The 72,089-nt window shown below is 42.3% G+C and overlaps 3 protein-coding genes and 1 long non-coding RNA gene across 4 annotated transcripts; 3 read left to right on the top strand and 1 right to left on the bottom strand.

The window, feature by feature from the left end:
• The first annotated feature begins 32,875 nt into the window (after window positions 1–32,875).
• On the top strand, window positions 32,876–42,871 carry LOC131308519 (uncharacterized). Its single transcript, XR_009194459.1, has 4 exons — window positions 32,876–33,717; window positions 35,630–35,671; window positions 40,679–41,522; window positions 42,765–42,871. It is a non-coding gene; the product is annotated as an uncharacterized LOC131308519 (long non-coding RNA).
• On the top strand, window positions 35,678–39,444 carry LOC131308518 (uncharacterized). The gene is made up of 2 exons (XM_058335458.1): window positions 35,678–38,931; window positions 39,028–39,444. Exons 1-2 carry the CDS (start codon window positions 37,850–37,852, stop codon window positions 39,302–39,304), a joined length of 1,359 nt encoding a protein of 452 aa, XP_058191441.1. The 5' UTR covers window positions 35,678–37,849; the 3' UTR covers window positions 39,305–39,444.
• A 124-nt stretch (window positions 42,872–42,995) lies between the features above and the next one.
• LOC131306864 (uncharacterized) lies at window positions 42,996–46,772 on the top strand. The gene is made up of 6 exons (XM_058333293.1): window positions 42,996–43,274; window positions 43,427–43,630; window positions 43,717–43,806; window positions 43,904–44,017; window positions 44,159–44,596; window positions 46,484–46,772. The coding sequence occupies exons 1-6, from the start codon at window positions 42,996–42,998 to the stop codon at window positions 46,496–46,498; spliced, it is 1,140 nt and encodes a 379-aa protein (XP_058189276.1). The 3' UTR covers window positions 46,499–46,772.
• A 5,574-nt stretch (window positions 46,773–52,346) lies between these two features.
• LOC131308517 (uncharacterized) lies at window positions 52,347–52,978 on the bottom strand. Its single transcript, XM_058335457.1, has 2 exons — window positions 52,755–52,978; window positions 52,347–52,675 (listed from the first exon to the last, which is right to left on the bottom strand). Exons 1-2 carry the CDS (start codon window positions 52,845–52,847, stop codon window positions 52,373–52,375), a joined length of 396 nt encoding a protein of 131 aa, XP_058191440.1. The 5' UTR covers window positions 52,848–52,978; the 3' UTR covers window positions 52,347–52,372.
• Window positions 52,979–72,089: the final 19,111 nt, after the last annotated feature.

Here is a 72,089-nt window from a genome sequence, read left to right as displayed (position 1 = left end):
ACAAGAAACCAATAAGTCATTCAAGAGAAAATAAGGAATTTGAAATAACAACGAGATTTTTATTTACTAAAAATCGGAGTTGTTACAACCTATCCCCCTTAAACAATTTCGTCCTCGAAATTAGGTGCACGCTCGGACTCGAACAGGTGGGGATAATTTGCTTTCATGGTTTCCTCCCTCTCCCATGTGGTTTCTCCTGATCCACGGTGCTTCCACAAAACTCGTACCAACTTGATAGTCTTGTTTCGGATTATCTTCTCCCTTCGGTCTTGAATCTCTATTGGTTCCTCTTTGTACGCCGCGTCTTCCTCGATGGTGATGTCTTCCCAATTGAGAACATGGGTGGGCAAGGTGAGGTACTTACGAAGCATTGAAACGTGAAACACGTTATGAACTTTGTCTAACTGTGGTGGCAGAGCTAGACGATACACAACCTTCCCGATCTTTTCTACGATGTCGAAGGGTCCGATGTAGCGTGGCGACAGCTTTCCTTCTTCCCAAATTTGATGACTCCTCTCTTTGGTATGATCTTCAGGAACACGTGATCTCCAACTTCAAAAGTCAATGGTCGGCTCCTCCTGTCCGCATAACTTTTCTGTCGGCTTTGAGCAGTCTGGATCCTTTGTCGGATGGTCTTGACTTTTTTCGTGGTATCTTGTACTATGTCGGGTCCAATTATTCCCGTCTCTCCAACATCGGTCCAACAAACCGGGGATCGGCAGGGTCGACCGTAAAGAGCTTCGTATGGTGCCATCCTGATACTTGCTTGATAGCTGTTGTTGTAGGCAAACTTTACCAACGGTAAATGCTGCTCCCAATTTCTAGAGAAATCCAGGGCACAGGCTCTCAGCATGTCTTCCAGTGTCTGTATTGTCCTCTCCGTTTGTCCGTCTGTCTGAGGGTGGAAGGCTGTACTAAGCCTTACGTCTGTTCCCAACGCCTTCTGTAGTCCTTTCCAAAAATGTGACACGAATCGCGGATCCCTATCAGATACAATCGAGATAGGTACTCCATGAAGGCGTACGATCTCTCAAATGTACAACAGACTCAGCTGTTCCACGTTTTCTGTCATCTTAACAGGCAGAAAATGCGCAGATTTGGTGAGTTGATCCACGATCACCCAAATAGCCGTGTTGGATTTGGCAGATCTCTTGGTAGTCCAGTCACGAAGTCCATCGAGATGTGTTCCCATTTCCAGGTCGGGATTGGTAACGGTTGAAGGTCCTCTCCAGGTTTCTGGTGTTCAGCCTTGACTTGCTAACACACTAGGTAGGTTGATACAAATCGAGCTACGTCCTTCTTCATTCCTTCCCACCAATACGTCCTTCGCATATCATGGAACATCTTTGTACCGCCAGGGTGGACTGCAAAGTTCGAATGGTGAGCTTCTCGGAGTACTGCTTCTCGAAGTGTTCCAATATTAGGCACGAACACTTTTCCCTTGAATCTCAGGCTGTTGTCCTTCTCCATTGTCCATCTTGGTAGCGCCTTTCCTTCTCGGATTCGATACTGAATGAATTCGCAATCCTGCTCAAATGTTTGGGCTAGTAATATTTCCTGGTGAAGTGCTGGTTTCGCAACTAGAGCATACAATCGAGCGTTCCCATTTTCTGACGACGGTCGCAAGTTGAACTTGTTGAGAGTATCCACCATTTCCCATTCCTTGATGGGAGTTTTGGCCTTCTGTGTCTAGTCTTTACGGCTCAAGGCATCAGCCACCACGTTGGCCTTGCCAGGGTGATACTGCAACGTAAACTTGTAGTCCTCCAAGTACTCCATCCATCGACATTGCCTCAGATTCAACTCCTTCTGAGTGAAAAGGTACTTGAGGCTTTTATGGTCGGTAAAAACTTCAAATTGTTCTCCCCCCAGATAGTAGTGCCAGGTTTTGAGGGCGAATACTACTATAGCCAATTCCAAGTCATGGGTGGGGTAATTCATCTTGTGTGATCGGAGTTGTCGCGATCCGTAGGCTACAACCTTCCCGCTCTGCATTAGCACACATCCCAAGCCATCTCTTGACACGTCGCAATAGACCGTATAGTCTATACCTCTCTCGAGAATGACGAGTACCGGTGCACTGGTCAGTCTCTTCTTCAGCTCCTGAAAGGATTTCTTGCAAGCTTCATTCCAATCCAGCTTCACTCCTTTCTGAGTTAGCCTGGTCATGGGTTTGGCTAAGGTTGAGAAGTCTGGTATGAATCTTTGGTAGTATCCGGCCAATCCCAAGAAACTTCTGATTTCAAACACAGAGGTTGGTTTTTAAGGAGGGTAGGGTGTAGAGACCTGTATTTTTTTTTAGAAATATTAAAATTATCGAGTAATGGCGTAAATTGTGGAAATTCCAATAATGGCATGGTTACCTGATTGGGGTTAATGTGATATCATTATTTGTGAAAGGGAACAAGTGTTATTAGTGTGTGTGCATGTATATAAGTGTGGGTGAGTAGCAGGGAATAATTTTTCCTCTTTCCTTTTCTCTATGTCAGCCGACACACACACACATATCATCTCTCTCTCTCTAACTCTCATCCGCCTCTCTCTCGCCTCTCACCTCTCACCTCTCTATCAACTTCTCCCCTAAATTTCATCTTCTTAGAGCAAGATTTTGGACAAAGTCTGAGAATTAAAGTTGTTCTATGGAGCAAGGGCTTTCCGAATATCCACGAAAATTCATGATCGAGCCACGTGGGAGTTCGGTTGACTTGTTCAAAGGGTCGGGTTTTGCTCAAAACCCTTGAGGTAGGGATTTCTTACTTGTTCTATGCGTTGATGAGTTGAATTTGTACCTAAATCTCGTGTCTGATTGTTGTTTTGAAGTGTATTGTTGGCCCTTGAAATCTGTGTATCGCGCTGAAATTTCCAGGCGCTACCCGTAGTCCATTTTTGGTCCTACCCGTAGCCACTGATCAAAAACTGAACATTTGTTCCGCTAGCCGTAGCCCATTTTTGGTCCTACCCGTAGCCACTGATCAGAAACTGAACATTTGTTCCGCTACCCGTAGTCCATTTTTGGTCCTTCCCGTAGCCACTGCAGATTTTTGTAAAAACTCTTGATCTCACATTCTAATGTCGTGGTTCGTTTTCATAAGTGATGGTATGTATCTTTATGAGTTCAAGGATGTTAATTTACATTTAACGAGAAGTATGACGATAGCTTGATGTATACGATTGCCAAATGCCGAACCGAGAACTTAAGACACTATGTGAGGATTATGATTGAAATGGAGCACACGAATACTCAATGCAAGTTGTGAACTTTGTGACTTGGTGATGTAATAAGAATCGATGACATGAGTAATGAAATGGCTGAAGGAAACTTGAACGGGCCCGTCAATTGGCGTGGTGACCTGCAGGGGATGAACGGGGTCCTAAATACCCGGAATGAACGGGTCCACCTATTGGTGCGATGACCGGTAGTGAATGAACTGGTCCGCCTATTGGTGTGATGACCGGCAGGGAATGAACGGGATCCCAAATACACGGAATGTGCACTTGGAACAAAAGACTTATTAACTATGAAACACGAGACACTTTGAATGTGATGGTGAACTAGATGATTGTTTCATTTTCGGCTTGTCGTTTTGTATCCTCGCGATTCTTCTCATTGGTTTCTCTAAATTTCTTGAGTATTCGTTCTATGGGATTTAAGCGCAGGAACTAGGAGACTGGGTTTAGTAGAGACTATTTGTGGTTAATAAGTTGTGTGGGATGTGGGAACATATCCAGAGGTATGGTGTGGACTTGTGTATTTGTCGATGTACGATATGGTACTTTGTTTGTAATGAAAATGGGACAATGAATGATTGTTTGATATTGTGGACAATGCAAATGAACGGGTATCACCATGACCAATCGGTGATACGACCGGACCATCCAAATGAATGGGTATCACTACTTGGTGATATGACCGGACTACGAGCGATACATGCGAAGACCGTAAATGATGAAATGTGGAATAATGTGTAATTATTGGAAAAAAAATGATTAAGATTGGCTTTTAATCATTTTTCTTTTTTGAAAGGAAAAAGATTTTGATAAAAAAATCTTCCGATATTCTTGAGTGAATCAACGGTTTCCGGTATTTGGGCACAAATCAACGGACTCCGGTATTCAAGCTCGAATCAACGGAGCTTGATCTAGTTTTGTAATACTTTACCTTCTTTTTTTTTTTGAAATCAGAAGGGAAAGTTTCATGGCGAAGGGGTTTGATGATGAATGAGGTGGAAGTGAGAAAGATTGTGTTATCATACGAGAGACGATGAGATGATTGAGGATTGATTATTGATTAAGGTATACAAATGCGAGTTTATTAATGTTGCTAGTTTAATGTGTGAACAGTTAGGAATATTTATAAGACGTCTAGAACCCTATGGTTGTAGCCCGCTTGTTTGTTGTGGTAAACCTTGTTTTCTTGCGTTCGCTTATTGAACTTCACTCACTCGTGGTGCATGTTCTCTCGCATTTTCACATAGCTTAAGTATAGATTTCTCTACTGAGCTAGTGTAGCTCAACCTATCATTTTCAGGTACACCACAAGAGCACAGTCATGGAGAGTATGGAGTGCATACAGACATCACAGGCTAAAGTTATTTTCTAAAGTACTCGTCTTTCTTCGTAAATCGAACTGCATTGTACTATTTTCTCTAGTTTAGAATACAGTATCAGTTTGACAGATTTGTGAGATTCGGAAATTTTATTGTCATTTGGGGTATCGTATGTACTATTGCGAGGATTTGTATTTAAAATGGTATCGTTATTTATGTTAAAAATCGACGGCGTGACAACTTGGTATCAGAGCATAGGTCTAGAATACCTAGAGACTGTGGGGAGATTTTTTAGTCTCATGGGTTCAAAATTCGCTGCATGTTTTGTTTCAACACATGTGTGCTTGCATGAACGAATTTGTACATTATTGAGGTATTGTATTTTGTATTATGGAAGAGTGACATAGAATTGTTGACCCGTGTTGGGAAGTTGGAGGCTTTGACCTCGTTGTTATGGTTGTGATAGTGGTAATGACGACATGTGAAACAAAATATACGTTGGCATACGATGAAAGAGATAGACTATTGATATGACTCATGAGATGAATGTTTGATGTGTATCTATTTAAATTGTGTGGATTACGTACTAAGTATTATATGCATGGAGTAAATCTTGTGAGATTTGAGTTGTGTTAAGTGTAAGTACGAGGAGAGTAACGTATATGTTAGGAGATGAGCTAGAAAGTGTCTTGAGGTATTAGCGGTTGAGGTAACATTTGTGGTTGGTTATCTTGTGGGTAGTCGTTATTGTGACTGTTAATGAGGTTGTGATTGTGATTGTGAGCATAGGTAGGGCAAGCTAAACCTACATAGTGATTTATACGTAGCTAAAGTTGACTTGGGAAAAGAGGGTTATAAGTAGGGTGTCAGGATACGGTATGTGTCTTCTGGACACCCAGGCGACTACCGATGAGATCCAGTTGGAAGAGGCGCCTGATCACAATTCCTTCTAGATGGAAATCTCGGAAAGTCAATTGGACACTAGGATTGTGTGTAGGGATTAGATCTTTAGACTTGAGATAGATGGCTATACGTAGAAAGTTCATAGAAAAAGGGAAGTGTTATGGTGTTGTAGTCTCCATTGTCGAGGTGACTATCATGGTGGTGTCATTATGATAGGATGGTAGAAAATAGTGATAGCATTGTTTGGTAAATAAAAAAAAAAGAAGACAGAGACAAGGCTTGAGGTGTACTACACTGATGTGACCTGAGGCAAGTGATTAATGTCAGTATGGTGAGAAACTTGTTTAAAGTGAGGGCAATATGAATGAAGACTGTTGTGGTTGATTATGCAGTGGAGTGTAGTTAATGTCCTGGATGGAAATAGTAGAAATTTTGAAGCGATGGGCTTGTAGAGAAATAATATGTTGTGAGTTAGAAGATTGGAGTGTAGAGATTGTGTGTGATGCAATTGGAGACGTAGACTAGACTAATGATATTATACGATGCACTAAGGTATGCCATTGAGGTGATAGATTTGAGAGGGACTAAGGTTTAAATAGTGGTAGTGGTAGCAGTGATGGTGATAGGAATGATGTGGTTAATATTATTGAGGTTGAGTACAATTGTGGTAAATGTCTTTGAGGAAAATTGATGTCGTTATCACTACTTAGTTAAGAGAAGAAATTTGTGAGCTGTGGAACTTGTGGTGAGCGGAACTATTAGAAGTTATTAGTGCAAGAGAATTGGTTCCTAAGTGATGAGGTAGTAGAAGTCTTAGAGTATAATGAAAAATATAGATATGTTGTTTGAAACTCTGGAGTCTTGAGGATATCTAAGGGGAAGTCTGTCAATTGGATTGTATCGGTGACTAGATTTTAGTATAGAAACAATCAATAGTATTGTATGTTAGTTGGTGCAGCTATTGCACACATTGTGTAGGTGTCAAGATGATGAGATGTTGTTAGGTTGTGATGCTGTTGCAATAGAGGAATGATTAGTATTGATGATACGTGTATTTGTGATGTGATGTTTAAGATTGTGAACATGAGAAATACGTGATTTGATTTGACTAAATGAATGAGAATGCCCGAGATTGGTAAAGTGAATAGACATCGTGTGAGGTATTAAGAGATTGAAAAGAATGAGATTACTATTGGACTTCCTAAAGCCATGAAATGTGGAGTGTTAGATACTTTGTGAGTCCGTGAATACTGAGTGAGTCTGTTGGATACTCTATGAGTTTATTGGATACTCTATGAATCTGCTGGATACTTAGTGAGTCTGTCAATCCATGGATGTGTCTGGTGTTGTGTAAGCTATTAAATTGTACCGTGGGTTTGTTGAAATATTTCGTGTATGAAATGTGTTGTGTTTAGCTTTAACCTACATGTTTGATTCATTATGTAATCTCAATACGTGAAATTTGCTTTTAGTATATGATCTAGAATAAACAGTGGTGCGTATGTGAGTATTTGGTATGAGTAATATATGCCTTTCTTTGTGTAGTAGCAATGATATATGAAGGACTGGGTTTAAGGAAAATAGTGGATTGATAGTTTACCATAACGGTTTTAATGTTGTGTTGTGAAAAGTTATGTAGAGGGAACGCATTCCATAGAAGTGAATTTGGGTTTCTAGAATGAGAGTCGGTGGTGTTACTAAGTAAGCCAAGGAAAATGGAGTAGTGTTAGACTTTTGATTGTATTCAAATGTTAGATGGGTAAAAAAAAAAAAAAAGGGAGAGACATTTGAGATTTATGTGGAATTGATATGAGAGTCATGTGGGTAACAGAGATGTGAAATGGAGGTAATGGCTAGCAATTTTGTGTTATAAATGTATTGATGTACCGATGGAGGTTAATTGTGTTCTTATGAGAGGGAAGTGAGTGCCCTGAGGCACGGGGCCATTTGATAATTGTTAAGGGAGTGATAACGATGCCTATTAATAGCAGTACCAATAGAATGATTCAATTGTGAGATCTGAGATGTGTTTATACTTGAAGTCCAGAGAAATATCAATAGCTGGAAGTGTGAGGAGTTTGACTGTGGCGAGTGAATGTTTATAGCTGAGCAAAAGGTGATGAGTTGTTATGTGGTTTAAGGGTTCGAGGCTTATTGGTTTTGTTCCAGTGGAGGTGTTTGAGGTTATTTGGATTGGTGAGTAAATGCTTGATTCATTGATTGATATTGATTGGGAAAGATAGAACTTGGAGTTTAGAATTTGAGTTTTCATGAGTAGTTTAATTTGTCCTAGAAAATTCGAGAAGTACTTGGAGAACGTAAGGAGGTTGTTTGTTGGATTTTGGTATAATTGTCATGTTGGTTTGTGGAATCGAGAACTTTCGTACATATGTGAGGACTTGAGGATTTGGTGAAGATGATAGTGGTTTGTGATTAAGTATTGAGTGGTCGAACCATATCGATGGTGAGGGTTTTGTGGAGTAATCAGGATAAGAAAAGTCTACATAGAAAGGAGGGGATGATGTGATGATTATGAGATGGTAGTATGAGGTTTGGTATTGTGGTTATTGACTCGGTTGGACTTGGGTGATCAAATTTCGGGGACGAAATTTTTTTTCGAGGAGGGTAGGGTGTAAAGACCCGTATTTTTTTTTAGAAATATTAAAATTATCGAGTAATGGTGTAAATTGTGGAAATTCGAATAATGGCATGGTTACCTGATTGGGGTTAATGTGATATCATTATTTGTGAAAGGGAACAAGTGTTATTAGTGTGTGTGCATGTATATAAGTGTGGGTGAGTAGCAGGGACTAATTTTTCCTCTTTCCTTTTCTCTTTGTCAGCCGACACACACACACATATCATCTCTCTCTCTCTCTAACTCTCATTCGCCTCTCTCTCGCCTCTTACCTCTCTATCAACTTCTCTCCTAAATTTCATCTTCTTAGAGCAAGATTTCGGACAAAGTCCGAGAATTAAAGTTGTTCTATGGAGCAAGGGCTTTCCGAATATCCAAGAAAATTCAAGATCGGGCCACGTGGGAGTTCGGTTGACTTGTTCAAAGGGTCAGGTTTTGCTCAAAACCCTTGAGGTAGGGATTTCTTACTTGTTCTATGCGTTGATGAGTTGAATTTGTATCTAAATCTCGAGTCTGATTGTTGTTTTGAAGTGTATTGTTGGCCCTTGAAATCTGTGTATCGCGCTGAAATTTCCAGGCGCTACCCGTAGTCCATTTTTGGTCCTACCCGTAGCCACTGATCAAAAACTGAACATTTGTTCAGCTACCCGTAGTCCGTTTTTGGTCCTACCCATAGCCACTGATCAGAAACTGAACATTTGTTCCGCTACCCGTAGTTCGTTTTTGGTCCTACCCGTAGCCACTGCAGATTTTTGTAAAAACTCTTGATCTCACATTCTAATGTCGTGGTTCATTTTCATAAGTGATGGTATGTATCTTTATGAGTTCAAGGATGTTAATTTACATTTAACGGGAAGTATGACGATAGCTTGATGTATACGATTGCCAAATGCCGAACCGAGAACTTAAGACACTATGTGAGGAATATGATTGAAATGGAGCACACGAACACTGAATGCAAGTTGTGAACTTTGTGACTTGGTGATGTAATAAGAATCGATGACATGAGTAATGAAATGGCTGAAGGAAACTTGAACGGGCCCGTCAATTGGCGTGGTGACCTACAGGGGATGAACGGGGTCCTAAATACCCGGAATGAACGGGTCCACCTATTGGTGCGATGACCGGTAGTGAATGAACGGGTCCACCTATTGGTGTGATGACCGGTAGGGAATGAACGGGATCCTAAATACCCAAAATGTGCACTTGGAACAAAAGACTTATTAACTATGAAACACGAGACACTTTGAATGTGATGGTGAACTAGATGATTGTTTCATTTTTGGCTTGTCGTTTTGTATCCTCGCGATTCTTCTCATTGGTTTCTCTAAATTTTTTTAGTATTCGTTCTATGGGATTTAAGCGCAGGAACTAGCAGACTGGGTTTAGTAGAGACTATTTGTGGTTAATACGTTGTGTGGGATGTGGGAACATATCCAGAGGTATGGCGTGGACTTGTGTATTTGTCGATGTACGATATGGTACTTTGTTTGTAATGAAAATGGGACAATGAATGATTGTTTGATATTGTGGACAATGCAAATGAACAGGTATCACCATGACCAATCGATGATATGACCGGACCATCCAAATGAACGGGTATCACTACGTGGTGATATGACCGGTGATATGACCGGACTGCGAGTGATACATGTGAAGACCGTAAATGATGAAATGTGGAATAATGTGTAATTATTGGAAAAAAAATGATTAAGATTGGCTTTTAATCATTTTTCTTTTTTGAAAGGAAAAGGATTTTGATAAAAAAATCTTTCGATATTCTTGAGCGAATCAACGGCTTTCAGTATTTGGGCACAAATCAACGGACTCCGGTATTCAAGCTCGAATCAACAGAGCTTGATCTGGTTTTATAATACTTTACCCCTTTTTTTTTTTTTCAAATCAGAAGGGAAAGTTTCATGGCGAAGGGGTTTGATGATGAATGGGGTGGAAGTGAGAAAGATTGTGGTATCATACGAGAGACGATGAGATGATTGAGGATTGATTATTGATTAAGGTATACAGATGCAAGTTTATTAATGTTGCTAGTTTAATGTGTGAACAGTTTGGAATATTTATAAGACGTCTAGAACCCTATGGTTGTAGCCCGCTTGTTTGTTGTGGTAAACCTTGTTTTCTTGCGTTCGCTTATTGAACTTCACTCACTCGTGGTGCATGTTCTCTCGCATTTTCACATAGCTTAAGTATAGATTTCTCTACTGGGCTAGTGTAGCTCAACCTATCATTTTCAGGTACACCATAGGAGCACAGTCATGGAAAGTATGGAGTGCATGCAGACATCACAGGCTAAATTTATTTTCTAAAGTACTCGTCTTTCTTCGTAAATCGAACTGCATTGTACTATTTTCTCTAGTTTAGAATACAGTATCAGTTTGACAGATTTGTGAGATTCGAAAATTGTATTGTCATTGGGGTATCGTATGTACTATTACGAGGATTTGTATTTAAAATGGTATTGTTATTTATGTTAAAAATCGAGGGCGTGACACAAAAAACATTGGAAGGTTGGACCAGAGAGAGTTTGGGGAAAATTTGAGCCATTGCGTCTTCTTCGACTGCCAGTAGCTTCATAGCTCCATGATAACCCAACAAATGAGGTTTTGGGTCACCAGTTCCATCGAACTTAGTGAAGTCCAGCATTTTAAATCTTTCAGGGATTTTGGAAATTGGGAAGAGGCAAAGTTGGTCCATATCCAAACCATCAGCACCAACTTTTTTCAAATTGGGAAATAGCTGCTTCGAGCTTAGCCATCTTTGCAATTAAAGCTGCCATTTTTGGGTTAGGGACGGCTGCTTCGGGGTGAGGAACTTCAACTTTAGGTTCGGGATTAGCTCTCTCTTCCTCAACTCTTTCCCCTCTTGCCGGGAGTCGTTCATTGATCAAAGCACGCAAGTCAGCCATAGAAGTCTCAAACTGATCGGCCCTTTGCTGCATGATCGCCATGTTGTGCTGGAGATTAGTGAGAATAGTAGCTTGATCTTGAGGAGCATCAGCCATGATAAGCACTTTAGTGGACTTCGGTGATGATGTCGAAGATGGAGAGGATGGAGGAGTCTCGTGCGGTGTGGTTGGCGGAGAATCTGCCCTTGATGGCGAAACAGCAAGAGCTTCCGTTGTGACTGACTGAGGAGAAAGCCACGGACCCGGTGGACGTTCCCAAGTAGGTTTGGCTCTTCTTTTCAGAACCTTCTTTGATGGTGCAACGACACACGGCTAGACAGTAAAGAAAATGAGAACTCAGTGGTACTCCTGCAGCAATTTATTTGAAAGAATTGAAAGAATGGAAAATGCGCAAGTCATCGTCGTTGGTGTCCTCCTAGACTCTACAACTAAAATGAGTCTGTCGTATGACATTTGGACATAGCCAAAATTTCTTGGATATCTTTTCTGAAATGCATATCCTTGTTTCAATCAACTAACACTAAGAGATGTCAAAACAGCCTAAGTCTTTGACTATTCCGCTCTTAAAGTTTCAATTTTGGAGTCGGAACAACTCGGTGTAGATGTTTTGATACCTTAACCGGGGTGGCATAAGCAGCACTGTGCCGGAGCCTGAGCAGTGTAGGTGATTAGCAGTAAACCTGGGTGGTGTAAGTATCACAACATTATTTCCGTTATTCCTAATTTTCTATTTGTAACCTCGATCGGGCTTTAGACAAGGACTTAGAAAGTATTGATTTCCAAAGTCTTGTTGATCCTTGGACTTTGAAAATTTGATAATGTGCACCATCGAGATGCACAACTCTTCATCAGGCCATGACAGTGTCCTAATAAGCACAAGACAGACTCGACAAGCGACAACCTAAAAGCCGCCCTATCATGCTCCTATGCAAAATAGTATGTATGTACAGTGCATGCGATAAGGAAAGCAGTAGCACGTAGACAATATATGGGGGTTAGATGCATGTATATCTTACCCTACAGGTACCTGTCCTAGTTTGGAGAGTTCTAGTGCTTTGTACATGAAGAGGCTGGTTTTGGTTTGAGGGGGTTCCTTAAATAAAGCCAAGATATACCTCTCGCTACCTGCGTATTGCAGTGTAACAGTCGAATGGCAAAATGACTTCTCATCGTCCAAGGTTGTTGGGCATTCGAGGACCCCAGGCTCCAGTAAACAGTGCTGATTACCCAAAACACCTCAACGGGGCTAGCCAACATCGATGCACATGAAGAATGCCAAAAGCTTAAATAATGAGAGAGAACTGCAATGTTTGCAAAAATGCCTTTTAAATTGCGGCTCACTTTTATTAATCGATACTTGCAGAAAACTACTCAAGTGAACAATCAAAAAGTCCCAGTTCGGATTGGTCAGATGCGGAGATCCTGTTAAGTCACCATTCCGTTCTTTAGCAGTGTGGAGCATACTCTTTTGACAAACTTTTGAAGAATTGCTCTAGCGAGTATTAATTTCCAAATATAGACCAATACAATAAGTCCCCAGCAGAGTCGCCACTGTGGGCACACGCCCTTAAAATTTAGTTTTAAAAATAGGGTGCGCCTTTTTTGGAAAGCACAGCGAAACGCTTCGATTCAGGGTCGCCACTCGGGTTTTTTACGGTAAACCATCCAAGGAACCAAACTTGAAACGCTTGCTACGTTTTGATTGGAAAAGGTTTTATAGATTGGTTCGTCGTCACCTTTTGATATCTGAGGTTCGGGAGCCAGGTTACGAAAGGGGAAGGGTTTTAAGGCACCCCTCTCGCCCAATCTGGAGATCAGTCTCTACTCGGGCATTTTGTAAAATATTCGCGCTTTTCTCTCATTAATCATTTTGAGCCAGTTAGGGCAGGGGAATAGTTAAAGGGGATTAAAACTGTAACATGTTGGCAGGTGTGATAAAATGACATGCCTGCTTATTGAAACAATTAAAATAGATTGAAAACAGACTCCTATGGGAGTTTTAAATAGACTGGAATACACTGACCCGGAGTGACGTGCGCAGGAAGAAACTAGCATGCACTGACCAAGTCATTACATGCTAATTTCACCTGCGTAGGCCGCTATTGATCCAGTGTGTGCTAATAAGCCTAAGCCCACAGTTCTTATTTTCAAACCTCTGGGCTCTAGAAATGACCAGTACACACCCAAGACAAATCAAGCAATTTAGGAGACAAGAAATATACAGTTATAGACAGTTTAAATGGCCTATAAAGCCTCAAAAAGAATAATACACCCCATAAACAGTGTGGGGAACAAAGCAGGGGCTAAGGCCTAGTTGCCATGAAAGGGCCAGCCACTGGACTGGGATGGACTGGCGCACACTGGTCGAAGACTACCATACACTAGTTCTATCCTCTTGTTCGGTGCTTGGCTTTGCACTTTCTTGGTTCTGAGACATATTCAGAAAGACCCCAGAGGCATTCCAAAGCAGCAGAAGCGAATGTTAAGAAAGTGAAACTAGCAACTTTAACTATGGAAAGCAGTAAACTGATTTTTTAACATGCTTCACAATGATGAAAATGGAAAGAAAGACAGAAAATAGCTAGATACTAATCCCCACGCTAGTATTGCACGTACAGCCACAACTGGCGTACACGTACTAAGGACCGGCATGCGCCAGTTCTAACCACCACGGCTTTGAAGCCTTGCTAGCTTTTAGGTCAGGACTGGTATTGATTACCAACCTTGACCCTACCAGCCACCCTAAGGGATCAAAACAGATAGTCATAACAAAGGTGATATATCTTTGGTTTTTGAGTTTTAGAAGGATGTTTGAGGTCGAGTAGTGGTTTGGATGATGAATATAGAAGGGAGGGTATATGGAGTGGTGTGTTGCCTGCTTGAGAATGACAAGACAAAGGCTTGAGAGAGTGCAAGAGAGATTGATAACCCTATAACTTGGAAGAACCAACTTGGTACTTGGCAACCAACCTTTTAACCCTTTGCAAGGGGATGCATGGGGGGTATATATAGGAGGAGAGGGAGATGTAACCAACTGAAGGTGGCTGGTTCACTTGGACTGTGGGCTTCCCTCTCATTAATGAGTGAGGTGGGTTATGGGAGACTTGTGCGAGGAGGTAAGGAACATCCCCTTGCCTGCAGATCACTTCCAGAGGAATAACAGGGTCTGGGAGTGCCACAAAGTCTTGTGAACGTGGCTGAATAAAGGTGATGGGACTACCTTTGACCAGTGCACACCAGTCACTAACCTGGGTGCGCGAGTCTAAGCCTGGTCAACGGTCAAAATTGACTGATGACTGACACGTGGCAGTGGACCAGCGCACGTTGGTGTGGGACTAGCGTATGCAGGTAAGATTTTGGCTGAGGCTTTTCGAGTTAGGTTTAAGGGGTTGAAAGGGGGTTTAAACGCTCAAAGCTCAAACTCGCTAACATTCTCAAGGTGTTCTTGATCTTATTCATCATCAGGGAATCAAATACCGTACGTAAACTAATCTGGGAAGCCCAAAATAGGGTGTCTACATAGATGAGGGTGTGAAAGTCATGGTAGGGGTGCAGGCGGAGTAGGTATATAGGAGGTGAGGTGGTGGTCACTTGGTGGCCAAGGGTTGGCATGAGGAAGGAGGTAGAGGAACCGGGTGAGAGAGGGAAAGCGAGAGAGAAGAAAATACACAGAGAGAGAGATGAAGATGTCAGGTGGTGGTGATCAGAGTCAAATGAGAGGGCTTGGTTCATATAATTAGGAGGCTGGGGGGGGGGGGAGATACAGAAGAGGGGCAGAGAGAGGGAGAGGGTTTGAAAAATTAATTGAGTTGGGTGATGTGGAGAGGTGTGGATGGGGATGGGGATGGGGATGGGTGAGAGGTGTGTATATATATAAATAGGTGAATAAATATATATATAGGAGTGTGTGTGTGTATATTTACATAATATCTTTTAATAATAATTTTATTAGCAATACTATTAATCTATTTTCGATAATGAACAAAATGTTTTAAAAACTTTATCAATATTTTCTAAACGTTACAGGTTTTTAAGAGTAATGAGTGAAGAGAGATATATAGAGAAAATTTAGTAGAGACCATGCGCAGGAGTTTTGAGTACCAAAACTGATCAAGCCCTTATGTCTGTCAAGTTTAATTGACCATCTCTCCAAAAATCAATGGTGTATGTGATGCTTAGACATTGTTCGTTTTGGGTTTTGAGAGAGGTTTTTAAGAGTAATGAGTTAAGAGCGATAGATAGAGAAAATTTATTAGAGACCGTGCGTAGGAGTTTTGAGTACCAAAACCGAACAAGCCCTTATGTCTGGTCAAGTTTAATTCACCATCTCTCCAAAAATCAATGGTGTTTGGAAGGACTTCGCGTAAGACAATATCGTATCCACAAGTTTAGTTTTGGACAATGAAGAGCGACATATTGTTTTGGGAAAGTCTTCAATACGCACCCCTTCAAGGTGTGTACCATATGCACCTATTGTGTGGTTCATATTGTGCCACCTCATAAAAAATTATTTGTAGGACCGGTCATTCATAACATTTTATTTCGTATCGTAACTTTTATACTAAAAAATCGTAACTTTTCAACAATATGATTCGCAACTTTTTAGTAATAGATTCGTAACATTTTGGGATTCATAACATTTTGGTGTATTTTAACGATGGTGCATATGATACACACCCAAATAAGGGGTATGTATTGTAGCACTTCCCTATTGTTTTTCAACAATCTCGGTCTCACAATGATGCTTCTGCGATTCAAGCCTGCAAACCAAGTTTCACTGTCTCTCTCAAACCCAGTTAATGTTAAGAATGATTTTGTAAATAAGTCTTTTATGGCATTTGATATCGCAGCTGCAAATATGATTTTATAGCCTATGCATGGAGCAGCATTGTGTTTCCTCCGATTTGAAAACAATTTTTTTACAGCCCTAATTCCGAGTACGCGATTTGTTTACATATAATATATAAAGGACCTTAGCTTTACCATATGAAATAAAATAAAGAAAACACACAAGTGTTCACGGATATGATATATAATATAATATAATATATGTAGTAAATTGGATTAAGTCCTTATAAGTACCCCGCATAAATATGCCTCTCTGTCTTCTTCTTTTTTTAATAAATTTGTTGTAAGCTGTCACCTTAAGACTTTGTTAATTAAAACCACAAGAAGTAATTATCAGATCAGCAAAGCACGCAGTTCTATATTCTTCTTCTCTGTCCACATATGTATGCGCACATAATTTGACAGATTCCACGGTGTTTGTTCCTATATATATATTTATGTATTAGTACTATATTAGGATGTCTCTAATGGCATAATTAAAAATAAAAGATTTCTAAAGTTAGCAATATTAGTCCAAAATATGATTCACAATGGTATAATCAAATTTAGCAATTTTATTACCCACAACCAAATTTTAGCTTTTGGATAGCAAAATCTAGCAAAATTTTCTTTTTGAATAATGAAATTTAATTGAGACCACACTCTCTCTTTTTCCTTTGTCTCTTTTCTCTCTCTTCATGTCACCATCAGTGAACCCTCTCATTTATATTTATTGTCAACTCTTTCTATTTTTCTCTACCAAAAATGAGTTTTAAATTATGGACCATTGTGAGACTTCATATTGTTAATATTTGCAACCCATTAAATGTGTAGGGAAGTATTTTCGAATAGGCACAATTACTACCCGAACAGGCAACATAAGGGGCCACCTGGTTAACAAAATAAGTCATACTGCCAATGAGGACGGTGGTTTGGAGAAGGGACAGATGACATGAAGAGTTCACCAGAAGGATCAATCTGTTCGGCAATGAGAAGGCCGAACAAGTGATGATCCCACATAAAAATGACCTTAAGTGATAAAGGCAGCAGGAATATTCTAGAAAAGAATAATGTCTTGAAGGAAGGGGAACCAAGTTCCCAATCAAGATAAGTACAGAAACAGTCTTGATATGGAGCGATCCCCATAAGGAGAAGAGTCCCTACGAGTATGGAATCTCGGATGATTGGGAAAGTGGATCCCCAGAAGGCTAGGTTTCCTATACGAGATAAGAAATCTGGGGCTACAGGGATGCTTGGAAAGCAAGCATACATGTGTCTATATAAACAAAGTGAGCCTAAATGCAAAAGGTACGCAATACGTCGCATTCATTCTACTTTCTTACTGATAATTAGGGTTTCCACCAGTATGAGATACTAATTTAGGCATCAAAGAGCCTTCGCCACGAGCGGTAAAGATGCACTCACCCCTTGTCTGTTTTGCAGATTAGGGTTCCGGTGAGAAGTTAGGATTCCGGGGAGGAGGCCCAAAATATCCGTTATGTTCTTTGTACTATCGTAAGCACTCATCAGATTTTTCCCACTTACAATTGGTGCTGTCCGTTGGAAACGAAAAAGTTCTCTTTGAAAAACGACCGTGGTGGAAGGAGATCCAAAGACATTGTTTAACCCAAAAAAGTTGCTAGGTGGGGGAGGAGATAAATCCCCACCAGGCGCTCCGAGAAAGCCCGAGGGCGGACATGGAAAGAAGACGACAAGTAAAGGCAACCCCCTGACCATTCTAGATGACTACAAGAACAGGGAGGGCAGGATGGTCACATGTTCTACACGAAGAGGCAAGTCTCATAGAGAAGGAGAATCGGTTGCACACTTGAGAAGTGTGCACAACAGTGAAGATATCCTCAACAAAAAGAGGTAAGAGATCGAGGAATTTGCTCGTTTGATAAGGAGACAAGAGCACGAGATTCGAGAGTTAGAACGGATTCGAGAGCACCCAGAGGATTCTGGACTTTCACAAAGAAATTTCAGAGGGGATAAGCGGGCCATGGTGGAATACAAGAAGGCTCATTCACAAAGAAGGAGAAGCAGGAGCAGGAGTCCCACTCTAGGACGAGAGAGAGCTTCTCCACGAAAATGAAGAAGCAGAAGTTTAAGCCGAACTCTAAACGGCAAAGGGCTTCTTCACGAAAAAGGAGAAGCAGGAGCCAGAGCCCCACACTCGAAGAAGAAGGGACCAGGAAGCACCATAGGGAACGAGAGACCTGATACCGATTGGGATAAGGCTGGGGCTCACAAAACTAAGGGGCATGAGGACAGAACCATGACTGCATGAGAAGTAGCACAGAAGGCCCTAAGTAACATAGCAGCTTTCCCCTTTGCAAGAAAGCTGCAAGATGCACGACTACTGAGCAGAGTGAAGCACTGTGCGTTCATCTTGTGCGAGACAAACATAGGCTCTGTGGCTCACATACAACATTACCAATAGGCTATGTTCATGCAAGATGGAGATGATGCCAATATGTGCAAGATGTTCCCATCGAGTCTTGGGAAAGTAGCCTTATCTTGTTTCCATAAACTTTGACCGCGTTCCATACGAGGATGGAGGCAACTAGCCGAAGAATTCACTGTTCGGTTCTTAACAAGTAGGAGAGCCCCAAAAATGTTTGAAAGTCTCTCCACAATGAAACAGGGAGAGACTGAGCCGATCAGAGACTATGCGAAGAAATACTTGGAAACTTTCAATGAGATTGAAAGTTGTAGCGAGTAATATGCGATAGCTACGTTCAAAACTGGGCTGCCTATTTGGGGAGAGCTACGCCAGTCGTTAAACATGAATCTGGTAGCAACATTGGCAAAGTTGATGGGGTGGATTGAACAACATGCCAGAATGGAGGATGACATACTCTGAGAGGATGGAAAGACTAACAGGAATGGCAGCTGCCCTCAATAGGTTCATTAGCCGGTCAAGTGATAAGTGCAGGCCTTTCTTTCAGTTATTAAAGAAGAAGGAAGGATATGAATGGGGAGCAGAATGTGAACAAGCCTTCCAAGACCTAAAGAAGTACTTGGTAGAAGCCCCACTCTTGTTAACTCCTAAACCGGGTGAGTTTTTGGTTATGTATTTAGTAGTTTCTGAACATGCTGTGAGTGCGGTTCTTTTGAGGAATAAGGGATTTGAGCAGATCCATATGTATTATGTGAGCAAGACATTATTGGACATGAAAATGAGATATCTACCCCTCGATAAGTTGGTCCTGGCACTAAGGACATCAACGAGCAAATTGCCACATTATTTCCAGAGCCACAAGATTGTGGTTTATATTGAGTTCCCATTGAAATCATTGCTACGAAAAGCAGACTTCTCGGGATGAATCTCGACTTGGTCCATCGAGTTAAGCCAATATGACATCGACTATCAGCCACACATCACAATCAAAGGCCAAGTGTTGGCTGACTTTGTGGCGAAATTCTCACCTGCAGTGGCACCCTAGCCTCCCACGAGAAAGGAAGAGGCACCTGGGCTGCACGTCAAGAGAGGCACAGCTCTGGCCAAGCATGACCCTTTAGAATGGAAGTTATTCATTGATGGTTCAGCATGTAACATTGGTTCAGGGATTGGGGTAGTGCTCGTTCCCCCTGAAGGAGTAATGATGGAGTTATCTGTTTGGTTGGGCTTCAGTGCATCGAATAACGTAGCAAAATATGAGGCACTCCTAATAGGCCTGAAAAGTGCAAAAACCCTAAAGGTGACACAAATTAGGGTGTACTGTGATTGCAACTTGTAGTGAATCCGCTGTCTGGGGAGTATGAAGCCCGGAATGAGAAGATGGCGGCCTATGTGGAGGCAGCCAAGGATTTGCTAGATACTTTTGAAAAAATTTACATCGAGCAAATAAGTTCTGGACAAAGCGCTCATGTAGACTCTCTAGCTTGGTTGGCCGCAGCTGTACCAATTGAGTTAAAGAGGAAGGTGGCGATAGACTATCTTAGCGAGCTAAGTATTGGAAGAAGTGTGGAGTTGGTCTTGGATGTGAACCATGGGCCAAGTTGGATGGATCCAATTATGGAGTTCCTATGAGATGGGACACTCCCATCTAATAAGAAGGAGGCTCATAAGATAAAGACCAAATCTGCACAGTTTTGGCTATCCCCAAAGGGAAAGTTGTACAGGAAGTCCTTTAAGGGACCATATCTGCTTTGTGTGCATCCCGAGATAGTGCAGAAGTTTCTCTACGAGATTCATGAGGGAACATGTGGGAGCTATGTTGGGGGCAGGTCCATTGCCCACCGAGCAATAACTCAAGGTTATTGGTGGCCACATATGCAAGAGGAAGCAAAAGTATATGTGAAAATCTGTGAAAAGTGTTAGAAGTTTTCGCCGATGATTAGAACACTAGCTGAGGATCTCGTACCATTAACAAGCCCATGGCTGTTTGCACAATAGAGGATGGACATCGTGGGTCCACTCCATAAGGCAACTGGAAATCGAAAGTTCCTGTTGGTGGCAACAGATTACTTCACAAAGTGGATTGAAGCAAAACCCTTGGCCAAAATCACAGAGCCTATGATAGAAAGGTTCGTCTGGAAGAGTATTATTACTTGGTTTGGGGTCCCTACTCATTGATTACGAATAATGGGGCACAATTCCAGAAGAAATTTAAAGCTTTTTGTTCCCGGTATGTGATAAGGAACTATTACTCCACTCCATCTTACCCTCAGAGTAATGGGCAAGCAGAAGCATCTAATAAAACCATCCTTGATGGGATCAAGAAGAGGTTAGATAAGGTAAAGGGGAAGTGGCCCGATGAGCTACCACTGGTGCTATGGGCGCACTAAACAACGCCTCGGAGGTCTATGGGAAAGACCCCTTATTCATTGGCATATGGCTCAGAGGCAGTTATACTATTGGAGGTTGGTTTGCCGACCAACAGGACAGCTTTGGTTGAAAGTGGGGGCAATGACAGAGCCCTAGAAATTGAGTTAGACCTTGCTAAGGAAAGAAGAGAGAGGGCTCTGGTGCATCTGGCCTCTTATCAGGAGTAGCTCATGAAAAGCTAGAACAAACATGTGCACCCACGAGAATTTGGTGTTAGGGATCTGGTACTACGAAAAGTGCTTGAAAACACCAAGGTACAGAATGAGGGCAAGTTGGGTGCCAATTGGGAAGGCCTGTATCGAGTGACTGAGATTGTGGGCATAGGGGTTTATAGATTGGCAGACCTGGATGGGAAACTGGTGCTATGACCTTGGAATGTTCACAATCTAAGAAAATTCTTTGTTTAAAAAAAACTTTAGTTTATTATCATTCTATTTTAGGATACATAACGTGATTGTGTGGGAATTATGTATAAAATTCCCTTGGTTTTTATAATTTGTCAGTTCCAAGGGGTACAAATAACGCCCCTTTGAGTTTGAAGATTATGAATAAAATCCTACTTTTGCAAAGCATATGAATTTTTGTCAGTTTTTATTCTTTCTTTTTTATTCCTTCAAATACGTCGAAACCATTTTCCCTTTTCTTCATTCGTGTTGGAGAGCAGGGTATGGGCACGAATGCCTTAGTGCGTACAAATAACACGCTAGATTTATCCAAGTATGAGAATACTTAAATTTTGCATAAGTATGAGATACTTGGGTGCATGAGCAAAATGGCTAAGTACGAGAATACTTAAAATTTTGCATAAAGTATGAGATACTTACTGTAACGACCCTGATTTTTGATAAATAAAAATTTCGTTAAATATTTGAATTTTATTTTAATTACTTGGATTTGTTTTTATAATTTCTTTTTAATTTCTAATAATCCGTCATAATTAGATTTGAGACTTATAAAATTTTATCTTTTTCTCACCGAACAATTTAGTCATTTTCTAAAGACAAGTATGCTTATAAAAGCACTTGTATATTTTCCTAACGAGTTAAATAAAATCTTTAAATTATATTTTTTGGCTAGAAATCCTACTTAGCAAGTAGAACTAGTTTCCAACCGACTAGTTACAGAAACCTAAATACTACTTCACCTAGTTACAATCTCCTAACCCTATATAGACCTTTTTGACCGTTCTTGTGCCTTATGAACCCATCCAAATCCTAATTGAACCTTTTGGACCAAAGGATGTAATCATTGCACTTTCATGACTAGTCAATTCTTGACTTTGTTCATCATTATTACATCTTCCTAGTGTATCTTTTCCCTTTACCCATTGAACGATAGTTGTTAGGGAAATTATTACCCTTTGGGTAATAAGTTTTGTTTCCAACCATTTAGGCAAACCTAAGTACCAATTGACTTAGTTACATTTCCCTAGCATTTAAGAACCATTGGACAAAGATAGTCATCATGATACTTCCAAAAGTAGCACTCATTACTTAGTGTAATCATGACTAAGATCACTTTCTAAGAAATGGTTAACCATTGGTCCATAGGATTACCTTTGGAAGCTTAATCATTACCTTTCCTTAGACCTATTAGGACCTACTTGGACCTAACCACGTCTAGTCTTACACTCATATATACTTATACTTACATGTCTAGTCATATCAAACCTTACATACCAACATTTTCCTTTAACCATTCGTTAATAAATGTTATGGAGAATTTTATCCCTTGGATAATGGAGACTAGACTTGCCATTGTGTGTATGACATGGACAAGACAAGTCATAGCTATCATTTTGCTTCCAAAAGAAGCAAGCCTAGCCATGCCATGCATGCAAACCTAGAGTTATAGCCTTAAGCCTAATTATTCTAGGGTTACTTGTGAGACCCGACTCTTATTTTATTTTATTTTATTTTTTTTAAAAAGAAAAGGAAAGAAATGAAATGAAGTAGGCTTGTTAAAAGTGAGTTTTATTTTATTTATGTGGGTTTCCAATGTGATTTCCTAGAACTATTGGGTTTAAGTTGTAAAAAAGAACAAAAAAACAAAATCTGTGTGCTGGTGTGCACGTGGAAGGCAAGGGTGTGCTTGTGTGCATGTGTGGTATATTTCTATCAAACAAAACAAAAAAAAAAAGAGATCAGAAACAGAGAAGAAGAAGTAGCGGAAGGAAGGGAGGGAAAAGAGAAGAAGGGGAAGAAAAAAAAAGAGAAAGAAAGAAAAAAGAATTAGGTTTGTGGTAAGTACTTTTAATTGTCTTCTTGTCATGGGGATTTTGTGAATTGTTACGTTTTTTTCCCTCTCTCTGATTAACTCTAGGGTTTGAGTAGGACTGGAATATAGGGAAACATTTATCCTTTTAAGAACTCAAACACAGGTGGTTAGGTGCAGGATTTGTGTATTAAATACTGGAAATTATCTTCATAGCTGCTATAAATGAATTTGTAAGTGTTGAATTTTATTGTAATCTGTTAGGATGTGAGCTGGAATGTCTAAAATAATTGCCCAAGTGTTGAACTGGGTTTGGAATTGCCGAAAATAAGGGAGATGCCGAATTTAACTGTACCAGATATTGTGCTTTTGGAATTCCTGTGGCATTTTGTGGAATTTGGACTATGTAGTTGTTCAGGAAAGGAAACTGGGCTTCGTACTTGGAGCAGAGAACATGGGTTATCTTGTGATTGCCAAAAGGGAATTTTATCTTGTGTGGCAAGTGTACAAGAGTATATATTGCTATACTTTAGTTAGAGTTTGGCTAATTTGATGGCTTTTTGGATATGCGATTGACTTGTTTTCTTTTTCTGTTCTTAAATGTGCTGAATGTTATCTTAAGGTTAGTTGGAAGGAACATGATACTAGAGGAATGGTTGCAATCCTTTTATTTTTATGAGTATATCAATCATAATACTCACATGTGTTGATTTATGTGTAACGCTTCAGGTTCGGAGGCGGCGACGAGTACCGTGGCTCCACGTAAGGAGTGAGCTCGTGTTGGTACCTTTTTGACTGGACCTCGAGGTGGGTGTTCTTATTTATAATAACGGAAGATGAGACATAGTGTAAAGTTATGTTTTGTGTTGATAAGATATTGTTCGGCTTGAAGTTATTTGATATATAGCCTTAGTGGCGTTAAGAATATGGCCTTAGTGGCGTTGTGAGTATTATAGCCTTAGTGGCGTGAATGATATTGCCTTAGTGGCGTGACAAGAATTGCCTTAGTGGCGTGAATATTTTGCCTTAGTGGCGTGATTATGAATATTGCCTTAGTGGCGTTACTAGTACTATGTTGATGTTGTTATAGCCATGGCCTCGAGCCTATAAATTTACCGGTGTATTAATGAAGTGGTTATAAACAGGCTGAATATTGTGGTTCGGAATATTTTTTTTATAGCGCTTGTCAATATTGCTTCTTTTATTATGGATAAGAACATTCACTGAGCAAGTTGATAGCTCACACCCCCACAGTGTTTCTTTTCAGGTGCGTAACAGCACGCGGGTCCACTGCAGAGTCTAGACAGGAGTTGTGTATATAGTGATCTAGCTTTTTGACTCTTTTGATTATGTGCCTATTTTTGGAACTTGTATATGTTGTAAATACCCGTGGGCACGTCTTGTATGACAGTTGTTTCCGTATATATGCAAGTTAAGTTTTTTTTATGAGTTGGACGCTTGGCTGGTGTTTTATTTACTGTATGAGCAGGGCCAAGGTGTGGGTCCATCCCATTTGGAAAATAATTTAGTGTGGTGTTTTCCGGGATGGGGTGTGACATTACTTTCCTAGATACTTATATATATATATATATACTTATATATATATGTACATAGTACAAGAGAGAGAGAGAGAGAGAGAGAGAGAGAGAAAGAGAGGGAGAGAAAAGCTGAGAGGGAGAGGGAGAGAGGGAGGCCGAGAGGGAGGGAGAGAGATGGAGTGTGTGGTGTGCTTTGTTCACTCCCACAAGCTACCCCTTTAGCCTTAAGCCTATTTATGACTTGACAACCCATTTCTAGTCAATTTCTAGCTTAGAATTCTAGCCTTTAATCATCCTAAACCTAGCTCTCATTACCCTAAGATTTGACTACAACCTAGACCTAGGATTGACTAAACATGGAAGACTAGCCATTAGACTTGTAAGTCTTGTAAACTAGCTTATAATTACCTAGATTTACCCTAGAAAACCTAAGATCCTACTTGATTTTATAGCCTTATGCCTAAAGATTGGATTTGACAATACTTGGCATGCTTTCAAGCATGATTTGACAAGTCCATGAAGCAAAATCATGGGAGAAAAAGAGAGAAAGGGAGGCCGGCCATGGGGGAGAGAGGAGGAGCCAAATTTTGCTATAAATAGTATCCCCATTCACCATTCAACTCACACCTTCAAATCCTCCAACTTCTCTCTAGAAAATCTTTGTGTTCCTACTTTGTTCTTTCTTGTTCTTGAGTGTTCTTGAGTTCTTCAAGAAACTCAACCTAAACCCCTCTTTCGATCCATAAAGTTTAGTAGTTTTAGTCACGAAGAAGTTTCGAGAGAAACCTTTCTCTTTCGAAGCTCCCGGAAGCTCACCGTAAGAAGTTACTCCGCCCAAACACCAACTTACTTTCTGTAGTCGTCAACTACCGCCAAGAAGAAAGGTAGAGTCCCATATACGCTATCTCAAAGTATACGTAGAGTCCCTTTGTCCACCAACTCCAAGTATAACGTAGAACCATATGTTGGAAGTATAAGTAGATTCTCCATAGATAAGGTTATCTATCACTTATAATGTTTTGAAATGCATGATAGTTAATAACCTATTTTTGCTAATGGAAGTATGAACATGTTGGAATAATTGACTTTTACCCTAACAAACACAAGTGTTGTTTTGAATTTACCACAAAGGAAGAAAGAACGGTTTTGCAAAAGATAAGACTTTATCATTGATAGAAGTATTCGTATTTTGATCTTTAGATGGTTATGAGCATGTGTTATGAATTGTTTGCATTACTTGTCATGTTGTAAAGCATAAGTGATTCTCACTCTAAAGGCATCCGTACATGTGGCGTTATGCTTTAAGTTGTGATTTGAGCATGATTAGTAATATAGAGTTGGATGATCTTGCTAGTTTAGTTTCAAGATTACAATGAATGATTTATGATTTCGTATTTGAAAAGTCCTACCGCGGAGTCTATGCATGAAAACGAGACATGGAAATCGAGAAAGTAGAAACATGACACCTAGGGTGTGGTTTAATGAAAAGGCGTGTGATGAATCAGCTTTGTGTCTGGCCCCGACCTGTTCCTGCAAATACAACGTGAGAACTTGAGTCACCGGTGTGGTGGCTTGCCAACCACCCTCCGATGCCTAAGTCAGTAGTATACTTCAGAGTATTTTTGTTCTCTGTTTAGGGTTGCATACCTTTTATTGGAGTTCTACCGTCATATTTATAGGCATCTTGTTTGGGAGGTAGAGTCCTCGTAGAACTGTATTTTGGATCACCCGCTTGGGGTGAAGAGGAGTTCTACCTTAGCTAGGAGTCCATGTACATCTGGGATGGTTAGCGCTTATCTCGTCTATAGCATTCTTTATCCTGTAGGGTTTCAGTTGTAGTTTTATCCCATCCGGGCATCTTTGGTTAGGATAAGTAATATTCAAGCCGTTCTAATCAAGTGCCAAAGCTGGTCGTTGAACCTCATGCCAGCTTCGTCCTATAGGCGGAGCTGGTATCCCTGACCTTGTCACATGCTATCTCTCCTTGGGAATTATAGGCGAAGCTGGCCGCTATCTCCCAAGTCCGTATATCGTATAGCGCTGACCTTGTCAGGTTTTTCCCTACTCATCAGCGTGTTTTGAAAAGTTGAAATGTTTTGGAAACCGCAATGTGGCTGGACATGGTAGCCCATTGTGTGGTGTGTGCTTTGTGTGCCAATGGGAACCCGGTGCGGCGGAACCATTGTGAGGATACTCGGGAACCCGGAATGGCGGAACCGAGGTTGGGTGTGTGGCTTGGTTATCCGCGGAGAGGAGCCAATGCAAAGTGTGCCAATGGGAACCCGATGCGGCGGAACCATTGTGAGGATACTCGGGAACCCGAAACGGCGGAACCGAGGTTGGGTGTGTTAAATGGGTTTTGGAAATGTTGATATGGTTATGAAATGTGGAAAATGGTGACACGGTCTACGAGGAGTCGCGTAGGAGAAACTCGGAAAATAATGGACACCAACGTTAGTTCGGATAATGAATGAGGATGTGTTATTGTTAACCATTTTGTTAAATATGTATGAACTATGTGGAAATTATTAATTTATGATCAATTGTTCGTAAGTTAAGGGTTAGTGGGTATGGGTTGTTCTATTGAGCTTTTGTAGCTCACGATGTTACCTTTGGTGACCTTGACATATTATATTGGTGGCGACGCCTGTATAATGTGTCAAATCTTATAGACGAACAGGGTGAACTCTACACCTTGGAAGCCGAGGAGCCGAGGAGCTGGCCAGGATGGAGGAAGAGGCGGAGCAGTAGATAGGAACCCTAGTTTCCTCCCTTATTTGAATAAAAGTACTTTTGTTAAGGGTTATGATGTAATATTGAGCCAGACTCCATTTAATTTTCAATGAAATTGTCTATTTAACGTTCCCAAAATTCGGGGCATTACACTTACAATTTTTCCAAAGTATGAAACATTTGGGTGCATACATGACGAGGTATGTCAAAACTATGAATAGTTTAACAGTGTACGAACAAACGCCAAACTTTGCCTAAGTATGAAACACTTAGATTGTGTCTACAAGACACTTGTATGCATTCGAACACATGCATATTTCTGCTAAAATTGGTAAGCACAAGAATGTTTTAACTTGCATCAGGATGAACTGAACTGTTGTATAGCAATCATAGGTGCATACGACAAGATGCTAGTACGAGAAGATGCTAGTATAAAATGCTTCAACCCTGTTATGGGAAAGAGTTAACTAGATCCTACAAAAGGGCCACGACGGGCAAAGCAAAATACTAGGCCATGCACGGCCACAGAAATTAAAACAAGTGTTATGCCACGAAGGGCCAAATACCTGTGTTATCAAGGAATTTCTAAAAGTACTGGTGCCATGCAGGGCTAAACACTATCGTCACACAGGACCTGCGATTTGATCAAAGTGTTTGTAGGAGGGGACGAATACTTACCAACTAGTCCAAATCTTGGACATTAGGAGGGGTCGTGTCAGGAACTTCTTTGCCAGTATCGGCGCAAAAACCACTTCCAATCATATTTTCATCCAGGTTAATGGTCTCATTTGTTTCCTCCTGCACAGGTGACTGGTTGGTAGGGGCGTCATGGGACTTCGTGGGGCTATTGTCTTCAGCATCAACAAAGTCTTCAATATGTTTCTCCACATCATTATCCCGGTGCTCCTCAGGTTCATGAACATCCAATGTCTGGCTACTTGGTAAATCATTCTCCACCCATAAAGGAGAGTCATCTACAATCCCAGCCTTAGTTAGGCATGCTTCCCAGCAAGCAGGCACAATTTGATCCTGAATAGCTAGCCTCCGCTCCACGTAACTACCCATTGCAGCATCAAAGCCTTTTTGATACCCATCATCGTAAGCAGCCTTCTTTGCATCATCAATCCCAAACAGTGCTTGGCTGAGATTGTCTTCGGCGGTCTCGAGCTTAACCTTCATTGCATCCACATTTAACTTTGCCTTGTCTCTCTCTCTCTCACTCTCTCAAGCCTGGTGATTGTTTGTGCTGTCTAGTATTGTCCCTTAGGAGTCCGTTATGCTCGGGCTCTATCTCTTGAAGCTTTTGTCCCAGTACCACCATCTTTTGGATGAACTGCCAAGAGCCAAATATTTTAACAGTTAGGATCAAGAGATATGTGCAAGGAATGGAAATTGACACAAGGGGACAGTCACATTACCTTGATACCATTGACGAGACCAATGGACACTAGCAAATTGCTTTACCCTTTAAGCCTTAAGTTGGGCAATAAGAGCGTTGTCTATCTTTGGTGCCATACTAGTATCTTCACTTTCTTCTTCTGAAAAGAAAAGAAAAAGAAACACTGTAAAAGTCAGTTAAGGGCAAAGCACCAAATGAAACAAATAGAAGGTACCTCTAGAAAGAGCTAAGGCCTCACGAGTGGTTTCAGAACCCAGTAAGTAAGTAGCTAAGGACTCAGGAGTCACAAGCAATTCCCAACTTTAAATTTTGTAGCTCTGGGCCAATTTAAGCTCAGCCTCTATGGCAGGGGTCAATGGGTATAAGGCCCGAGCTGCAGAAATACAATAACAGAAGATCTTAAGAATAAGAAATGCTTTATGAAATTTAAAAGATGTAGAAAAGAAGTGTCTTGCAACCGGCAATTGGTACCCCTCATCTACTAGGGATACATTGGGAATACGACCCAACCTCCCAAGACAGAAGCTCCCATCCATCTCCCCCAACAAAAAAGAACTTGTATTTCCAGTTCTTGTTAACATAAGGGAGCTCAGTAATCAAATCCTCCTCGCCAGGCCTTTTAGTGAAATAATACCACCCAACGCCTCCAAGGGCCTCCTTGACGAAAAACTGATTGAGGAAGGGTCCCTTGGATAAGGGAGTTAGTCCATTTGACATAGCTCCCCAAAGAGCTGCGCAGCCGATTAAGAGATGCCATGAATTGGGTATAATTTGGCCATAAGCGAAACCCAAGAAACTCAAGACATCCCTGACCACGGCAGGGAAGGGCAGACATAAACCTCCCTCTAAAGCCCTCGTATAGAGGCACGCCACGTTTTCAACAAGAGAATAGGCTCGCTTAGAAGCAGATGGTTTCCTAAGAGTTACCAAAGCCGGAATTGAATACCTAACCCTAAGGACGGCCAATTCCACATTGGTAATCGTAGAAGGGATGTTTGAAGCAGAAAAGAAGGGACACCCATGGGGACCCCTCGAAGTAGAAGCCGGAGGCGAGGAAGGTTTAGAACTACTCGACTAACCCTTGTCAGACGAAACCCTAACGCCACGGCGCATTGAAATTTCTTCCTCCTCTATCGTTTCGGACATTTCCTCAGTGTTCAAATAGAGGAGAAATTAATAAAACCCTCAGACATTAGGGTTGCAACTTAAATTCGTGGGTATAAAGAAGCAGAAAAGTAAAAAAAGTCTCAGAAGACCTTGTTCTGAAGAACAATTGAGTAAGGGGCAATTTCTTGTATGATAGGAGAATGCAAGTTGACACAGGAGAAACCAATCAACCTAGCGCAGATGAACTCCCCAGGAACAACCCACTTTGGGTCAACAACTTCTACACTAGATGAGAAATCTAGTTTTGCGACGAAAAAGGTATAAATAGAAAAAGGCAGAAAACAAGCCAGGAAGGGAGGACGTACCTAGAAAGAATGAACTCTAAAGGAATGGCAAAGAAGATTGACACAAAAATCCTCAAGAACGAAATCGCATTAATTGTCTTGAAAACTCTTTTACCTGGGATTAGTTTAAACGAAAGCAAGTTCAGGGGCTGTACTTCAATCCCGAGGAGCCCCTTTAATCTCCACCATCTACCCAAAAACAAGGGGAATAGCAGAGATCTCACCACCTGTCCCACGATGTGAACCATGTATTTGAATCTGCAGCAAAAGAAAAAGGCGGTAACCGCCATATGAGCTTAACCAAACCTCCAAAGAAATGCTGGATCTAGGAAACAGGGGAGTACCTGATAAGTATAACAGACCTCATGAGGTCAGCACCAAATGAATTACAAACCTGGGGAGTGGAGACTAGTCTCACCTGGACCTCTTTAACAAACTTTAGTTGGGATAGAGTTAGATCATACATGGTCAGCTCCGCGGACGAAGCTATTGTAAAGGTCTAAGGACAGCTCTGGTCCATAGCTACATAAAGAGGAATAATATTTTGTCAGTACCTATGGAATATAATTATTCCAACAGAGAGACCTCTTTGTGATTAGATGGAGACGAAATCCCATAAAGATAAACAATGCCATCAATAAGATAAGCACCAATCTCCTTGGCATACACAATCAGGGGTGGATCGGGATTCCTAGTTAAGGCAGGACTCCTACTAACCTTAAATAGGTAATCCGAAATTCACGTGAAACAATCCAACGAGGACTCAACCTCCTATCAAGATACCTATAAATACAATAGAAGAATACCAATCAAAGGTATGCAATACCCAACTGAGAGCACTGTTTACCTTACTATAATATCAAACACTTTACTAACTTAGGCATCGGAGGGTGGTTGGCAAGCCACCACACCGGTGACTCAAGCTCTTATATTGTTTTGTAGGAACAGGTCGGGGCTGACAACAAAGCTGATTCATCAAGGAACTTTGAATTGGTAAGCCAATTACTGGTTAGATTATTATTTTGGTACTCTTTGTTCTTCCTTTCTTAATTTTTATTTAATTTACATCAAACTTTTTGAATTAATTATCGCTCTCAATGAGAAGAGTCTAAGAAATAAATAAAAAATACTACCAAATATAAATAAAAAGACCCATATAGATGAAAAGAGTTTGAAAAGATCGATGGTTCTTTTTTAAGGTAAACAAACCCAGTGTATGGCATGATATGATTAACTTCAGTGCCCTTTTACCCCTTTTAAATTCAGTGGCGGATCTAGAAATTGTGTACAGATGGGTCACTTTTCGAGTATAAACTTAATAAAAAATTTAACTATCAAATATAATGAGAACATGCGTTCAAAAAAATCTAACGAGAACAAAAAATAAATGTACTACTGTTTCTGTATTTTTACTAGATCATTTATTACATTAATATTTGTGCGATTGGTAGAATTGTATGTAATATTGGCTTTGTGGTACTACACTGAATAAGTCCTTGATGGACGGGGTTCAACCCTTATCAGCTATTACAAGTTTAGATAAATCTTTTTCTTCCAGCCGTGTAAGCCAATTAAAAAAGAAATAATCAAAATGCATAAGTGAGTTTCGAACACACGCCCAATCAGATAAATACCTAACGCCTTACCAATTGAACTAGAGATACAACTTTGCTATATTTCGGGTAGTTTTATATATATTACTTTCTGTTTTCGATTCACACAAAAAATACCTTGATAATTTCAGGTGGGTCACGTGCCTAAACTAAATCCACCTCTGCTTCTAATGGTCTAGATTAATTCAACTGAAGTGGCCAACTTAGGTTTATTTTGGAAGAGAAGCGAGTGATAAGCATACTCAGCACAATCAGCAGCACACTCAGCTCAATGCTTAACCCAATTCAGTTACAGCAGTTACGGTTGCATCTACGCATTACTCCCCTCCTTGTGTAACGATTGCGGATAAGTGAGTGAGTTAGACTAGTAAGCTGTACCAATTGTGGCAGTTACTGTTGGAATTCACCCATGTGGGTGATGGTGATGGCTGGCCAAAGTCAAGAACGGATTTGCTTGAGCAGCCACTGATGACTTTTGACAGCTGTGGAGGCTTCGGTAATGACCTCGGTAATCTAACCGGACCACCATTAACCGAGGCCTCATATCAGCACGGGCCTGTGTATATCCTTCTGTTTACTCGGTTGGTATCGAGTCTCCTGTTTATGCTTCGGTTAAATACCAAAGTATGCATTCTGTTCAATTGTCTTTGGCATCTCTGTACATAGTGGACAACTCGGATTGATATCAATCTTCCTTTTCAACATAGCATGCTTAACCACCGAAATGTGATGTATCACCTTCCAAATGAATAGCTGAAACTTCGGACGAAGACCTAAACCCCAACCTTTACCCCACAAATTAAAGCAAAACTTCTCATTCCTCTAAATCTCTGCACTCCTCTTCCACCATATGGGCTATCCACATTGGGAATCCATTTATCCTTAGAAACACTAATCTTAGTTAGATCCCCAATCCACCATATCAGACATTTTTTCAGCAGCTCCTTTCCCAACATAATGCTTCTCCAGATGCGTTAGAAGGTGCAGTTGCATCAAGAAACTGCGGTCTCCAACAATATTTCCCTAGAAAATAGAAGAAAGCAATGAGCCTAGATTTTTGAGAATTCGCCAGGCTACTTTGGCCAGAAGGGCCTGATTTAAGCAAGCCACATCTCTCAAAGACCTCTTGGCTCTTTGGTGAACAGCAGATGCTCCGATTTTGTCGAACCAATCCATTATCCTTCTCTCAAAACCATAAAAACTCTGTTAGCCTTTTTCCATGATCTCACATGCATCACAGATGTCCCAACTTTCTCCACGATATCACATGCATCACAGATGTCCCAACTATTATCTCTTGTTGCTGCCTTTAGGCCCCTTACAGTTTAAGTTCATTATGATCTCTTTCCAATAACTTAGTTAGAAACTCATCCAGTCAAAAGAGGGTCCTAACCCTGCAACATGGCAATGAGGACAATGTACAAGAAGACAAATAGTTTAGAAAACCTTTATCAAACTATGCTATTAGTCTCCCACACTCTCTTTAACTGTCGAAAGAAAAGAATTGAGTATGAAACATTGAAAATGGAGTGTCAAATCTTATACTGAACTCCTTCCATTAATGTCCAAACGAACCATAATAAAATTAAACAGTAGTAAAACTTTCCATCCTAATCAACCAAATTCTAGAGATAGAAAATATTCAAGTGATGCTTATTGATCCTTGCTCAGTCTTTCTAGTTTTTATAATAAACAACTGTGGAATATTAGGACAAGAAAAGATGCTAGTGACTCTCAAGATTAATGGGAAATGGCCATAAAAGCAACCTCTCTTTTATTAGTTACTGTTTATTCTTGTTAACAAGGTGTTCCCAAAGTCTGACATGAAGAAGTTCAAATGATTTTAGTCTCCTTATTTAACTGTGCCCCTCGAAGATAAACTCCCAGTTCACTTTCGTTCTTCGTTATGATTCTCTTTGTTTATATTCAACGTACTGCTAAATATAGTAGCTGTACTAAGACACACAGATTTTCAAGGTTGCTTATGTGTACTTTTATGTCCCTTGTGTGCTGCAGAATGGAAAGTTGTTGAGAAGCATAAAGTCCCATACTGTTGCTATTGTTTGTCTTAATTGGGAGGAAGATGGAACAAAGAATGTGAGTATGCATTTGCTACACAAGTTTTAGCTGATTCATACTGCAATGCCAGAGTTACATACCCAATTTCCTTGCAGATGAGTTTTGAATTGTGATTTAGTTAGATTAAAATTGGTTGATTGATGGAATGGGTCTTGTCATTGTTCGTTATAACTTAAGATTGTTTATGTGCTAGTTGTTGTAATGAGTTACCAACCATGCAAGGTAGCTTGGCCTCCTGGAAAAATATGCAGCTGCATTTGATACCCTTTTGTCTTCAGATATTTCGTGCTGAATGCATAGGTTGCCTCCTATTTATGAGTAATTAGCAGTCAATTAGCAACTAGAATTTTTAACAAAGATAACCTATTAAGAACTATACTCCAGCTGGGCTATACAAGGTTCAATTTTCTCATATTATTCACTTTTCATTTTGTGCCTTTCTATTGCTAAACATTCTTTTTTTTTCCCGTTCTCCTCTTTCTTAATAGCACAATTGAGTCGGTTAGGTGAGGCATTATGTAAGTCATGATAGTGGCATTAAGGACTACTCACATCTTATGGCCTAAATAAAGCTGAACGTGGGTTCTAAACAGGCGCTAAATAAAAGATTATGCTAAGAAACTTAGGTTAGGCATTTTTGTGGGGACTAGAATAAGATTCCTACGACATCAAAAGGTGACATGCCCAATCTCGTGGGAGCTCTGTCCTGTCATACCGTATGCACTATTGTCGACCATTTGAAGGAGTGTTCCAGTATTGTGTGGCCCTTATAGGCAACAGTATGATCTATCCTATGCCATTGAACCTAACACTATGTCATAAAGTAAGGTCTTGGCGTCACTAATGTTTTCAAAAGATAATGGTTAATGCACTGGAGATGTGCAGGAAAGCAGTCTAGTCTAGGTGGATTGACTAGGACAAATTTTATGATGAGTCGCTCAAACAAGCGTGGACATATCTGAACTAGTCTAGCCCCCAACAGTGAGTGGAATTGGCTCATCCTTCTCATGACTAGGATCAAGAATTGCCTTGTTTTTTCCTTTTCCAACCTGCTACCATGTTTCTGTAACCAAATGTGTTACAAACTTAGCCACTGGAGACTTGGAGTACTGGTGGGAAGTATGCCCAAATACGTTACAAAACTTACAAATTGGAGGTAGCACTTGGTATTCAACACTAACCACAACAGATTCCCAAGCAACTGTGATTGAGCTTTTGGTGAATGGATTCCTAAATTAGAAGATTTAGGACTGATTTGGTGGTAGAAGCAGTGGCTATCCTTTGCTTCCTACGTAAAGTGTTGGAATCAATAGCTTTGAAACCTAGCCCATCAGCCATGTGAATGGAACCGTTGGTGGGGTCACTTGGAGTTGATTCCTTGGTTGATTTTCCAGCATCGCTAAGACGCTTGAATATTGCCTCGCGACCTTCCGCGCACATATCTGCGGATTGCATTTCCACCGCTAGGTCATTGAAGAGACTGAGAATATGTGCCTTTCGATCCCCAAATAATCCATCCGCGAAGGATATAGCTCCATCTGCCATGGAACTAGATTAGGGAAATCCTAGAGAGAAGGAAGACCGTCTCTCTCTAGAACCCCATTCCTACTTTTTTTCTTTTTCATTTTTTTAATTCTGTGCATTTTTCCAGTTTATGGAACTTGAATTCACTCGCCTTCTGGCCAGAATATGTACATCGTCCTTTTGTCTTTCAGAGATGTAGGAAACTAGGGAAGTGGGAAGCCTAGTGGAAAAAATGACAAGAAAATAATAATAATGATAATAGCATGTCGCATTTCTAGCAATTGTGCATTGTCGATACTTAAAAGGAATTGGTGTTAGTAACATTTTCTTTTAACTAAGGTTCTCTCTAATTCTCTTACTTTTGTTTGCTGGCCTTTTTCATCTAATTTTTTCCTGTCTTGTGTAGGATCTTCATTCTTAGCTGAAGGAACTAATTCCTGAACAGCATGTACATTCAACTAAGTTTGGTATATGTATTGACAATAAAGGAATTGTGTAATTAATTTGTGTCCTGATCTCAATCAGACTTCTTTTTCACGTTCCCTCGAATTATGGAAGTTTTCTAGTTTGGTTGGTTACAAGAATTTAGGTCATTGTTATCCAAAAAAGAATTCAGGTCATTTTTGCGGGCATTGATCACTTGACCTTGTCTTAATTTTATTTTGCAACTGGAACATTTTTCTCTGTGAAGAACTGCCTAAGTGTCTGCCCACTTTTGTTGGTTTCGTGAATGTGTAAGTTGCTGGATTTCAACAGTGGAAGTTGCATTCTTTTTCTGGTTAATCTTAAATTGACTTTGGAGTCTTTGTTTTATTTATCTGACTGTAAGCACACTAGCAAAAAAGAAAACCATGGATTCCAAGTCAACCAAATTGGCATATAAAATCTGTGAATATCTTTGATCATTGATATGGCTTCTTTGCATTTTATGGTCTAGGCATATTTGATTGATGAACTTCAGATTGTTTTCTTCATTATTGATCTTAAGTAGATTATTAGCCTAAGAATTTCAGAGCAAGTGAATAATATCTTCTGAGTTCTGCCCTTCATGAAATAGAATTTTGTGAACTGGAATAGTTAGATATGTAGCAACAACACAGAGCAAATTTAATAAAGCACTCCAGTGTTTGATATACTACAGGAAAGTTTACACTATGCATGACACTATAGGAAAGGTGACACTATACTGTTCAATTAACTACTGTTATTATTCTCCCATATAGGGATAGGGGGTTAGATGTGAGATTACTATGCAATTTTTATAAGACTTATACGTTTTCTGTGCAGCAACAAAATGTATTTTTATCTCTCTCATCCATGTTTCATTCTTATTGTGATTTATAACCAATACTATGACACGATATTAATTTTAGGTTTCTTTAAGTTAACTCCTATGGATAAGAGCTGGATTGAGATAAGGAATAGGCTAGACCCTACCTATATACAAGGGGTAGAAAAGTTCATAGAATTTGCGTATGATAAAAAGCATCCAGATTCAAAGATATATTGTCCTTGCAAGAAATGTGTGAACCTTATATTTGGGACAAGAAGTGGCGTGAAAGAACATTTAATTATAAATGGATTCAATACTAAGTATACAAGATGGACACTTCGCGGAGAGTCTTTAGCTTCATCTAGTAGAAATGAATCGGATGCAAATCAAAGCTCTTATTTTCAAGATGATATGATTGGTATGGTGCATGATGCATTTGGAGTTCCAAGGCAAGATGGTGGGATTAGAGACAGTGAAGGACTTGAATGTATGGGGTTAGGGCCCGATAAGGAGACTAAGAAATTTTTTAAGTTGCTTGAAGATGCACAACGTGAGCTGTACCCCAATTGTAAGACATTCACAGCTCTCTCTTTTACAACTCATTTGTTGCATATAAAAGTGCTTGGTGGTTGGACTGATACCTCATATGATATGCTAGTTGCGCTATTGAGAAAAGCATTTCCAGTTCGTGAAACCTTGCCCAAGTCGTTTGCTGAAGCAAAGAAGTTTAATGAGGCCTTAGGCTTTAGTTACGAAAAAATTGATGCGTGTCCCAAGGATTGTATGTTGTTTTGGAAAGATAAAAAGGGGCTGCGCAACTGCGAAAAATGTGGAACATCACGGTATAAAGAATCTACTGTCTTTTCAGATGATGGAATGGCCAAACTAACACAAATTCCTGCAAAACAAGTAAGGCATTTTCCTTTAAAGCCAGCGCTTCAAAAGCTTTTCATGTCAGAGGAAACATCAAAACATATGAGATGGCATGCAGAGGGACGGACCAATGATGGTAAATGGAGGCACCCTGCTGATACACCTGCTTGGAAAACATTCAACGAAAAACACCCTGAATTTGCGAAAGACATTCGAAATGTGAGATTGGGATTAGCAGATGATGGTTTTAACCCGTTTAGAACAATGAGCATTACTCATAGCACGTGGCCAGTCATGTTGATGCCGTATAACTTGCCTCCATGGTTGTGCATGAAACAACCGTTTTTCATTTTGGCTTTGGTCATTGATGGTCCTCATGGTCCTGGAAATGATATTGATGTCTACTTGCAGCCTTTGATTGAGGAGTAAAAAGAATTGTGGACTGAAGGTGTGCTTACTTTTGATGCATCAACCCAACAAATGTTTCGTATGCGAGCGACAATATTGATGGGAACTATAAATGATTTTCTAGCGTTAGCGATGCTATCTGGTTGGAGCACAAAAGGAGCACTAGCTTGTCCTTCTTGCAATGTGGAAACTCAATCTCTATGGTTGAAGAACTTTAGGAAGTATTGCTATATGGGCCATAGACGTTTCTTGGATCAAGGACATAACTTTCGGAAAGATGCCATATCTTTTGATGGAACTATTGAAACTAGAACAAGGCCACTTCATTTGTCAGGTGCTGATATTTTTAAACAAGTTCAATTCATTCAGAATAATTTTGGGAAGGGTGAAGAAAGGGGGAGAACTGCACCTAAAAAGAGACGAGTACATGCTGATGATGGAATAAGTGCCAACACTATGGAGCAAGGAGTAGAACATAATTGGAAAAAGAGAAGTATATTTTTTGACTTAGAGTATTGGGTGGATATTTTGATTCGCCACAATATTGACCTGATGCATACTGAGAAGAATGTATTGGAAAACATACTTGGGACACTACTCAATATTTTGGGGAAAACAAAGGACAATCTAAAGGCTCGACAAGACCTAAAGGTCATGCGTATACGCACGGCACTCCATCCTCAACAACGGCCTGGTGGGAAAGTCTTTTTACCTCCTGCTTCTTTCACAATGAGTAAAGAACAGAAACATGTATTTTGCAAAGTGTTGAAAAATGTTAAAGTCCCTGACGGCTACTCCTCTAATATTTCATGCCGTGTAAACCTTAAAGACACAACTATTTCAGGGTTGAAGAGCCATGATTGTCATATTCTTATGCAACAGCTATCGCCATTGGCTGCAAGGAGGGCATTGCCTAGACATGTTTGTGAAGCCTTAATTGAGTTGAGTACTTTTTTTAGACGGTTATGCTCCAAAGTAATGGATCCAAATGACTTTGAGGATCTTAAAAAGCAAATTGCATTGACTCTTTGCCGTCTTGAAAAGATTTTTCCACCTTCATTTTTTGATATAATGGAGCATTTACCCATTCATTTAGCGGAACAAGCAAGTGTCGCTGGACCAGTATATTATCGATGGATGTACCCCATTGAAAGGTATGTATATACTACTAGACTACTAGTTGGCATATTTACGAACAAAATTATAGAAATAAACTTCCAACATTAATTAAAAATTTATGTTAATCGTAGGTATTTGCTTACACTCAAGAAGTACGTGCGTAATATGAGCCATCCAGAGGGATCTATTGCAGAAGGTTATTTGACAGAACAATGCTTAACATTTTGCGCACGGTACTTGCATGATGTTGAGACAAAGTTAAGTCGACCAATACGAAACTACGATGGTGAGCATGGAGGTCGTGGTTTAAGGAAAGGAAAATTGTTTGAGCTTGATAACATTGCTTGGGTGCAAGCACATAGATATGTCCTAGCCAATTCTGATGTCGTAGCCCCATTCCGGGAGTAAGAAATCGATTATACTTGTTACTACATTTCATCAATAGTACTGTAGTGCGTATGTAATGACTAGTCATTTTAATTGCACGAAACACATTCAAGTTCTTAGAAATGATAGTCACCGGTTAAGTGAACGTGATCTTATGAGGAAGCACAATGAACAATTTCCTAATTGGTTTAGAGATCATGTAAGTCTTGTCAACATTTGTAGTACTATTTCAAATATCTCTGATCGCCGTATTAGTAACTAAGTTTCTCTAACCATATATATATGCTTGGAACATATAGGTTCAAGACTTGCTACGAACAAAAAATGTGAACATATCCAATGAACTGAGTGTGTTAGCTTCAGCACCGAACAAATGGGCTAGAAGGTATACTGGGTACATTATAAACGGGTTTCGATTTCACACCAAGGAGCGTGAGGAGAGGAGGAAAACTCAAAACAGTGGAGTATCGTTAACTGCATACACACAGAGTTATGCAAGCTCAAGAGATAAACGCCCAGTTACAGGAGAGGTCATTTTCTATGGAGTTTTAAGGGATATCATTGAATTGAGATATTCTAATGACTTTAAATTTGTGCTATTCAAATGCGATTGGGTGGATAACAATGTAGGAATGAGGCAAGATGAGTACAAGTTCACACTTGTAAATTTCAGGCACCTTTTGTATAGACACAATCGCACATCAGATGAACCATTCATCCTTGCATCTCAGGCGCAACAGGTTTGGTATGTTCAAGACCCCATTGACGAAGATTGGCATGTCGTTGTTAAGATGACTCCTAGAGACTCATACGACATCAATGCAAAACAATCTACAGAAGATGAAATAACTTGTCCCCAAGCTGAGCCTTATAGTGGTCAACAGTTAGATGATGCTACATATACTCTTGATAATGATGTTAACTGGGTTAGAACAGATGTGGATGGAGTAACAGTTGATGACGATATAGATGGTGACGATTATGATAATGTTGGTGCAGAAGATAGTGATGAGGAGGAGGTTGATTATAGTGACGAGGAGGAGGTTGATTATAGTGATGAGGAGGAGGATTGTACTGATGATGATGATGACGATGATTTTGAGGAAAATGATGAAGATGAAGATCATAACAAGGATGATTAGTTTTTTGTTTTTTTTTGGTATGATGCCATGTTTTCCTTGTTTTTTCACTCTTAGAAAGTGGGACCATATGTCATGTAATTTTTTGTATCTAGTACTTATTTTTGCTTCTACTTTTTTATGCTTTAGTTTTTACGCTACTGAGTTATTTAATTTTTTATTATGTTGTGTTGTGCTCCTAATGTCACATGCATATCTATATTTCTTTTTGAATTGCTGATAGTGTCTTAATATATTGTAATAATTGTTGCAAAAGATGGCTAAGGATGGGAAAATAGTTTTCAAGCCTGGGGAATTGGCCCTTGAGACGAAAAACTACTTAGAAAAAAGAAAGAAGTTAATTGAAGAGAACTGTGCAAAGATTGAAGCTCTGGGGTGTAAGCAATTGGCAAATCCGTTTTTAAAGAAAAGTACAACTGCTGGAAAGAGAAGACACAAGACGGATTGTGTTGTTAATGATGACGTGGATTGGCAACCGGCAAATGGTGAGGATGGGAGTAGTTCTTGCTTCGAAGATGATGAATGTTTCTTGGAAGATGAAGAATGTTCTGAGGGTCGATTGAGTAAGGTAATGCATGTTTGTGTGGAATATTAAATAAGAGTTGTTATTATTTTTTTTTGGTTAATGTTTATCCTTGTTACACTACGTCCAATTAAGCAATTTTCACTTTGCTGCATTCATCATATTATTTTAATTTTGATGTAGGTGGCTACTACAAGAAAGCGTGTACAATTGTCAGCTGGACCAATGAGTGCTATATTGCAGCCTTTGTCTACCATTAATCAAGACCAACATGGAAATCAGCAAGTACAGTTGCAGGAGCAGGCGCAACCATAGGTGCAAGCAAAGCGAGTGCGATATTAGGCTGCACCCATGAGTGCTACATTGCAGCCTTCGCCTACCATTAGTCAAGACCAGCATGAAAATCAGTCAGCACAATTGCAATGGCATGCACAGCCGCAAGTGCAAGCAAAGCGAGTGCGATGTCGGGCTGCACCTATGAGTACTATATTACAGCTTTTGCCTACCATTAGTCAAGACCAGCATGGAAATCAACTACCTCCAAACTATCATGAGTTTCAGTCACCATCTGATGAAGGTATATAATTGTTTAATTAGCTTATTTCAATTTTAAATAAACTTACTGATTGTCTTCTTACTTTGACAGTTAGTAGGTTTATTGTTGCTGAATTTTGTGTCATTACAACCACCTAAATTAACTCCTAAATGATCTAATGGAAGTACCATATAGTTTCTCTTGATTTTAATGCATGCTAATACAAGTCTTGCACTATATCATTTTGTCCTTGTACTTGATTTCTGTAACTTTTCCATCTGCCAGTCAATCCAGCTTCTTACTCCTGGAGTATTAGAATGGGAGGAGAGGAGGGAAAATGGAGAGTTGCACGAACCATAGTGAAATGTATTAGAATTGCTGCTCAAAAACATCAAAATGCACTAGGTGGCTATCTTGGGGCTGGGTTTTGGTTTGGGTTTTTCTGTGGTTGGGTGGGTGGGTTGGTGTTTGTGTCTTGGGCTTGCATATTTGGTCCTTTTGGGCTGGTGTCTCTGGTTTCATCTTGGGATGGGGCTTGTGTCTTGGGTTGGTGTCTCCGGTCTCATTTTGGGTCGATGTCTTCATCTTATATGGGTGTGGCCTACTGTAACTATCATTTCTGCAATTTGGAGCTCAATCTTGCATGATCTTGACTCATTTTGAGTCTTAATCTCTCACATACATTGTTGCTGCTATTACTGGAGGTTATTATTGATGTTTTATAATGTTGTTACTGCCATACTCGAAGCTGTAAATGCTACATTTTCTTGCTGTCATCATGAAGGAGTACAGACATTTAGCATATATCCTTGCTGGGTGTCAAATACCAGGCATTTTCTTCTCCTTAGGTGTTTTTGCTTAAAATATGGAGCCTTATCTCTCTCATGGTGTCTCGACTAGCTCCATTATTATCTGTATGTCGTTGGAATTTTGTGGGTGTAGACTTTGTGTGGTTGGAACCTTGCCAACAATTGTTAATGGGTGTTGATCTTTTGGGATTTTGGGATGGCAAATGATTGTTGAGCGTTTGGGGTGCCAACATAGTTGGGATGTCATTCACTCGTTGTGATGCCTTTTTCCCCCCCCCCCCCCCCCCCCTTCCCTCGGATTGTACCGTTCTCTTTAATATCAATAAAATTGTTTTTGCTTTTCAAAAAAAAAATGCACTAGAAACAACCACAACACATATAACTCATGGTGCCATGGTGCATGGGCATTTCCAATACCAACAGGCACATACATACATACATTTATATAATTCCTTCTATTGGTAAATCATTGAAGTGGCAGGTCATGTAAATGAGAGAGCCGTGGAGCTTGAATCACATCAACAATCTATGAGCAGTCACACTACTTCAAACTTGCAGTCGCTGGAACAATGCAATGAAGGGTTAAGAACTTTTGTTGGAGCAGGTACATTCAATTTACATGTACAAAAGAAAAACTATATATGGTTGTTCAACCTTTTACTTGCCAAGGAAATTAAATTATACAGTTACTTGCATTTACTTGTTTATGTTCATTATTCCATATTATTCTTTACTAGATCCCAACTCGCAACAACGGAGAGCCAAGGGGAGAGGCTTTGCTCGTCCATATGTTGGTTGGGGTACAGGAGCGAAGTTAGAAGTTAAATTGAATAAAGACAACCAACCGATAGGTAACACGACAGGTCCCTTACAAAGTCAACTTGGCATCTTAGCAAGAAATGCAACTTTAGCACCCTTAACTTTTACTGATTGGAGGGCTCCGGAGCTATATCCATACAAGGAACGCATATGGGCAGAGGTTAGGGTATTTATTATAGGGAAAAATTCAGATTATGGGCTAATGTTGTTGCTGCTATTGTTTTTTAATCTATCTTCTTAGACTGAATTTTGATCAGTTGAGCTAATGTTGTTGCTACTATATTGTCGGTGTTTAGTTGTTAATATACTTATATGTAGGAAAATACAACCGCACCAGATGCTTATAAGCATAATTGTTTGATGTCCGTTGGAAAGAAATGGAAGGATTGGAAAGATGAGCTGAAAAGAAGTACTTATAACTTATATGATAATGATGAAGACCGTTTGGCGAATTGTCTGAATAGGGTCGATCCTGATCAATGGAGAGTTCTTGTGAAATTTTGGGGCACTAAAACAGCCAAGGTGATGCATATCAGTTCTTCTTCCTCTTTCTAATGAATATGAACACACATACGTGGATAAGTAATACTGGATTTTATTTGTTATAGAGACGCAGTAAAACCAACTATAAAAGCAGACACGAACAGAAAATGGGACACACGAGTGGGAGGAAGGGCCATTGTCATGTAAGGGATGAGGTAATTAACTAACTAACGTGCAGAACTAAATTTAATTCAATGCATTTATATGTCAAATGTGTTACTCAACACTTTAGTTTTTTGTATGCTAATAAAGTTGACACAGATTAAGGATGGAGTAGTTGTAGAGCCCGATCGTATACAGGTATTTATTAAGACTCATACGAAGAAAGATGCACAACCAGTTGATGAAGTATCAGCTTTGGCGATAGTATGTATATTTACTTGGTTCATTTTTGTATCTATTTAGATTCATTTTAATGGTATGCTTCTTCTATGTCTATTTATACAAATAAAATATTTGCTTTTGTTCTTTTACTTACTATCGGTAGGTTTTTTTTTTTTATTTCAGCGTCTTCTTAATGAGGGAGCCTCTCAGATTCCTGAGTCCTCAGAGTCACCTGCTTTACGGGAGGAGTTATTCACTAACGTACTAAAACCAGATAAGAATGGACGTGTGTGTACGTATGGCCTGGGTCCTTGTCCGAGTCAAGTGTTTGGGACCAGATATACACAATCTCATGAGCAGCGTGTCAAGGATCAGTTGCGTAAGGAGTTGCGTGTTGAGTTGGGTGCAGAGTTGCGTGCTGAGTTGGGTGCTGAGTTGCGTGCAGAGTTGCGACAAGAGGTGCTAAAAGACGTAAGTGATGAAATCACTCAATTGAAGAACCAATATGCAACCATGGCAGCTTGTATGAAAAGTGTAGGACACCTTTTGCCGCCACCACCAAATGGAGCTGGACATGGGGATGGAGACCACACAGCGTCATTAATGGAGCACAATGGACAGGTAAATTGTGGTTTCTTGGTACTTTTTGAGGCAATGAGAATAGAGTTGGCCATTTTATTGATTGAAAATACACCTGCCTCTCATATTGATTGATCTATGTTGTTGCCAAAATATATAGCTTGAGCCCAAATAAGTATGCCTTATAGTCTCTGAAAGATGCCTATAAATTGGTTGCTACAATACATTTAAGTAGGTGAAGATGGTTTGGTAGTAAAATGATCTTTTGCGGTCTACTTTAGAAGCAAGTTTATTGGCAAGCTTATGTTCTTTGTAATGTGATTATTGAGTCAACCCATGGTTGATTAGAACTTAAAAATTATAGATTGGATTTGGGTGTGGATGGCTGTGTCCCATTTTGTTTAGAATTCAATGTGTCCCTTTTTGTTTCTGTGTTTGTATCTGTTGTTGTTCTACGTAGATAATTGGAGTTGAATTTTGTTGGTCATGAGTAAAACATAAGGATAATTGTTGGGTAGTTTTTTTAGCAGTTTCCATCCTTTTTGCTATAGTACTAGCAGCACCAGTAGGATTAGCTGGAAATTTTTACATTGAAAAGGGTTTTCATCATTGACCTTTGGCCTTACACCTCTCCCAAGGGTTTTCAAAAAAAATAAAATAACTTCAATTAGCTAGGTTACGAATAGCGTTTTTTGAAATCCTTTTGTATTTTATTAGATGCATACGGGCTTCATGGATATAGCTGATTGAATAAATAAAGGTGAGAATTTTTGCTTGAAAACTCTAATTGATGATGTAAATGTGTTTACAGTAGGTTACTAGTAGCATGCTATGTGGCTGGAAAGTTTTGAGGCATTTGACTTGTGTGATCTTGACATGCTTCCATAATTTTGACGTTTGTGTTTTGGTACCCCTTTTGTGTGATCATAAGACCTGCTACCTGTTCTTTTTCCTTCATTTCTTGGACGTTAATTTAGTTATTGGTTACGAGTGATGTGCTTCACTTTGTACTATTATTATCTACCAAGTCAAGCATTTAGAAATCACTCCTGATGAGTGCAACATAAGTCCGACCCTCAAAATGGAGTTGATAGATCACCTCGTTATAGACCTCCCTTGAAACCATGTAGACTACTCATACAAACCATGATGCAAGTACTTGGACCTTTTTCCAGTGCTTTTTTTTTTTTTTAACGATGAAGTTCTCTCGTAGGTTTTGAATCTTGTCCAAATCTACCATGTATAATGTCCCGGCCTAGAGTTAGTGGTTTAGGCTATCGAAAATATGTTAGTGAAGAGGTTTTGGACCCAGCTAACCCTTTAAATTTGACTATTATGATTATAGATTTGGGAAGGCAAAAAGGAGAAGATACTCAAAATAACCATGCTTTTCACCTCCCAACGTGTCCGCAAATCCGTGTCCTGTCCTTGTCCAATATCTGTACCATGCTTCTTACAAGAGAATAACAATTAGATGCTATGAAACAATCTCTTTACACACGCCTGCCAATGGAAAGAGGCCTATACACTCGTTCTCTAATGCTGGACTCCACTAGAGGTGGTGTATGATAGAGTGTAAGATGTCTATTTGCCTTTGCTTGTAAAATACTCCAAATGGAGTTTAAGGGGACTTACATTCACCCGGCACCCCAACTGGCCACAATGCACCTTGGGTCAACCACATTTCAAGGTTGTTTTATTACCCATTTTACATTTGACATGTCCCATACGACTACGTTGGCTTGTTGGTGCTTCAATCATAAATGGTTAATTTTAGTTTCTTGCATTTATCCATTATACTGGGATATGTTTGATGCTTGTGTCCTGTTTCTTTAAACTTACTGATTGTGTAGGATGTCGTGGACTATATAGATCGATACCCACACATACACCTATGTATAAACGTGTAATTGTTTCTTGTATTTGCAGGTTGATAGGACGTAGACGGACATGGAAGACATGCAATAGGAATGACAAGAAATCTTCTAGATAATGAAAACTGTTTTTGTTCTTTTTGTTTTGGAGTTCGCAACCAAAAGCATATTTTGGGTCTTTGTGTTGCTTTGGTTAGTATGATCTTTTGTTTTTGGAGATACACATGCAATTGAAACTTATATTTTGAAACTTTGGGTTTAATTTTCACATTGGCATTCTATGCCTAGCATTGTTATTTTTTGTTGCTTTGAGATTGTCTTTTATGATGTCCAATTTGCTTATATATGGAATTTGCATTTTGGTTTTGGCAGTGGAACTTCAAATTGTTTTGGACAGTTATAATTTTGTATACAGGAAATGTGTTATCAAAAATGGTACTAGGTTAGGATAATTTGTTAATGAAAAAATTATGTATTAAAAATGAAAATTGGCAAAAAAAAAAAATTTTAGCGGCGTTTTACAAATACAAGAAAAAGCAATGAAAAGAAAATACCAAGATATAAAAATGGCATTTTAAAAAATGCCGGAAAAAGTTATAAACAAATACGGTACTAATAAAATGCCGGTAATATTACCTTTTCTGGCATTTGTATCAAATGCCGTTAATAAATGTATATTCGGCAATTCTTTTCCCGGCATTTGACAAATGCCAGTAAAACTAGTAACAAACGCCGGTTTTATTTCCGGCATTTGTACAAATGCCGTTTATGTATTACCGACACTTACCTAGACGGCACTTTTTATTTTCGTCAACAAATGCCGGGAGTACTATTACCGGCATTAATTTTATCTTTACCGGCATTTATAAAATGCCGCAAAAAGCTTAATTTGGCGTAGTGATGTCATGTTAGTCGGCCCCGAACCAAAGCGCCCTAGAACCGATGACGGTTCCAAATGGACGATAACGTTTACCGAGAAGGATCTCGACCGCGTCCAGCTTCCCCACAACGACGCCCTCGTGGTCACGCTACGCATCGGAAATTTCAACGTCTGTCGCATCCTCGTAGACCAGGGTAGCTCGGCCGAAGTCATGTATTACTCTCTTTTCAAGGATCTGAAGATTCCCGAGACCGACCTCCGTCCCTCCGAAGTTCCCCTTATCGGCTTCAACGGAGCTCCTGTCTGGCCCATCGGTATGATCACTCTTCCTATCCGTGCCGGCTCGGTAACACTTCAAATGGAATTTGTGGTAGTCGACGTCCCTAGCCCTTACAACGCCATTGTCGGTCGAACCTGGCTGCATAAACTTAAAGCGATTGCCTCTACTTATCACCAAGTGGTACGTTTCATTGGCGCTCACGGGCACCGGGAAGACTTGTACGGAGACCAGACCGCTGCCAAGCAGTGCTATGTCAACGCCGTCCGAAGCACCAAACAGACCTCCCGGGTGAATCTCATTGAAGCCCCCGAAGCCCCAGTTTTGGAAGACGTCGGTAGATCCCCCGACGACAAAACCGTTAAAGACGTGGCCACCATCCCAATCACCGAGGACGGCTCCCGCTTCTTCCTTGTCAGTTCCTCACTTAGTGATACTGATCGGAATGAGACGGTAGCTTTTCTCAACCGAAACATTGAAGTGTTCGCCTGGACCCCCTATGAGATGCCGGGGCTCGACCCCTCTTTCATCTGCCACGAGCTCAACATCGACAAAGCCAAACGACCAGTCGTACAGAAGGCACGACGGTCCTCTCCTATCCACTCCGAGGCCGTCATTGAAGAAGTCAACCGACTCCTAAACGCTGGGGCAATCAGAGAGGTCCAGTACCCCAAGTGGTTGGCTAACATCGTCGTAGTCAATAAGAAGAATGGCAAATGGCGTGTCTGCGTCGACTACTCAAACCTCAACGACGCCTGCCCAAAGGACTTCTTTCCTCTTCCCCGTATCGACCAGGTCGTCGACGCCACCTCCGGCCACGAGCGACTCAGCTTCTTGGATGCGTACCGAGGCTATCACCAGATTGCCATGAGCGAAGGCGACATCAAGAACACCACCTTCATTACCCCCCATGGGATCTTCGATTACCTTGTCATGCCCTTCGGTCTAAAAAATGCCGGGGCAACTTTCCAGCGAATGATAACCAAGATGTTTGAGCGATTACTAGGCGATACTATGCTGGCGTACATTGATGACATGGTGGTCAAAAGTTTGCGCGCCGGTGATCATCTCACTCACCTCGCCGAAGTCTTTGAGCTACTCAAGAACCACAAGCTCCGCCTCAATGCCGAGAAATGTGTCTTCGGTGTTAGCTTCGGCAAATTTCTTGGCCACCTCGTCTCCTGACGCGGTATTGAAGCGGATCCTTCCCAGATTCGCGCCATTGATCAGCTCTCGGCTCCCCACAACAAGCACGATGTTCAGCGTCTAACCGGCATGGCTGCAGCCCTCAATCGATTTATAAGTCGTTCTTCGGACAAATGTCAGCCCTTCTTCGCACTCCTAAAGGGCAGCCGACGAAGCTTCAATTGGACGGAAGACTGTGACCGAGCCCTCCAACGACTAAAGGGGTATCTTTCCGCGGCCCCACTCCTCGTCACTCCTCAAAACTAGGAGGACTTGTTCCTCTACCTAGCTGTCTCTCCGCACGCTGTAAGCTCGGTGCTCGTCCGACAGGAGGGCCGGGAGCACCAGCCAATTTATTACTCCAGCAAAACCATGACTCCCGTCGAGACGCGTTACCTCCCCCTAGAGAAGCTCGTGCTCGCCCTCATCTCAGCCTCCTGAAAGCTTGCCTTGTACTTCCAGTCGCATCGCGTCATCGTCCTGACCGAGTTCCCCCTCAAATCTTTTCTCTGGAAGGCCGACCTCTCCAACCGAATCTCATAGTGGGCCGTTGAGCTTGCCAATTTCAAAATCCATTTTCAGCCTCGGACAGCAATAAAAGCTCAGGTGCTTGCCGACTTCATCGCCGAGCTCACACCGTCCATTACAACCGCTTCGGCTCCCACCCCGAGCACCGAGGCATTACTGCAGACCAACCCAAGCACTGCATGGCAGCTTTTTCATGGAGACGTTTGGAAAATGTACGTCGATGGCGCTTCCAACAGCCGAGGCGCCGGTGCAGGCATCGTTCTCCTCTCACCCTCCGGTGTCCTGCATGAAAGCTCAATCTCCATTAACTTCCCAGCCTCCAACAACGAGGCCGAATATGAAGCATTAATCTCCGGACTCAAGACCGCCGACGCCATTGGCATTGAAGAACTTGTGGTTTACAGCGACTCCCAATTAGTGGTTAACCAACTCTCCGAAGAGTATGAAGCTCGGGACGATCGCATGCGTACCTACCTCAGCGCCGCGGTCCAACTCATCCAACGCTTCAAAGCAATCAAAATCGAGCACATCTCTAGGGAACAAAATGCCCACGCCGACGCCCTTGCAGGGCTCGCTTCGGCATTCTCATGTACTGACCACCGATCCATTTCCTTCAATTCTATTGATAAGCCCAGTTTTGAGCTCGAAGATCTACAAAAGGAAGTACTCAACATAGAGCTTGGCCCGAGCTGGATGGACGAAATTATCCTTTACCTGAGAGATGACTCCCTTCCAGCTGACAAAAAGGAAGCTCACCGACTCCGAAACAAAGCCGCTCTCTTTTGGCTCAATCCCAACGGCAAACTTTACCGAAGATCGTATACCGAGCCATACTTATTGGTTGCACACCCCCATCAAGTCCAGGGCATCATCGAAGAGCTTCATGCCGGTGACAGCGGCTGCCACTCCGGTGGACGGTCCCTGGCCCACCGAGCCCTCACTCAGGGGTATTGGTGGCCGACAATGAAGAAGGACTCTGAGGAGTTTGTCAAGCGTTGCAAAAAGTGTCAGATGTTCTCTCCCATTATCCATCAATCGGCCCGGGACCTTAGCCCCCTCACCAGCCCTTGGCCCTTCTCCCAATGGGGCATGGATATCGTTGGAAAGCTCCCAGTCGCTCCGGGTGGATTCAAGTTCCTCCTAACCGCAACTGATTATTTCTCGAAATGAGTCGAGGCCGAGCCCCTTGTCACCATCGAAGAAACAGACGTCATCCGCTTTGTATGGCGAAACATCATCTCTCGTTTCGGTGTACCGTTCGCCATAGTTACAGACAATGGAAGGCAGTTTACAGGACAGAAGTATCGGGCCCTGCTTGACGAATACGGTATCAAATGGGACACTTCCACTCTGGCTTACCCCCAGGGTAACGGACAGGCCGAGGTTGCAAACAAGGCTATTTCATCTGGAATCAAGCGGCGACTCGAGTCACGACGGGGAAAGTGGGCCGAAGAGCTACCTAGGGTACTCTGGGGCTACCGTACTACTCCTCGGCAATCCACTGGTCGTACACCCTTTTCCTTAGCATTTGGCATGGAGGCGGTCATCCCTCTCCAAGTCGGACTCCCAACAATGCGCACGAAAAACTTTGATGACTCGGTCAATAATAACAGCATTGCCTCGGACCTCGACCTAGCCGAAGAAGAGCGGGAAAACGTAAGGATCAAGCTCGCCTCATACCAACAGGAGGTCGCAAAGGGCTACAACCGAAGCATCCGCCTCAGGTCATTTAAGCCTGACGACCTTGTCTGGAAGAAGGTGGTGGAGAAATCCAAGAAGAGAAAACTAATGCCTAATTGGGAGGGTCCCTACCGAGTCCTCAAGCACCTCAGATCAAGAAACTACAAGTTAGAAAAGTTGGATGGTTCCCCCATTGCTAAGTCATGGAATGCAAACAACTTGAAGAAGTTCTACGGATAGTGCTCGGTTACCGAAGCCCGTTTGGTCTTTATTACGTTGCATTTCCTTTTAAGAAAGTTTTGAAGGCAATCTGCTTATGTATTGACAATACTCCACCAAGTTTTAATGAGAATTATCTCTTTGGCACTATTCGTACACTGATTGTTTAAATTACTTATACTTGGTCCGTTCTTGCCCGGACCATTTTATACCGACTTCAGGGATATTGTTCTCCCATAGGTAATACCCTCGGACAAAATTCCCACCAAGTCGCCCAGGCCTCTTCGGTCGCCTTGATTTCTGGTCACTCGCTCTAACGATACTCAGCCTCTCTCTCCGAGCCCCTTATACCGACCCACCAGAAATTTCCCACTGTTCGGACTCGCTGCATCACGAACCTATGGCAGAAGCCATACCCCTTCGTGACCCCGGCCTACGTCCCTAGCAGTAATACCATCCCGCCTCTGCTCGATAAGTTCATTTCTATTAATAAGCAGAGGCGTGCCAAGTCAAAAATTCATTAAACAGTTGCTTCTGATTCGATCCCTACCGACCCTCCTACTAGCAGGGGCTTCGGATCAAATCACTTTTTCTTGATTAAAACATCTTTTTAATGCTTGGCAAAGCGATTCAGTTAATGCTTCGGTTTATACTTGTTTCTACAAACTTTTCAAGTCTCACCGAAGCAGGGGCATCATAACCAAGGAGCAAACCAATCATACAAGCATTTCAAAGATTAACATTCAAGAAAACAAAGCATTATAAAGTTTCAGCAACAATCCATAAACAAAAAAGTCAATTCTTCGATATCAGACATTTACAAACTCTGGAATAGCAAACTCCTAATGTCTGGAGCTGTCCAGTCAAAAGTTGCAGAAACTAAAAACATGAAAAAAGAAAAAGAAGACTATCCTAAGAGTGAGCTAGGTGGTCGAGCTGATCCTCAGACGCAGGGGCATTTGGATCGGCTTGATTCCCAAGACCCTGGCCCTCGGACGCAGGCTCCACCACCACCTCCTCTTCCTCAGGAAGGAAAGCTCCTCGGGAGGCGCCTCAGGAAGTGTGCGGAGGTTAGAGTCTTCAGGGAGGTTCAGCTTCGTCACCAAGGCTTCATGGCCATACCGAAGGCCATCCAAGAAACGGTCCCGGTGCAGCTCAGCCTCAATTTCCCGAACCTATTTCTTGTATTCTACTCCGGCTGCATCCCAACCTTCATCATAGCCCCTCTTCCTCGCAAAGTCAACCTCTGTGGCCCGGGTGACTCGCAGTGTATTGGCATCCTCCTCGGCCTTGGCGGCTCTGGCCTCTGCCTCCACTCTCTCCCTGTCGCATCTTTGGAAGACCGCCAGGTAAAGATCGCAAGTCTCCCGAGCCAGCTTGAGGTCTTCCTCCTTCTGAGCCAGCTCCCGAGCAAGCTTGTCGTTCTCCTCTTCCTGCTTTTTGCATCGGTCATTGATAGCCAATGCCCGAGCTCCAGCCTGCAAACAAAAGATACGGGAAATTCAACAAGTGCAAACTTTCAAATCGAAGAAAATGGGACGTAAACCATTAGCTTACATTGAAGAGGGCCTGAGCTATCTCGGCCGTAATGTCCTCGGTCAAGCCGGTGATAGCCCGGGCGTCCCTTGGAAGAATGCTTCCTTGGAGCATCCCGAAGGCCACACCGAGGTTCTTGACACTGTCGGCGTGGTGGATCGGCCGGCCAGCAAAATGCCGAAACTCGGGAGCCCAGGGGAGTTCCCTTGGATTGACCCAGGAGCCTTCCTCTGCTCCACCGGTTCCCCCCCCCCGCCCCCGGGCTCCCCCTATTCCTCCTCGATCAGGATCGTCTCCTGACCTTCTCCGGCTCCCTCCTCCCGCCGAGTCCTCTTCTCCGGGGGCTCCTGCGGTGAGACTGGGGTCGCCCTTGAAGTCCCGGCACCAGGAGTACCGGGGACTGTCCCCCTGCCCCGGCCAGCAGGCCTTCGGCGCCTCAAGTTCAGCACCTCTCGGGTTCCTGTTCTTGCCATTTCCGCGCTTAAACCGGTCCTCTCCGGCATCTCTCGATTGATTTCCTCTCGTATAACCCCCTGAGGCGCGGATGTGCTTCCCTCGGCTTCGTCCTCTCCTCCTGCCCTCCTCTCCCCCCTTCCTGCTCCTCTTCCGGCTCTCCCTCCTCGGCCTCGTCCTCGGCCTGCCCGCGGTACCCCCTGTTGCCTCGGCTTCTTCTTCAGAAAGCTCGTATAGGTTGGGACGTAGCCGAGTAGCTCCGAAGCGTACCGACTGGTGATCGGGATGGCGAAAGCCGCTGTAATTCGGGCTCGGTCAGCTTTCTCCCGAAGCTGCTGAACGATTCCCTCGGCTGCAAGGCAAAATCAAAACAAGGGATTAGTACAAAATACGCAAGGCTTAACGAAAACATGCGAAACATTTACCGAAGAGTAAATTCTACCGACCAGGAGCCCCGGTTCCAAATTGCACTCTGGTTGTGGTATCAGCATTCTCCCCGGGCCCGAACATAAAATTGCCGGTCACTGATAAGTATATGTTTGCCCACTCCTCAGAATCCGGGAGACGATCGACAAGGAACGTGTCGTACCCCGTTCTGCACGAGAGATAGTAGCGGTTGCTCTCTCGGTTGACTCCTAGGAGGTACACGCCGAAGAGCTCCTCGACCCCAAAGGTCAAGTTGAACTGCCTCCTCAGCTCAATAATGCTTGTGATGATTCGGTAGGAGTTTACCGTAAGCTGGGAAGAGGTAAGGGAAACAGTTCGGAGAACTCGTCGGACAAATTGGTGAAGGGGGAATCTGATCCCTCCCTCAGTGACTGCCATCAAGGGAAAAATCAATTCCCTCGGTCGGTAAGGAAGGGTCTTGGGGTTGTTATCTGGAAGCAGCCGGACCTCTACGTCCGAAGGGATGCTGTAAACCCTTCTGAACTTGACGAGGGCAGCCGGTGTTCCATTGAAGTATTGGTTCAAGTAAGGGCATGGCCTCATCGGCCTCCTTCTTCCCCGAACCTCCTCGGGGGCATCGGCGAATGGGCCCGGTCCTCAGCCAGAAGTGCTTGGGGTTTCCATCTCCTAAGAAGCGAAGGCTGTAACTGGGCGTGAAGCTCTAAGGGGGTCCGAAGGCTCAATGATGTCCAGCAGAATTCGGTAAACGGCCTGGGCACGACACTCCTCAAGATCGGCAGAAAGGGAGCTACTGGTGCTGTCCGAGGAGACTTCAATGACCATTTGCCCCTACCTAACAAGAAAACACGTGCAAAAACCCGTTAGCTATATGCTCAGGGAAAAGCAACATGACCTAGCAAGCAGGGGCGAAATGGTCATCGCTCCTCGGTAAGTTTCTAGGGACCTTTCCCCGAGAAAGGTGCCCGAGGCCGGTGGTCATTTCTATGGTCTCGGGTTGAAGATTGGCCTCGGGTTGAATCTGGAGCTCGGGAAAACTAAGAACAGCGCAGGAAACGCCCAGCGCCGCCGCGGGACGAACGACGACGAGCGGCGAAATAGTCACAACGCTTAAGAAATGTGGATTGGAGTGAAGAAAACTTGAAGGAAATGATCAAAACGTGAATATCAGCAACTGAAGATCGTCATACCTGAGTTTCGAGACGAGATCCGCGTCCAAAACGCTCAAAATCTCGATTGAATGCTGAAAACAGACGGCGGCGGCGGTTCGACTTCAGAAGCAGAGAGAGAATAGCCGTCTTCCCTCTATCTTCCCTATTTATAATAAGAGAGACGGAGAGAAGCGCGGGAAACGAAGCGTCGTGCACCGAGCCGTTAGATCTTCGACGCGTGTCGCCATCGGACGGCCAGAATTGAGGGGTCTGCACCGAGGACAGGCGCCGGATATTCAGACCTTAGGCGTGGTGCGCGTGTCACCGAAGCGACGTTTCGTACCAATCAACTGACATGGCACGTGCCGACACAGCCTTTTTATTCTGAAACCTCAGCAACAGCTGATACGTGGCTCTTCTCTGGTGCGGGTTGAGCGGAATCTACTGAAGCAAATTCACTCTCCGGTTATTCTCTAAAAAGGATCAAGGCCTGATATTTTATACGATGGGATCAAGACCCTGAAGCAGAGGTGCAAAGCTCCAGGGGCTTGAGGGGCTATTGTGGAGGCTTCGGTAATGACCTCGGTAATCTAACCGGACCACCATTAACCGAGGCCTCATATCAGCACGGGCCTATGTATATCCTTCTGTTTACTCGGTTGGTATCGAGTCTCCTGTTTATGCTTCGGTTAAATACCGAAGTATGCATTCCGTTAAAGCCTCTTGGAAGAATGTTGCATAGCAAGAGGGGACCAAGAGTGACACGTGGCAGAAGGAATCATCTAGGCCAGGTCTGGCCATGTGCTTCGTAACCGTCTTGTCCGGTGCGTCATCTATGACGTCACCCGAGGCGGTTACCTAAGCGTGACCTCCACGCACTAGCTTGGAGCCCAAGTTAACCTAGGTCTATAAATACAAGGGGATACTCATCTTTGAGAGGTATGCCATCTTTCCCTAACCCTAGACCTAAAAGCATCTCTCCTTACATCTAACTTGATCGTCGGAGGGTCACTAGGCTATTCCAGCCTTAGTGACTTATTGCAGGGTCAGCGGCGGAAGAACGGAGCAGCGGAAGAGAAGTACTAGTTCAGGCCAAGGTCCCTCCTCCTAAATCAAAACCCCTACAACAGCTATTAGAGATCCTGGAAATCTCACGCATGAAAACAACATTAATTGCACTTAGATGTTTCTCCCATGTTTTCCCAATAAATACAGGTTGTATTTAAGAGGTTGAGTGTGTGTGGTAGCAGAATGTGAATGTGAGAGGGTGAGGTCTGAGATAGGGAGCCAGTTGTAGCTCTCTCTGGAGAGGTTTTTTCAAGTTTGTATATATTGTGTGAGTATATATAAATGGAGTTTTTCCTCTGAAATCAGTGTCGGTTGTGTGAGTGAGTGACCCTTGGGGCCCAACAATTGGTATCAAAGCTCAGGCAGAGCGAGGAGGTCACCAGAATTGCATTTTTAACCCATTGGTTTGATTTCAAAAAAAAAAATGGTCAAACATGAATTTTGACCATGGCAATGGATTCTCCTCAACGATACGAGTCCAACGGTGCAAACGATGCGAAGAACGGAGTATCGAGGTGAACACACGGGTTGCCGGAGTAGAGCCCTCTGTGCTCTGTATTTTTCTTTTTTCCGGGGGCTGCGTCGGTAGCAAATGGGAGAGAAGAGGAGTGGAATTATCCCATGTGACAGGTGCGCAACATCAACAAGAAGGGTCAGATCTGCCAGGTTCAAAGGGTCTAGAGATGGTTCAGGGTCTTTGGAGGAATGGTCCATGGTGTTTTTCGTGATTTTGGAGCCGATACAACTCCGTTTTTCGCGTGTGAGTAGTCATTTTTGACTATCTTGACATTCTAGATCTAACCGTGCACTTCATTTTCTGATTGAAGGCTCCTAGGTTGGTACAATTGCTTAGTTGTGCAGGAATCAAATGGTTTGGAGACATTTTTTTGGGTTGAGAGGAGGCTTGTTGCACCAATGTGATCTATTCTAGACGGCTGGGAGGGCTGTGATCAATCGCAGTACACCTAATGAGCAAGGAGACATTCTTTCGAGTAGGGCATCCAGGTTTGGGGGTGCCGAAATGCTCATCTCGTAATGACACAGGCGCTTGCTAGAGCGATAGATCGATTATCCGATGGAGATCCAGGAATACTGGAGAAAGCCTGGAATAGAACGATGATGAACGAGTGGCAGGAGGAGACCAGGGAGAGATGACAGAAAGTGGCAAGAAGTTCGAGAAAAGTGGCGAACAGTGTTGCAAGAGCTACCCACCAAGAACAATTGACGGAGCAGACTTGTAGTGATCAGTAGTTGATTAGGGCAATCAGTCATAGAAAAGTTAGACAAGCAAGGAGACACTCGGTTCAGGCGGTATATCTAGGTGTCGGGGATGTTGGAATGCCTAACATTGGTATTGACACAGGCGCTCGCGAGGTTGACGTATTGCGAAGATGATCGATGGTGATCGGGGACAGTTTGGTTCAATCAGGTTCAAGACCTATCATTCGGAGATGTAGTTTGAGGTTCGAGCTGTTGGAGGAGCTGATCAGATGGTAATTTTGGACTAACGAATGAGGGGCCACCTATGCAAGCTTGAGGGAGTGTAGTGGTAGATTGTAGCTGATGTCAGGCATGGTCAAGTAGTATGAGTGTGTATCTGCAATGAACAGAAGAAGCTGCAGTTGTAGACGCACGCAAAATAGACACAGAAGTATGAGGAGTCGTGACCTGAGATGTACTGGTGTGTGTGCTTGGAAACAAATGAAGAGGTGTGCTGGATTATAGCTACAACGATTGCAACAGCTTGCTAGGAAGTGTTCATTGCTGCTTCGGACAGAGGAATTGAGATAGAGATGAAGACAAAGCTTTGCAGGATCTCTTCCTTTGTGGATTTTGTGATTGGATCCTCTCCTAGATATGTGGCCGCATGAGGTGAAGAGATGGAGTGACGGTTTTGTGTCTAGTGACTGGGCACAGGTGTTCGTGGTTTGTCGGACGCATTTATTAGCATCCGGAGAAGTGATGCGAGCGCTCAAGCAACGGAGGAGCGCAATATAAATGGACTCTATTCGAAATACTTGCAAACATCGTGAATTCTGGCAAAACAACCTAAAGGTTGAAGGAGAATAGTTTTTAAGGAGGCCGAGTCTCCACCATTATTTCCTGGGAATTCACAATGGCTGATGGCAAGTGGGTCATCCGAGTTCAAATGTGGAGGCATACTGGAGAGACAAACGGGGATGTTGAGCTCCGTTGGGTTCTGCTGGAGATCGGTCATGCACAGGCTGAATGCAGACACTGTTTCTAGGGGATGCGAACATTATTCTCATGGATGATGGATCAAGCGGATCCGGTTTTGGATGCAGGCACTCCGGTTAGGAGGTGAGGGCACTTTGGTCTGGGGGTGCGGTATATCGACGGCTGTGCCGGTATGGGCCACTGTGATCTAGCAGTGATAAAAATGTCCAGGATTCGTGAGTTGTGTATCTTGGCGTGGAGGTATGGCGTATGTCATGCCCTCGATTTTTAACATAAATGTAAAAAGTTTTTCATAAATAAATCCTCATGATATTCCCTACGATACCCAAAAGATTACCATATTCTCATTCCCATAACAATACTTCCAAGTTCACAAGGTTCCAAAATGTTACAACATCGGCTTCACGGTCGCAAATTAACATAAGTATCAAATTTCGAAAGATGATTAAGGGTCACAATATTCCAAGTCAAAAGAATTACAATTTTAGTTACAAATGCATCTTTCAAAGAGGCTTACAAAGATGAATGAGTAACTCCTTTGGTTAGCTGTCAAAAGTAATATCCACACTCCAAGCACTCCAGGCATGCAAGCTATGGTTCCGGGTTAGCACCTGAAAATAATATAAGGCTTGAGCTACACTAGCTTAGTAGAAAAATCTATGCAAACTCTATATGCAAATGAGCAAGACGAACGAACAAATGATGGAAAATCAAGTGACAACGGGGGACGCACAATTATCATGATCAAGTGTCCCAATATCTCCAAACCTTCTTTTATTTGAACTCATAAGTCATACTCGTTCAACTTGTGTCTCAACGTATCGTATCCTTTGTGTGTCTAAGCCGAAACTCCTGCCGGGCCAGTTACGGGATCCCGATATCCCCTGCCAAGCACCCACCTTGTAGGTTAGGCCTTGAGTATACAATAGAGCATTAGCTCCTGCCGGGCCAATTATGGGATCCCAATATCCCCTACCAAGCACCCACCCGTCGATGGGCCCTGAATGTTCGCGTGTTATTCACAAGCTAAAGTGTACCGTTCGTACAAATGTTGCGCATGAAGCTCTTACTTACCCCTCCATCGTTCTACCAATTTTGGAACAATTCCAATATATATATATATATATATATATATATATATATATATATATATATATATATAACTTTACACATAAAGACAAACTAGGCCATTTGATTTCTTTTTGTATTTGTGTATATATATATATATATATATATATATATATATATATAATAAACTATATAAGCCCATTGAATAGTCAAAGGCTTTAGAAAAGACAAGGATTTGCAACGGCACAGGAGATTTAGAATTTTACTTGTGGTCTACCGACTACCGGTAGATGCCAAAGGGCTATCGGTACTAACCGGAAACAGTGTAAACAAAAGTTTGTCTTGCAAGGTTTCTACCGGTAGAAAAAGAAAGAGTACCGGTAGGAGTTCAAGAAAAAAAATAATAATAATAATTCTACCGGTAGGGAATAAGTTCTACCGGTACAAACACAAAACAGTGAGCACACATTATCATAGCTATAAAGTTCTATCAGTAAAGAAAAACGTTCTACCGGTAGGAATCCAGAATTTTGGCGATTTTTCAGCACTCAACAGATTTCGATCCAATCCCAACAACAACCAAAACAAGTTCGAATAAGAAATGGAAACACTCTAATAACATACAAAGAGAGGTAGAATTTCTTACCTCGAGTATCCAAGCGAAAAACAAAGAGATTGAACGAACCCTAGCTTCCGGAATCCAAATCAAGCGAAAATACACCCAACCAAGCTCTATCCAACGCGATACGAGCCCGAATACGCACGTAGAAGATGGAGTTGAGGTTGATTGTTGTGGGTTTTGAGTTCAGAGATGAGTTTTTGGGTGAGAGAGTGAAAGATACCAAGAGAGGAGAGAGTGTCGAGAAAGAGATGAAATGGAAATGGGAAAAAGGAAAAAAAAAATCCCCCTGGTATACACGACACACATATGCACAAATTACACTAACACCCATGGTTTTCAAATTCTCACACTTTGACCCCCAACTTAATTTTCTCATTAATCCATCACTTATCCATTTATAAAATATTAAATTTTTTTTTATAACTGAAATTTATAGGTCTCTACAGTGTAGCTCTGCGGGGATGCAGTGTATCAACAGAGACTGAAGTCAGCCTCTTCCTAGGTGGTGTGTGAGACCATTTGGCGAATTGAGCCCCTAGTGTGAGCAAAGTGGAAGCTGTGTTGGTGCTCTAGTACACGAAAGATTCTAGAGTGGTGGTATTGTAGCTTGATAGTGCTGTGGGTTTAGCCTCAGAAGATTTAGTCCAGCAAGGAGACATTCAGTTGGGCATGGGTACTTCGGTGTGAGGGTTCTGGAAGCTAGACTTGGAGTGATACAGGCGCTTGCTAGAGAAGCTAAACAGATTTGATGATTACCCCACATTGGGCGAAGGGGGTGATTGTTAGAATTCACCCATGTGGGTGATGGTGATGGCTGGCCAAAGTCAAGAATGGATTCTACCCTCCGAATGCTCAAGCTCTATGCTCTGAATGCTCAAGTCCAGAACTTGAAAAGAGCTCTACATTTAAAAAGCAACACACACACACACGGGCCCGTGCACATATTGCATCACCATTGTCATCATCAAGTCTACATCAATCACATTACCATCATCATATTTGTTCACATCTAACCTTTATCATCATATACTATGTTTTGCATCACTCTCACTCATGAAACAGGTCAATCCTGCATACAACCGGCTCTACGCCTCGGTTTTTTTTTATTATAACCTCAAGCTCTATGCTCTGACTCACAACCGGCTCTACGCCTCAGTTCCATCACTTCAAGCTCCAAGCTTCAACCCTCAGGCTCTTGCCTTATGATCAATACTGGCTCTACGCCTCGGTTTCATCACTTTAAGCTCCAAGCTTCGACCTCTTAGGCTCTTGCCTTATGATCAATACCGGCTCTACGCCTCGGTTCCATAAAGCTCCAAGCTCCAACTCTTAACCAGCTCTACGCCTCGGTTCCATCACTTTAAGTTCCGCACTCCAACTCCTGAGGCTCTTGCCTCATGATTGCAACCGGCTCCGTGCCTCGATTCTGTTGCCTCAAGCTCCATGGTCCAGTTACTGGCCTCATGCCACCTGTAGGGAGGTATTCCCGAACAGATAGTTTTAGTTGCCGAACACGTGATATTTGGGAGCACATGGTAAGTATGATAGGACTTATCGCCGAGCAGTATGGTGAACGGCGATGATATGGGAAGTCATTGATCCATACAGTTTGATCGGCTAATAAAGACAAAAGACATGTGAGGTCGTTAGTCCAAGTAATTGATAAAAGTACCAGTTACTTGTGAAGTGACTGGTCCAAGACGTCTGTTCGGCCTTGAGATGGTCGAACAAGAGAAAGAGCTCCAATTAAGAGTAGGAGCAGAGGGAATACTCTGGAAGATTCCAGAATAAGTCATGTCCCATAAGGGAATAAGATCCCGAGAATATAGGATCTAAGAAAGATACCCAATGATAATGGGATGTTCGGCCAGTAATGGAAAAGAATCCTAAAAAGGACTCTTTTCTATGGAACTGATAAGGGAAACGAGAATCCTTGATATCCTGAGTTTCCTATACGAGATGGGAATCCGATGGCAATAGGGATGCTTGGGCAACAAGCATATGAAAATCTATAAATATGAGGTAAACCTAGAGGCAAACGGTACGCAATACATTGCATTCTTATTGCTTTCCTACTGATAATTAGGGTTTGACTGCTAGTACGTGATACTAACTTTGGCATCGGAGGGCCTTTTCCACGAGAGGCAAAGGTGCACTCACTCCTTGTCTGTTTTGCAGATTAGGGCACAAACAACGAATTAGGGTTCCGGTGGAAAGGCACGAATAAGCCGTTGCAATCCAAGGTGATCCGAAGCATCAATTGTTTTCATCCCCCTACACCACCATATCTCAAAATCAGCATCCAATTGTCCCTAGAAGATGGTTTGGATTCCACCCCAATTACATCAACTCCATTAAGCTCATTCGCAAGGATAGGCTACCCTACCGAGCTCCCCTCAGTCAAAGCAAGGATGATCAAAAAAAGTAAACGACTCACCCGCTATGTACTAATCTACCACAAAATACTAAGGATGCTCTTCGCGAAAATTTCCCCAGCAGCCCCACACTCTTTCAACTACTTTCCGCCAAAATCCTGGCATGGCCCAGGTATGTTGCACTACAGCTTTTAAAACCCGAAGGTACGTCTTCTATCCTCATCCCTCTAAACTTTTTATTTTTTTTTATTGCCTCAAACTACGATTGGTCTAAATTTCCATTGTGGAATACGTAGGCAGCCTCTTGGCCTGTCCATAACTAAAACCTTTTTCCAAAAAAACCCTTGGAATAGTGGTTCGATCAAATTGAAGTTTTTTTACGGCTTTGACTTTTACTTAAACATGTCTCGCGATCTGTCTAAGTTCAGTCAAAGAGGGGCATCTATAGACACCCCAATTTGGGCTAATGATTATTTCAAGTCCCACCTTGGGAACCATCTCGATGATGAATGGATACAGTGATTGCTGATTGACTTCTCGTAAACCCATGGATTTTCGGTGAGTACTTTTAGCCACCTAGAGGACCCAATTCAGAGCCATATAGCCTTTCAGACAGAAATATAGCATCCTAGGGAAATCCATCTGTTGGCTGTAACATTGATCTCACAGCCTCAACTTCATTCTTTCACCCGTGAAACATGTTGCTTGAAAATCTCTCTGAGAGATTGATTCCTTGATAGCCAGATCGATTCTTCAGCCGCCACATCATTCACTCTGCCACTAGATCCTTTGCTCGGCTACCAGATCGTCTATTTTCCAGATTTTGAAATGTTTTGTCAAACGTTTGATCCATTCTCAAAACCCTAGTAGCCAAATTCTGATGTGTTCGGGCTACAAAAGAGAATTCGAATAGAGACCTTATTGCCCTATAATACCTTATTGATTCACGCCATTTGATTGGCCAGAGTGACTCATCAATTGCCTATATAAAGAGGCACTCAGGGTTCCAAAAATACACGACAATACATAACGATCACCCTCTCTAGCCACAAAATTCTGCAGAAATACTCTCTCAAACTCCCTCGTCGAAAGCCCTAATCACCCGAAGGCAGCCGCAATCCAACGATCAAACCCCTGAAGTACAAACCCTAACCCTAGGGTTTTCGAGAAGCAAATCAGTCAATCACCTTCAATCCGAAGCAATCAAGCAACTGAGGGATCAAGGTGGTGAGGCCTAAGGGCCCATGGTTTGATTCTTTTATGCTTTCCGTACTTTAATCGTAGGATTCTAATATTCTATTAATCATTTAAATTTGGTGTGAGGAAGAACATTGGCTGGGGCATCATTCCCTCGGCCGATACATCGTTCCAATGGGATTCCTCGGCCGTGACATCAATTCACCGGTCAAGGAATCCATTTGCTGGGACAATCTGTCTTTTCTGTTGCATGCTTCAATTATTGTATTGGCTCACCATATTAACTGTTTAAAGGCTAAAAATCAGATTACGTGTTTAGAATTATATAAACCAAGTATTAGTCATATGTCAAACAATTATGGGCTAGTCACATGACTGGGCAAAAAAGGGTGCTTAATACCTTCCCCTTATTGTACTCTTGGTTTTCGTACCCAAAATCTCTACTTATTTTTTCTAGTTTTTATAAACTAGGTGGCGACTCTATTTTTATGATAACCGTTATCGTGTGGCAATGTTCCTCGCCATGGGAATATCCACGATTTTGGTTTATGAAGTGGAAAGCAAAAAAATGTGATCAATCTATATGGCGATGCCCCGTTTGGGAGGTGTCTACAGAACTTCATCAGTCATACCCTCAATGTTAAGAAAGATTCAAAGCCTGTAGTACAAAAGGCAAGGTGCTCGGCTCCCGAACATGTCGAGGCCGTCATTGAAGAAGTTAATCGCCTATTGGAGGCCAATGTGATTCAGGAGATGCAATATCCCACATGGTTGTCAAACACCGTTGTTGTAAAGAAAAAGAACGGCAAATGGAGAGTTTGCGTTGATTACACTAATTTGAATGACGCTGCCCAAAGGATTGGTTCCCACTGCCAAAAATTGACCAACTGGTGGATGCCAAGGCTGGCCATGCTCGGTTAAGCTTTCTAGATGCCTACTGTGGCTATCACCAGATCGCAATGGATCCAAACGACATGGAAAAGACAGCGTTCATAACTCTGTACGACATCTATTGTTATCGAGTCATGCCCTTTGGGCTTAAGAACTTTGGTGCGACATTCACCCAAGCCATCTTCAAAATGCTCCACGCTCAGATTGGCCATACGATGGAAGCATACTTCGACAACCTTGTCGTCAAAAGCCAGCAGGAGTACAATCATCTTCGGGAGTTGGCCGACGTCTTTAAAATTTTGAAGTTCCACAAGCTCTGTCTGAAAGCAGAAAAGTGCGCATTCGGCTTGAGTGCAAGAAAATTTCTTAGACACTTGGTCACTAGGCTCGGAATTGAGGCCGACCCCAACCAGATCATGGCCATTGCAAACTTACGACCACCACGAACAATCCAGGAAGTCCAAAGACTAATAGGCATGCCGGCAACTCTAAACTGCTCTATCAGCAAGTTGTCAGATAAATGCCATGCATTTTTCCACGCCTTGAAAGGGAAAAGCCGACGCAATTTTGAGTGGACTGCAGAATGTGATATACCATTAGCCGAACTCAAAAGCTACCTTAGCTCAACTCCACTAATGGTCAAACCGAAGGAATTTTGAGAATCTTTAATCGTATCTCACTGTCTCGTCGCATGCCGTAAGTTCAGCGTTGGTTTGGCGAGAAGGCACTGACGATATGCCAATCTATTTCACAAGCAAGACTCTCCTACAAGCATAGACGCGCTACCTCCCTCTCGAGAAGTTAGCAATTGCACTTGTCTCGGCTGCACGAAAACTGCTATCGTACTTCCAGTCCCATACCATCACCGTCCTAACGGAACATCTTCTCAAGAGCCTTTTTGAAAAAGCCGACCTCTCCAACTAGGATTCCAAATGGGCTGTTGAACTGGCAAATTTTGACATACTCTTCGAGCCGAGGATGGCAATCAAGGGACAAATCCTCGCCGACTTCATAGCCGAGTTAACTCCAGAAGATACGACCACTCTCAACACTCTAACACTGTCCCAACTCGTAGCCGAACAACCAACAGGCCAACAGCCCTGGCACCTATTTCAAGGAGACATATGGCGCCTACATGTCAATGATGCCTTTAACAATAATGGAGCAGGGGCAGGAGTCATCTTGGTCTCCCCTTAAGGGATGATTCACGAAAGTGCTTTTAGCATCGATTTCCCGCCATAAGCAATGAAGCCGAATATGAGGCCCTTTTGGTTGGCCTACACTCCACAATTGTAATGAAGGTTGAAGATTTGGCCGTTTTCTGCGATTCCTAGCTTATAGTCAATCAAGTTCTGGGAGACTACGTAGCTCGGGACTCCAAGATGCTAAAGTACCAAGCAACAGCGGCCGAACTCATCCACCACTTCAAGCATTTCAAGATTGAGCAAATCAACCGTGAGTACAACACCCACGCCGACGCACTTGCTGGCCTCACTTTGGCATCTCAGGCTTCAGAGTTCTAGATTATCAATTTCAACCATATCGAACAACAAACTTTCGAAACAACCCAGGAGGTAGTCAACGTCGAGCTCGGTCCTAGTTGGATAGACGAGATTGTTGCATTCCTCCGAGATGATACTGTAGAGACCCGGATATTTTTTTAAATTATTGAAATGTTTATTAAATGCTTAATTAAGAAAGTATGATTTATTTGTGGTTAATTGGATTGGGGATAGAAGTGAAATGATAGAGATTAGAGGGGGTGAGAGTGTGATTTACTTGTGTGTGAGTATATATAGGGGAATATGTGTTGTAGGAGATAATTTCATCTCCCCTTTTCTCTCTCTCTCTCTCTCATCCGGTCTCCCCCGCTCTCTCCACCGATATCTCTCTCTCTTGCCTTCTCTCAAAAACTCCTCCAAAACTTCAAGAATCAACCTCATTCAAGTCTTCCAATCGCGTCTTTGAGCTCAAAATTTCGTGGGTTAAGCTCGGAGGAGAGGATTTCGGTTGATTTCAAGGAGTTTAGAGCTAGGGCTCGTTCAAATCTCTTGGGTTACGCTCCTTGACTCGAGGTAGGGATTTCTTTACCATTTTTATGTGTTTATATGTTGATTAAGTGTATAAATCGTGCCTTCAATTGTTGGTTGTTTCGTTGTGTTGGCCTTTGAGTTTTCTGCACAAAATCGCTACTCGTAATGTCCCCGTATCGATACAAGTACTTGCGTATCGATACGCTGAAGAAATCTGCATTCCAGTAGCTTCAGAATCTGCCATAACGTTCTCGTAATTTTTGTATCGATACTCCAAACTCTATCGTATCGATACGATTATTTTTGTATCGATACTCCCTGGCTTTCTGGGCAGTTTTGCCCATGTTGCTCCAATTCAACTATTTTGAACCTCAGACACTTCTAGTACCTTTTTGACACCTCTTAACCTTTCTCAAGCTTGTTTAATTGACTTCTCTTTATTGATCGATGTTATCCTTGATCCGTTGGCTTTTCGTTGGTAAGGAAAAAATAGGATTTTTACTTGATTAAAACCGCGTTAAAATGTAACATGTTGATTGATTGATTACTTGAGAGTATTTGTGGCATAATGGTGACATTGTTGGCATCATGTATGAATGTGACCATGAAAAAGTCCTAGTTTGCATATTGAGTAAGAAAGTAGTCGTTTGGTTTGGAAGTTGGGATAGGGAGTCTCGTAACGCAAGGGGTGGTAATACGGTGATCCAAGTTGATAGGGTTCTCTATAACCAAGGGGCAATAATACGGTGACCCTCATGGTGTTATAGTGTAACGCAAGGGGTGGAAATACAGGCGGTGGAGATTGGTGATAGTGAGTCGTGTCAAGTTTGTTGGAGTCATTAATGTTTTGTGATCTATAGGGCATATTGTAGTGATGGCATGCCTTGGAAAGATCGTAACGACGTTAGCATATCTATGAGTTGAACTATATTCACATATCTTCCTCATTTGCACTGGTCATCGTAATTGCACATAGAATTGGTAAAGATTTTCCTACTGGGCTAGTGTAGCTCAACCTAATCTTTCTTTTCGGGACAAAATGCCGGACAATAGATTGCATGCATTCGTGTGCTTGGACGTGAAGACTTTTTGGAAGCTAACCTTGTTTTAGTTACTTAATCATCTTTTGTAATTGATTTACTTTTGGTAAAGATGAGATTGTAACTAGTCATTCAAGAATTTCTTTTGACCAATCAGTTTGTAACCATATAACTTGTTTATACCTGTGTTTGAGCTTAATTTGGGCCGGAGAGCCAACGTTGTAAATTCCTTAAACTTTGGAACTCTTTTGTAAAGATAAACAGGTGGGAACTCTTTTGGGTATTATCTATGATATGTGAGGATCTTTTATTGAAATGGAATATTTATTTATGTTGGAAATCGAGGGCGTGACAGATACACTACCAATAGACAAAAAAGAAGCTTGCCGCATTCGGAATAAGGCCACTTACTGCTAGCTCTCCGAAAGCGGCCAACTTTACAGAAAGTCTATTTTCGGGCCGTAACTCCTCATTGTCCACCCAACACAAGTGCCAGCAATCCTCACCGAACTACACTCCGACAGTTGTGGCTATAACTATGGCAGTCTGTGGGCACACGCCCCTAAAATTTAGTATAAAATCGGGTGCGCCCTTTTCAAAAACACAGCGAAATGCTCAATTTAGAGTCGCCACTTGGGTTTTGTGTTATGCCACCCAAGGAACCGAACTTGAAACATTTGCTATGTTGTTTGATTTTGAAAAAGGCGTAGATTGGTTCGTCGTCACCATGATATTTGAGGTTCGGGAGCCAGGTTACGAGAAGGGAAGGGTTTTAAGGCACCCCTCTCGCCCAATCTGGAGATCAGTCTCTACTTGGGCATTTGTAAAATATTTGATTCTCTCTCATTAATCAATTTTTAGCCAATTAGGGCGAGGGAACATTTAAAGGGGATTAAAACTATAACATGTTGGCAAGATATGACAAAGTGACATGCTTGTTTATTGGAACAATTAGTATAGCATGAAAACAGACTATTGTGGGAGCTTTAAACAGACTGGAAGGTAATGCTCTGGAGTGATGTGGGCAAGAGGAAACCAGCATGCACTGATAAAGTCACTGAATGCTGGTCCAACCGGCATACGGCACTTCAGTGCTCACGTACGCCAGTAAGCCTAAACCCACGGCTCTTATTTTCAACCCTTTGGGCTCTGGAAATGACCAATGCACACCTAGGACAAAACCAAGCAGTTCATATAGTAGTTTATACACAATTGTAGGTAGTTTAAAATGACTATAGAGCCATAAAATGAATAGAACACCCCATGAACAGTGTGGGGATAAAAACAGAGGCCAAGGCCTAATTACCATGCAATAGCCAGCCACTGGCCTAGGGACGACCTGCATGCGCGGGTAAACCACTACAGCATGCAGGTTGTAACCCTTTGGTAAGTGCTTGGCTTTGCACTTTCTGGGTTCTGAGACATGATCAAAAGGACCCTAGAGGTATTCCGTAGCAACAGGTATACATATTGAAAACTAAAGCTAGCAGTTCTAACTAAAGAAAGCAATAGACTTGTTTTAACATGCTTCACAGTGATGAATATGGAAAGAAAGACATAAAATAGCAAGACCCCAATCCCTACGCTGACATGCACGTGTTACCACAAAGTGGCATACGAGTCTTAAGGACTAGTGCACGCTAGTTCTTGCTCTAATGGTTTTTGAAACCTTACTAGCTTTAGGGCCAAGACTGGTATTGATTACCAACCTTGGCCCTGCCAGCCCCCCTCAGGGATCAGAACATATAGTATTACCAAAATGATGTACCTTTGGTTTTTGAGTTTGGATGGTGTTTGAGCTTGAGCTTGAGGGATGGATGGAGAATGGTGTGGTATTGCTATATGGAAGGAATGTGTGATACTTGTTTATATCTTCTTTGGCAAAGAAGACATGAACAAGAGACTTGGGACTTGTAAACTTGTAACTAGAGACTAGCAGTCATTTATTTGGATAGGACTGGCTATCGTTGAGGTTGGAGAGGACTGGATGTCATTGAGGTTAGACAAAATTGGCTGTCGGGCGGATCAATTTTCAGAATGATCGAGCCATTGAAAAGGTGGACGGACTGATTGTGGTTGAGGTTGGATTGACTAGGCTCTGTTAGCCCCGGGGAATGGTTTCCTCCTAACAAAAACATGGATTGATGCAACATGGGCTGGAATTGGGGAGAAAATAGTGGCAGGAGACTGATTGCGCTTCAGGCCCAAGAACACCCTGCGTGCGCAGATGAAATACGGCATACGCGGGTACTGGCAATGGGCTTGAGTTCAAACTCAGCCCAAACCCTTTTTCCTTCCTCTTTCTTCTCCTAGACGATGAAGAAACTATGACTTCAATAGTTTTATTTCAAAACTCTCCCTCTCTCCCATGAAATCTCTCTTTCTTTCAATCTCATCCCTTCCCTTGATTCAGTCTACGAAAATCAAACCTCCACATTCATTCATGGTAGAAATAGGTAGTGCTAGTGGTAGCGACGGCAGTAATGAGGGAGTTCGGCCAAGGGACGAAGCCAACCCCTCAAGGCCTCGAATTGACGATCAACGGGCAGAGGGGGCTTCGGTGAGCATAGGTGCAGGGGTTTTGAGCAGCGGTGGTGGCAATGGAGGTCATGCACAGGAGGTTGGTGATGGTGGCGATCAGCCTACGCCGGTGGAGGAGGGGCATATGCTAGTGGGCTCGGGGACTGAGGGCCCACACGTGCAGCGGCTAGACTCGAGGAGCGCCGTGGAAGGCATTGTAGTCAATGGCAGAGACCTTGGTAGGGCCAGTGGCAGTGGCATTAGAGGTGATATTCGGCCAGAGTGTCCGTCGAGGGACCCCGTGAGGGGGAAAGGAGTGGTGGCCGCAGAGGAGCCATTCGAAGAGGTGCCAGTGGGGCAATGGAATTCAGACCAGTTGCGGAGTCCTCGGGGCACATGCCCATCACTCGAGGCGACTTTGTAGAGTACGTGGGCAAGGAGGTGCTCACTCGCTTGCTAGAGGACAACCTCACACTTGTTGCGGTTGTATTGGTAGCCCGAGAGGAGAGGCATATGGTAGTAGAGATGGCCCAGGAGGAGGGAGGCCGAGGATCTTGTGCGAGAGACTGAGAGGGCCCAAGAGGAGGTGGCGTGGGTGCAGGAGTCAGCAGTGCCACTGGCCAGGTATAGGGTCGAGATGGCATGTGCAGAGTTTGTGGTAGAGACCTACGCACCACCAGAGCCGCACGTGTATATCCTGTCGGGGGTTGACAGTTATGTGCCATGTCGGGAGGACTACAACCCCAAGCTTGTCTTTAGGGATCCCATAGAGCATCTTGCGCTGACTTTGGTAGAGGTGTACTTTTAAAACTTGCTTTCGCTTTTATTTGATTTGTTGTAGGCTTGTATTTGAATTGACAAAGTTTGTATTGCATGACACTCGAATCATTAACTCAACTTCATACGCAAAACCTTGAATCAACCTAGAATGCCTTGATTAGTTGAAACTGATTGATAGAATGCCCTTGAAATTTGAAATCGACTGTCTCTTGAATTTGAATTGCACATGTACTGACACATTTCCTCTATTTGGTGTTGTTTTGAACAGAGGAAAGTGACCACCTCACGAGAGCATGGAGGAGCAGCGAGCTCGCTTAAGCTATAAAAGGGACTGCCCGAGCGGATCCGGCAATTGGTTGACGCAGCAGGGTTTGATCAGTTCATCCCTACCTTGACACTGGTGAAGAATGACCACGCCGTGCTTACTGCTTTGGGTGAGAGGTGGCACAATATGTCGAACACCTTCCACTTTCCGATAGGGGAAATGACAGTGACTCCTTTGGACTTTGTGGCCATCACGAGACTGAGGGTAGGAGGTGAAGCCATCCTGTTTGACTCAGGGATTCACAAAGACGAGGTTGCTTTGAGGTGGTCAGGTACGAGCAATTCAAGGACTATCTGAAGAAAGTCCCGACCACCAAGCAGGAGGAGGAGCAGATAGCGAGGGCCTACTTACTGTACTCATTTGGTGCCACCTTGTACCCAAACAAATGCAGCAAGGTACACTTGTCTTACCTACCGGCCTTGCGGGACCTTAGCAAAACCTCTCGGTACGACTGGGGAGGAGCAGCTTTAGGGGTGTGCTATGGTTTCATGGGAGAGTTCACGAGGTATAAGAAGGCGGTAGCTAGCTATTGGAGGGTATGGGAGGTACGAATCCAAACTTGTAGTTCAATTTCAATTAATACTTGTACTTTTGAATTGCATAGACTGTATTCTGACGCCTCAATTGTTTGAAAACCTTGCAATTGTGGGCTTACGAGGTGCTGAAAATGTACCCTCCGAAAAACAAGTGTCCTGATATGAGGACCATCCCACGGGCGATGATCTAGGGGCCATTGCACAGAGGCCAGAAGAAGTCGAAGGGGAGCCTTCTTGCTTTTAGAGTCGACCTCGATGAGCTGTCGAGCACCCAGGCAAACAAAAATTTCGTTATCAGATTATGCCTTAAAATGCTTTAATGCTATCGCTGATGTCCTTTGGCTTGGTCTTTTGAATGTGTTGCTGGTGGAGTGGAACCCGTGGGGTGGCATAGTGCCTGAGCCAGAGTTCGTGGTGAGGAGCAGAGTGGTGATAGTGTGCCGAGTGCTGTTGGAGTCGATGTTTGGGTGGCAACGGTACTTGGGCGACCAGGTGACACGACAGTCACTTGGCCTTCTTGAGTTCCAGGTCCTTGGGCCACTTCCGCCTCGTGTTTCACACACAGGTAGGTACACGCTGGCTGAGCTGCAGCGATTTACTACTCCGGCAATAGACCTTTCTGCCTACTTGAGGCCAGAGCGTGACTATGCTGTCTATTGGAGGCAGCACTTGGCGGGGCCACTCAGAGTGATG

Source organism: Rhododendron vialii, chromosome 11a, assembly GCF_030253575.1.
Source record: "Rhododendron vialii isolate Sample 1 chromosome 11a, ASM3025357v1".
Lineage (NCBI taxonomy): Eukaryota > Viridiplantae > Streptophyta > Magnoliopsida > Ericales > Ericaceae > Rhododendron > Rhododendron vialii.
This window is presented reverse-complemented; position numbering and strand designations above follow the sequence as displayed.

What these genes read in the sequence shown, in the direction of transcription:
- LOC131308518 (XM_058335458.1), top strand. Translation starts at nt 37,850, where the DNA reads ATGTTTCGTATGCGAGCGACAATATTGATGGGAACTATAAATGATTTT. An exon ending in TGGATGTACCCCATTGAAAG is followed by an intron (nt 38,932 to 39,027) that starts GTATGTATATAC and finishes TGTTAATCGTAG; the next exon opens with GTATTTGCTTACACTCAAGA.
- LOC131306864 (XM_058333293.1), top strand. Translation starts at nt 42,996, where the DNA reads ATGTTCATTATTCCATATTATTCTTTACTAGATCCCAACTCGCAACAA. An exon ending in GGGGCACTAAAACAGCCAAG is followed by an intron (nt 43,631 to 43,716) that starts GTGATGCATATC and finishes TATTTGTTATAG; the next exon opens with AGACGCAGTAAAACCAACTA. An exon ending in AAGTATCAGCTTTGGCGATA is followed by an intron (nt 44,018 to 44,158) that starts GTATGTATATTT and finishes TTTTTATTTCAG; the next exon opens with CGTCTTCTTAATGAGGGAGC.
- LOC131308517 (XM_058335457.1), bottom strand. Translation starts at nt 52,847, where the DNA reads ATGCTCCAAGGAAGCATTCTTCCAAGGGACGCCCGGGCTATCACCGGC. An exon ending in TAGCTCAGGCCCTCTTCAAT is followed by an intron (nt 52,676 to 52,754) that starts GTAAGCTAATGG and finishes TTTTGTTTGCAG; the next exon opens with GCTGGAGCTCGGGCATTGGC.